The sequence below is a fragment of the Musca domestica genome, unplaced genomic scaffold (genome assembly GCF_030504385.1).
Source record: "Musca domestica strain aabys unplaced genomic scaffold, Musca_domestica.polishedcontigs.V.1.1 6, whole genome shotgun sequence".
NCBI classification, from domain to species: Eukaryota; Metazoa; Arthropoda; class Insecta; order Diptera; family Muscidae; genus Musca; species Musca domestica.
Genome location: NW_026712363.1, coordinates 10,777,216 through 10,849,304, shown reverse-complemented (window position 1 = coordinate 10,849,304; position 72,089 = coordinate 10,777,216).

Below are 72,089 nucleotides of genomic sequence, written 5' to 3'. Positions count from 1 at the left end.
TGCTATTGGCTCATAATTATATTGAAATCGTATAAATATTTCATTGTAGCAAATTTGAGTATGAAATGCAATCTGATAGAATGGATTTTTTACAGGAACGAAAAAGAAAAACATATTTGTGAATTTTTAATCAAACGAAAATGCTTTTATGGATTCTTTGCACAGAACGCTCTTTCTCACATCCATCCATAGCAAAATATTAGAAACATGAATATGGTTTCTGGGTATTTTTCCTTGGTTGGTTGAATATTGTATGGAAATGCATTTATGTTTTATTTTTTTTTATTTCAAATGCCTTTTTGGATTTTCTTTTGAATAATTTCAAATATAAAAGTGGGTACAGAATTTAAAGTACCTTGAATTGCTTCCAGCAAAAACATTTGTTTCGTCAAAGAGATGGCGGAAATCCTGCATTTTACATGCTTTACAAAGAGAATTTACTTTTCTTTCAGATTTGCTGTTATCAAAGTCTAAGTTAACATTGCCTCATTAGATGCAGTAAACATCAGTTAACTGCTTTGTGGACACCTTATAATAACATAAAGAAGCCTCCATTTTTTGCCTGAATCTGCAACGAATTAGCCCCCATTTCGAATAAAGAAATTCACATAGCCACAATAAAATAAAAGCAGGGCTTTACTTTAATCTTCAGCTTTGGGTGGTGTGATGAGATGAGGTACCCATTGAATACACACCAAACCAGCACAAAAGGGACATCAGCACATCCTCCGACACAATGCAAAAGAATATCCCCACTACGTGAATGAGTATAAAATGTGCATAAGTGAATACGTGTTGTATGAAACGTACATACACACAAACATACTTACTCACCCACTCACTCCCTTGCTTGTTTATATAAATTGGAAGTATTGCATACAATAGCACTTTATGATTACTTTACAGTGCCATGCACAAGATGGTCATTCCCTGCAAGCATTTGGAAGTGAGTAACTCACTTCCATTTTAAGATAAAACATCGATAGTTTACAACTATTTACGAATTTAACAAAAATAAGACTTTATTCTATCTGAGAAATATAAGACACTGTGGCGCAGTTGTATGCATGCCAGCTTTGCTCTCTGAACACCTCGGTTCGATTCTAAATCCAGACTTCACATTTCTCCGGACACCAATTCGTTGGCATTAAAAAATATCAAAGTGTCGATCACCTCAAGCAAGCGCTTCGCCGGGAATGGGCCAAAATACCGCCGAGCAACATTCGGGCAGCGTGTGACGGTTTCATTGGCCGTTTGAAGGCCATGATTCGTGCCAAGGTGACCATTTCGAACAAATCTAAACTTATTCTAAAATTTGATGCTATTTCTGACATTTTTTGCTTTCATTCAATAAAATTAAAAAAATATGTAAAAATTATGGTGTTTGACTTTGGTAGTTTTTATACCCTCCACCAAAAAGGTATGGAGGGTATATTAAGTTCGTCATTCCGTTTGTAACTCATCGAAATAATCATTTTAACACCAACAAAGTATTATATTCTTGATCAGCGTAAAATTCTAAGACGATTTAGCCCTGTCCGTCCGTCTGTCCGTCTGTTGTAATCACGCCACAGTCTAAACAAATTAAGATAGGAAGCTAAAATTTTGCACAGATCTCTCTTTTGTCTGCAGGCAGGTCAAGTTCGAAGATGGGCTATATCGGTCCGTATATGTTATTTTGATGATGTTAGCCACATTTTTCAATGGAATTGTATGAAATTCCACAAAAGGAGTCCTTTGTGGGCATTTTACCCCTCAAAAAGAATGTCTATATAGGTCCACGATATCGTATATCCCGTATATCGTACCCCCCCCTCCTATTCGGTATTTTGATGATGTTAGCCACACTTTTCAATGGAATTGTCTTAAAATCCACAAAGTAGTTCCTTGTGAGCACTTTATCCACAATATAGTATATCCCCCATATAACGGTACTCCCCTATATTCGGTATTTTGACGATTTTAGCCACTTTTTCCAATGGAATTATCTGAAAATCCACACAGGAGTTCCTTGTAAGTACTTTACACGCAGACATAGATTTGTCTTTTAGGTCCCCAATATCGTATATCCCCCTATATATCGGCGCATTCCTTATTAGATATTTTAAATGGATCTTATTTTTTTTAATTTTTTTAATTCGTTCCAAATGGTGGAGGGTATTCAAAGTTCGGCCCGGCCGAACTTACTGCTTTTTTACTTGTTTTATACTGATTTCCTTGACAAATATAGCCAAATATCGTAGACAAGCAAATCATATAGATGAGTCAACATTTGGAGACGCAGAGAGGCCCCTAGCATTTGGAGATGATCACAAAATATGTAGGGGTTCAAATGAACCAAAAACCGAAATTTTTTCCTGACAACGCCGCGTAGCCAAAAAAAATCAAATTTAAGATTTCCAACTCTAAACAATACAAAATTTAGAACAGTTTAGTACTTTTTGTACGCATTCTCAAAACCTACAAACTAACAGATACACAATGTAGGGTAAGTGTGCCTAAGTTCGGCATGTCCAGTAGTCGGCACTTTTTATTTTTAAGCCCAAATAAATGAAACTTTTATAACTGAATGTATTTTGTTTACTTCAAATATATTATCAGCTATATTTGTGCACAATTTTGCTAAAAAAGATGAATTATTCTAACAAAAATTAAAATTTTGTCTGTGAAGGTCCTCAACAATTCATATTCTTAAGAAAAGTACAATAAAGACGTCGAATCAGTTTAACTAAACAAAAATATTATATTTTAATGAATCAATTTATTATTATATTAATTATTCTTACAAAAAAATTGGTATGCCGACTGTTGGAAAATGCCATACCGACAATTGGCAAGTGGTGCCGACTACTGGCAAAAAAGCATTGTTTTAATAAAACTTCAAATTTTAGAAATTTAATAAAAAGTTATTAAAACTTTATTTATTATTGCAAAAACTATACAAAATTTCGAATCTGAATAAATTAACTTTGTAATAATTGAAAAGTTCCACTCAGAATGGTGAGCGATTAAAACGCGAAAAACCTAAAAGTGCCGTCTACTGGTACACTTACCCTATGCGGTGTATAATTTCTCTAAAATCATAGGAATACCGAATTTTGGGAGGTACCGTTATATGGGGTCTATTCGAAGACGTGGATTATTGTCATAGGCTGTAGTACCCATTACGAACTTAAATACGAAGTTAGAAACCATTCCATTGAATAATGTCACTAAAATTATGAAAATACCGAATATCGAGATATACCCCTATATGGGATATGGAGCATGGTATATACGAAAACGTGGACCGACATGATCCAGTACGAATTATTTGGTTATTTTGCGTTCATGGCAGTTAGGTAAATGGTGTGGCGCGGTATCACAAGTTGAATGTCATTCCAAATCAAGAAGATGAATGATTAAAAAGGCTCGTACCAACTTCAGCACATGTACGAAAACGAGTAATTTCAATCGGTCCGATTTTTTAAAACACAATTTGATTTTGCATTAAAATGCCGAAAAATAAGAAATGCCAAATATATGACGGTACTTCAAATACCAATCGTATACAATTTTGTGAAATGTATGACAGAGACCTTAAATTATCCAATCTCGGAAAAACTTCTGAAGATCCTTTGAAAGTGTGGTCGCAAGTTATGAGAGCACTCAAGTCAATACCTTCAGCTATTCATCTGAAAAATAAATGTTTTTTATAAATTTTCTCACATTTTTCTCTTTGTTTTCTATATATTTAGTTTTAATTAACCATATTCAATAATGTATAAATAATCTATCTTGCTGACTGTACTGTATTTTAAGTGGCGAAAGCATTCATGTGCAAAGAGTTTGCACAGCGTAGTTTGTTATTGGTCTGTTGGAGGTATGGAAAGAAACAACAGCAACAACCACAACAGCAAAAAGGGAGAACACAAAATTTGTAAAGTGTAAAATATACACAATCTTGAATAAGTGAAAATATTAAAAACTTACAAAAAAGCCCTTACGTGGAAGTAAACCCAAAAGTGCTTTATGCAAAATCAAGTGTAAAGGGGTTTTTGTGTTTGTGCTGTTGGGCACTCACACCTAGTCGCTGCTACGAAAACAGTAAAACATATAAAAAAGCTTCAGATGCAATATCACGCCACACAGTAAAAATGCACAAAAAACACACACGCTTTTAAGAGGGATGCAAAAATCTCTTGTGAAGTACCCACCACAAGAGTGTCGGCATACATGCAGACTACCAAACAGGCCGGCTTTTCATGAAAACACACACAATTTCCATCAAAAAAGCGAGTTATACAAGTGTGTGTTGATGATGATGATGACGATAATGGTGATAGCGTGGGATGCTAAAGAGCAGGTGCTGATGATGGTATGATGGCGTTGATGATTATGATTGCTTTCCTGATAATCATGTTCTTTGGTTCGTTGCTTGGCTGGTTAGTTACATAAAAAACTAGAGATTCTATTCACTCACATTTACGCTCGAGACAGTGGGCCTTTGTAATGCTACAACATCGCGGGACAGCCCAAACACGGAGACTTATCCCAGACATAAAGCATCAGACATTAAACAAAAGGTGCCACAGAGGTCGCAAACTGTTTTGTATTGTGTCATAGCTTGCAGCGATGTTGCAAACAAAGCCGAAATAATTCATATGGAAAAATCAGAAGCATACACACTGGATGTGAAAAAAGTAATTTCAGACAAATGGCGTTTCAAAGCATATCCCTTTCGCGAATAGTGAATACGGAGTATTTCACTATCTTTTCGGATGACGAAATTAATTTTCTAGATTATGTTATCGTTTCTTTGCTCGATGTGTATGTAATCTATCTACTAACAAAATTATGATGTTCCTAATAAAAGGCACATTTTCTGAGCAACCCTTAACAAAATTGAACCCTAAGGGGAAATAATTACATATGTATTAGGTACTGGCAAAAATTCTTTTTTCTTGTTTTAGTATTTAAAGTTTTTATTTGCAGATTGGCTATTTTGGCTGATTGAACGAAGCAGAGTTGTAAACAGTACTCAGCATCATAATTTAGCAGGGGCGATGCATTTCCATTTTTTCAGGTGAAAAATACATAGGAACATCTTTATAAAGAAATATTTGATTAAAATTATTCAATTTTAAAACACATGAATTTTCTCCCAATTATCTCGCTGGAGCAGTTGCTATTTATGGCCTCCACCATATTCTGTTCCTACAATTTTTATAGCTTGCTATGTGTTGGGGGTATTATACGTTTGATTGAGCCAAAAATTATGTAATACCTCGAAATATTGGTCCACGATATAGGAAACTATGCAGGGTGAGATAAAAAACTGCAACAAAATCAAACGCCATAACTTTAATATTTTTTAAAGCAAAATATGTCGGAAATAGCATCACATTTTAGAATAAGTTTAGATTTATTCGAATTGGTCACCTTTGGCCCGAATTATGGCATTCAAACGGCCAATGAAACGTCACACGCTGCCCGTATGTTGCTCTGCGGTATTTTTGCCCATTCCCGGCGAAGCGCTTGCTTGAGGTGATCGATCGATCACTTTGGCATTTTTTAGTGCCAACCTTGCTTTCCAAAATACTCCAACTAATTGGTATCCCGAGATTTTGGAAATGAAGCGAGAAACCTCATTTTGTAAACATTCTTGGGTGGCGCGTGCTGAATCCTGTTGGAATGTTCAAGGTCTGCGGCCAAAATGTTTGCGTGCCCAAGGCTTTAATACACCCTCCAGAATATTTTCGCGATAATATTCGGCATTTATTCTGATGCCACGGTCGATTAACTCGAGAGCATGGCGGCCCACATGGTCGGCGCTTGAGTTCTGGTGTCCAAACGAAGGTGCACATTTTCAGCTGATCTCTTTGGCATGTAAACATGATCATTTATTTGTTTACAAACTACTAGACAACGAATGTTTTCTCATCGGAGGAAAACCGAATTCGGCAGTTCACCATTTTCGGCCAAGCAAAGCAACTTTTTAGCTCTTTTGAGTCTATTTTCTTTCTGTTGCGGTGTAAGTTCTTGCACTTTTTGGAATTTCAATGGCTTTATCCCGATCTAATTTTTCAATATTTGCCGAATGGAATATTGCGATATGTTCAACTCACGAGCCATTTTTCGGCCACTGCGGCGCGGGTTTCGATCAAGTCACTTCTTTACTTTTCGAACCATATTTGCTGATGTTGCTGTTTTTTTTTCGTCCACTTCCTTGACGTCGGGCTACGCTACCAGCATCATCACAAAATATTTATTCACATTTAAATGCTGAAGTGCTCTAACGATAGCACTTGTGGTTTTCCAGCCAAATATAAAGAAATCACACTATCACGCTTGAATTTCATCACGAATAACTAACAAGTTAAGAATCAGTAAGTTCGGCCGGGTCGAACTTTTGAATACCCTCCACCATTTGGAACGAGTTGGAAATTTTCAAAAAATAAAATCCTTAAAATATTCTGTTTAAATTTTTAAAAATACCGAATATAGCCGTTTTCTCGGGGTCTATGCGACGTGAACCTACATAGGCATAGTTTGTCATAAGACATTACATATTCAAATTCGAAAACTTGAAATAACGGTGAATAATATAGCTTAAAATCATCAAAATATCGTATATAGGGAGGTACCGTTGTATCGGAGCTGTGCGAAGACCCGGACCAGCATAGACAATTTTCTGCCACAGGCTGTTAGCATCCATTAAAAAGTTCAAATACGACATCTCAAACAATTTCGGTGGGTATTGTACCTAAACTCGTCAAAATTCGGAATATAGGGAGGTACTGATATATGGGGCCTATACGAAGACCTGGACCTGCATAGACAATTTTCTGTCACAGACTTTAGATCCCATTACGAATTCTAAATACGTAATTTGAAACAATTTCAGTGAACAATGACGATAAAATCATCAAAACACCGAATATTGAGAGGTACCGTTATATGGGGGCTATAGGAAGACGTGGACCTGCATAGACAATTTTCTGTCATAGGCTGTAGTATCCATCACGAACTTCAAATAGCAAATTAGAAATAATTCCGGCAAATAATGTCGCTAAAATCATCAAATACGAATACCGGGAGGTACGTTATATGGGGGCTATACGAAGACGTGGACCTACACTAATATAGCCTTTGCTTACTCGTTTTATATTCTTGATGTGCATAAAATAAAGCCGATTTGTCGATGATTTTGAAATCATGTTACAATTATCAATTCAAGCTCGTAAGTGGTTAATGTTGGTCCACGTTTTCGTATATCCTATACCTTCGCCATTTTGACGACTTAAGCCATAATGTCTAGGAGCATTGTTTAAAATTTGGTATTTGTAGTTCACACTTCTGAATAAAAGTAATTTAAATTATGTAGTTGATGTTCGCGATAAACACCAATTAGTGTAGAAAATTATTGACTTCCCGACCAAATTTATGTAATAAAATTGTTTTAAAATGTTGGTATTTTCTTTATGGAATGCATTCTACCTTCATTTTCTAAATAGGCACATCATTTTCCATAGCCCCTATAAAACGATAAATTTCGAAGATTCAAGCCACATTTCAAACGGATTTGTTAAAATTGTGGCATTTGTTAATCGTAAGGATATTAGCTCCTGTGACAGAAGATTGTCTATAAATGTCTGCGTTAACCTATAACACCCATATCACGGAACCGCCTATAGTTATGATTATTCAAACTGTTGAATCCGAAGGAGTAGGCCAATATTGTCCATTTCGTATCTGAACATGTGATAGTTTTTGGAAAATGTTGAATGTTCATGAGGTACCAGATATAGTGGACCGAAGTGTTTCATTTTCACACTCCATCTAAAACGGAAAAAAAAAATATTGGGAAGGAAGGACCTACATCTATAATCTACACGTCAGACCTTTTGTTAGCTAAATTATTTATTTGGCGTTTAGCTATTCAAAATGTTGAACTCTTTGTGTGGGAAATACCAGAAGAAATCGTCCGATCTCTACCATTTTCACAACCGATCTTGTTTTGATAGAAATATTGAAATGTGCTGAGTTTGAAAGATCATTTTGCTCATTTCGCGTTTTATGAGCTTCATGGCTATTCAAATTTTGACCCTTTGTGGGGGATATAACAGAAGGATGTGAACGGATATATCCCATCTGAGTATCAGACCTTGTCTTATTAACAAATACTGTGACGTGTACAATTTGACGACAATCGGACGTTTGTTGTTTGTATATAAGCGTATACATGGAGTCAAAAAAAGAACTTCGTTGCTTAGAAGAACTTTCTTAGCACAGCGCACATTTTGAAAATAAGAATTTTATTGATGGTGTGCTATGGTTGATGGTTGTGCTATGTTTTTAAAACGATGCTTCCTTAAATTCTAGATCAAACTAAAAATGTTTCATCGTAAAAAAACACAAATCAAAAAGACAATAGCTAAAAAATGCACATTACAGGGTGAGATAAAAAATGCACATTACAGGGTGAGATAAAAAAATTGCAACAAAGTCAAATGCCATAATTTTTACATTTTTTAAATTTTATTTTTAAAGCATCAAATTTTAGAATAAGTTTAGATTTGTTCGAATTGGTCATCTTTGGCATGAATTTATGCCTTCAAACAGCCAATGAAACCGTCACACACTGCCCGAATGTTGCTCTGCGGAATTTTGGCCCATTCCCGCCAAAGCGCTTGCTTTACGTGATCGACACTTTTGTATTTTTTTAGTGCCAACTTTACTTTTCAAATTACTCCAGACACAATAGTCCAACGGATTGGTATCCGGAGATTTTGGTGGCCATTGTGCGCTGGAATGAAGCGAGGAACCTCATTTTGTAACCATTCTTGGGTGGCGCGTGCTGAGTGCGATGGTGCTGAGTCCTGTTGGAATGTCCAAGGTCTGCGGCCAAAATGTGTGCGAGCCCAAGGCTTTAATACACCCTTCAGAATATAATATTCGGCATATATTCTGATGCCACGGTCCATTAATACGAGCGAAGAGCGACCATCGGCTGTTTTGGAAAGCAAGGTTGGCACTAAAAAATACCAAAGTGTCGCTTCGCCGGAAATGGACCGAAATACCGCAGAGCAACATTTGGGTTTCATTGGCGGTTTGAAGGCCATAATTCGTGCCAAAGGTGACCAATTCGAACAAATCTAAACTTATTCCAAAATTTGATGCTATTTTCGACATTTTTTTGCTTTCATTCAATAAAATTAAAAAAATGTAAGAATTATGGCGTTTGTCTTTGCTGCAATTTTTTTATCTTAACATGTATATCTGCGAACCCATTCTAATACCTCACCCATAAAGGGTCAAAATTTTCAATACTTTTATCTGTCATTACTTGCGAAACAAGTCAGCGATTTTTTAAAATTTACTATATATGAGTATTTCTTTCAACCAGAAATCTGAGATGAATATGGATTTTTTATTTCTCATAAAATTGGATATACACCTAAGTCTGTTTTTACCCGGTCTTTTGTACACGGTTTTGATATAACACGGTTTGAAAATTGAATATTTTTAATTTTTTTACACGATTTTATTCCATTTAGCACGATTTGAAATTTTATGTACTTAATTTTTTTTGTCAAATTAATTTTTGCGAAGTATGTTCATATCACAAAAAAGTATTTATGAATAAATAAAGGTAAGCCAAAAAATATTTTGTATTTATACAGTTATTTATGTTTTTTAATTATGTTAAATATGTTATGTATTTTTTACACGGTTTTTTTTTTTTACACGGCTTCTTCTGGAACCAATCCACCGTGTAAAAACAGACTTAGGTGTAAATGTTGGCCCATTCCTTCGGAGCCTAATTGTTGAATTATCCAATATTTCCCGTAACGATATACTTTAATTCATAAGTTTTTATTTGGTCCCACTATAACCATTCAAATTGTATATATTTAGTCCAGTGGTAAAGATAACGTTGAGTCCCACATATACATACGCCTTTCCATAATCGCACCCACACACCTCCATACACACAAACTTACAACCACGCATATATAAAGCTAACACCGGACGGATGTTGTATGAAAAGCGGCGGATATGTAGAATAAAAATTGCATTGAAAGCATAACTTAGCATGACACTTAAACAACTGTTTACAAAAGTAAAACGCTAGAAATAATCATGAAAACAACATAGCACAAAAACAACGTCAACGTTTCCACATAAACACAACCAAAGGACCACAAACTGAAAATAAAAAGGAATTTAATAAACAAACATTAGTGAAATGTCCAGTTTTAGAAGAGAAATTTAAAAAAAGCTATGAGCCTAAAATCCGATGTTGTTGTTAGAGAGCGATCTTTCATAATGATCTGAGTGAAGTAGAGTAGTGGGAGCACCCACCTTAAGTAATTTGTTATTTCTGCGAATTTGATGAATCAAAAACTTCAAAAATCGAAAAAGTCGATAAATGAATAAAATTACGACGCAGGGTAAAAATACATCAGTACAGGCAGGTATCTTTGGTTTGTCTTTTAAGGATAGTTTTTATAGAACATAATATGAAATTTCTCGCTTGTAGTTTACAAAGATGGCATTTAAGACTGCAATAAACACTAATCTGAAAAAGAATTTCAGAAACTAATGTCAAGTTCACATTAGAATATTTTGCAGTTTTAACCATGGTACAATAACAAGGTAAGGTAGAGCTACCAGCTGATTTCATTTTTTTTCTGAGTGTGGCCGACTTCTGTCAATTATGTGTTTGTACTTATTGTTTTGAAAAATAAAAACAAAATATTTTCAAAATCAATGATAGGAAGAAACATAAATAGCGGACGCGCATTCATCTTTCGTGCTAATTGATGCATTTGAAAAATATCCAAAAAATATCAAATAAATGAAAACAACTTGTTGGATATAATTTTGAATAATTCTGACAGGAAGCAGGCATAGCCTCAGGGCTGTATTTCTGTAGTTTTACGAAGCTGTTCTACCTCCTTATTGTACCATGGTTTTAACCAATTTCGAAAGGATTTATTATACCCTACAACACTATGTGTTGGGGGTACTATAAGTTTGATTGGGCCAAAAATTATGTAACACCACGAAATATTGGTTTCCCACATAGGAAAGTATATATGGATCTTCCTATCTCGCCGAGCTGAGTCGATCTAGCTATGTATGTCCGTCCGTCTGTCCATGTTAATTTGTAGTCACTCTACAGGTCGCAATTATGGCCCGATCTTCACGAAATTTAGAATGGAGGTGGGAGTAGGGCCAGAATAGAACCCTATTTCTTTTGGAGATGATCGCATAATATTTAGGGGTTGAAATGGACCAAAAACTGAAAAATTTCCTGATTTTGCAGTTGCTCTACATGTCGCAATTATAGACCAATCGACGCCGAATTTAGTATGTGGCTAGAGTTTAGGGCTGGGTAGAAGTCTTCCGATTTTGGTGGTTATCGGGTAATATTTAGTGGGTGAAATAGACCATAACATTTGTGTTAAATAAAAGTCAAATTTTCTATTAAACCGCGAATATTTTTAATCCCGGCGAAATCACAAATAGGCGAACAGGTCAACTCTGACCGTTACGTAGATGCCGATAGTAAATATATCGGATGTATATAGCGAAATATATACAATGTATATATAGAAAGGAAGGGGATGTTAGCTATAATGCTTATATCTCAAGAATGGCTGAACCGATTTCGACAAATTTTGTCAATTCAGAATGTCCTCTTAACATAAAGGTATAAAATCTAAAAAAAATCGCATAAAAAGATGCGATATATTAATATTACTTACAGGCGCCATCCGAAATACACAAAAGGTGAACTTCTGGCTTTTTTTGCAGATTTCCTTGATGAAGTTGCTGAATTCGTAGATGAGTTTAAATTTGGTGATACAGAGGGGCCTCTTGCTTTTAGAGTTGATCGCAAAATATTTAGGGGTTCAAATGAACCAAAAACAGAAAAAATTTCCTGCTCACACAATTGAAGAGAGTTAAGAACAGCGAAGAATTCTAGCATTTTGGATAAACATTGGTATATGTAGCTGTAAAATGGACCACAACAACTAACAGCACGATGGAGACCGTAAATATTGGGCAAATGTCCCTGGTCAAAACGCTAAGGGTAATATCTTGGCAGTGCTCCATGACATAATTTCAAAAGCGAAATATTCCAAAATGGATTCGGACATATGTGGGCTTCTAACATGTTGTGGTGTTGTAGGGTATAACATGGTTGGCCCCCGCACGACTATATCCTTTGCTTACTTGTTTTAGTATAAGTAATTGATATGACAATTTTAATCCAAAAAGAGTTAAATTTTCACCTGTAAATCGGTAGGTGAATGCATTTATAGTCCTTGAAAAGTCCGTAAAGGGAGCGGTATTTTATACCCTACACCACAAGGTGGTCAGGGTATCATGTCTGTGCATTTGTTTATAACAGGCAAAAAGAAACGAGATAGACCCATAGTTACTTTTGATGATCTGCATAGAATCACATTCTTAGTCAATTTATGCATATGCGTCTGTCCATGTATTTTTGTAAACAAAGTACAGTTCGCATTTATTGCCCTATCCAGATGAAATTTTGCACAAATCACTTGTTTGTCCGATTTGCCTTTTATTGTGCACCAAACGTGTAATATCAGCCCGAATAGTATGGAATTTTGAAAATTAGTATGCCAACTATGAAAATAATATGCCAAATTTCATCGAAATCGGTTCAGATATAGCTATAGCTCCCATATATATTGTTCATCCGATTTGTTATTTTTGTCCTCCGCAGCCGTAATATGCACTCTGTAACAACAATATTTGGGGACATATATCAAATACAGCTCAGAAAGACACTTGATGGAATTTGGCACTTACGACCGAATTGAGTCTACAAGCTAGTATGTTAAATTTGGTGAATATCGGTTCAGATATAGCTATAGCTCCCATATATACTGTTCATCCGATTTGTTATATTTGTTACCCACAGCCGTAATATACACTCCGTAACAACGATATTCAGGGAAATATATGAAATACAGCTCAGAAATATCTTTGCCAAATTATATCAAGATCGCTTCCGATTTGGATATAGCTCCCATATATATCTATATCCGATTTCAAATTAATTGTGCAACAAATGGGTAATACAAGTCCGAATTTAAAATATAATTATAATCATAGCGTGTATGATTGAATTCTCCCATAAAAACTTTTAATTATTAAGTGGAGCTCAACTAAATTAGCAAAGTGGTGTAGGGTATCATAAAATCGGCCCCGCCCGACTTAAGGACTTTCTTTACTGGTTTTTTACTTGTTTCATCTCAACATGTAGTCGATCCCGCCTGACTTTCGAAATTTCCTTACTAGTTTTCTACTGGATTTTTAAATTCGCAATAGCTAACAATCACGCTATAACAGCAGTAAACCCGTACTATCGACTTTAAGACTTTTACAAACAGATTTTACTTCCAAAAATGGCAGTGAGCCCAATGCTAAATCCCGATTCTTTTATTTTTAAATGTTTTCGTTAGCTCACGGTGGAGGGATTATAATTCGCCCGGGCAAATTAACGCGATTTTACTTGTTTTCTTAAATTTAGTGTAACAAGATCTTAATAGCAGATCGGCACTTATAGACATATGTGAAAATGTGAAACTTGAGGTTATTAGAAGTTCAGTTTTGGGGAATTGAACATCTACTTTAATTGTTTGTTTGTTTTAATGGGTTTTCGGTTCAAGTTGTTGTTGTTGTTTATTTGTGTCAGTTAATAGACAGTGGAATAATATCATAATGGCAAAGGACCATATCCAATTAGTTATAAGCCTTTCAAATTTTGTCGAATTTGTTTGTAAGTTGTTTCTGTTAATTTAATGAAATTGGAAAACAATTTATTTTACATCTCTTAGCTCCTGTCGGACCACATTCAATTGAATTTAATGGGTGACCGGGATTATGGAAAATACAGTGGACGACTTTAGAATCGCTATTATTGGCTCCCACTCCCCCAGTATCGTTTCTTGAGAATAATATGAGTGCTTGTTGCCTTGTCAAATAAACTAATAAATTAAGTGGCCACATATAAAAACAAATTTTAACAATATTTCTCCTCCAAATTCCAGCCAAAATTTGCACATCCAATAAATTTTAACTTTTATTCTTTACATTTTTTAGACTGGACATTTCAGCTACTTTAACCCACAAAACAGGATGTATTAGGTGATGTATACGAGAATTTATGCACACATACACATTTAAGGATAAACATATACCCTTTTGGAGTACCCGAATGCTTATGTAACGAACACACCACTTTGCAGAGCCGTTTTGTTTGTCGTTCATATTTACCCTGCATTTTCTTTGCTTTTTTTTGTTGCTTTATTTTGTTGTTGCCACTGTTGTTCTTCCGTTTCTTACACAAAGGACATTTTGCCGCTTAATAAAGGATTGTGCTCAACCATTACTACCATCGTCATCCTAATCATCATTGTCAGCAACATCGTCATCATCATCAACAACAACCTCGTCTTCTTTCGACTGTATGTGTGTGTGTTTATTCAAGGAGACTTGTGACCCATTTGGAACGTCATTGCCCAGATGATATCCTCGGATTTCTACCAGATTTAATTTCATATCTGCTGGATCAAGTCATCTTGTTGGTCCTCTTGTTTACTCAAAGGATAGGCTGATACTGCTGCTGCTGCTGTTGTTGTTGTTAGAACAAAACAAAGGAGCACAAGTGTCGTTGCATATTTTCTTAGTCATCGATCCATCTACACACACAGAGACATCACTATATACATACTTATGTATTTACTAGACTAGCAGATGCGACAACGGCGTTACTGTCATCATAACATCAACAGTGCCAAGGAGGGCATCCATCGCTGGTGCGTCCTCAAACACCAAAAAACCCGGTGAGTCAACATTTATGCATTGCAGGTGAGTACGAGTATGTTTTCTTAGCACTTGTGCCACCATCAAAATGTAAAGTATTTCATATCATCATCCACAGGCAGGATGGCGAGTGCTCACCACCACCAGCATCACGTTGACACAGTATGCAGATTATCATCTACACGTGTCTGTCTTTACTTTAAACCTCATTTAAATGTCTATAAGAGCACAAATATGTGTACCAAAATATATTTGTATCTAGCTGTGTGTACACAGATGCCTTGAGAAAAAATCTACAAACTTTAATAATTCAGCAATAACATTGGACGAATTGTTGCCCATCGAAATAAACCAAACCAAGTACCATCGACCTATAGACTAATATCAAATTTCTCGACTGTCATCAATTAAGTATTAAATTAATTGAAAAATTGAAATTGAAAAATACCACTTGGCGCTAAATTCAAAGAATATGGTGGTTTGATTACCGATTCGAAATTTTATCATATAGCCCCAATATAACGGTACCTCCCGATATTCGGTATTTTGATGATTTTAGCGACATTTTTCACCAGAATTGTTTGAAATTAGGCATTTGAAGTTCGTAATGGATACTACAGCCTAAGACAGAAAATTATCTGTGCAGGTCCACGTATTCGTATAGCCCCCATATACCGTACCGCCCGATATTGGGTATTTTGATGATTTTAGCAACATTATTTACCGGGATTGTTTCAACTTTCGCATGTGAAGATCGTAATGGATACTTCATTACATGCCAGAAAATTGTCTGTGCAGGTCCACGTCTTCGTATAGCCCCCATATAACGGTACCCCCTATATTCGGTATTATGATGATTTTAGCTACATTATAAACATTTAAATATTGTAAATATTGTAATAACCTATGACAAAAGTTGCCTATGCAGGTCCACGTCGTCGTATAGGCATTCGTTATTTTTAAGATTTTAACGGATTTTATTTTAAAAGTTAAAAGCTTACTTCTTACTTGTTGCTATTGTCATAGACCATATGCTACAACCATCTAGCAAATAAACGTCTTAATCACAAACAATACTTACAGTCGAATCCACATAGTCATATTTACGCATTTAATAAATATGTCTCCAAAATCGTTCAAATACCGAACATAGGGAGGCATCGTTATTTGGGGGCTATATGAAAAGGTGGACCTATGCACACAAGGGCTTGCTACAGTGATTGTCATCTAAAATATCAACAATTAAATTTGAAACACTTCATTGAAAATGTGGCATAAATGATTGAAATACTGAATACCGTAATATAGGGACTTAGGAAAACGTGGTTCAATATCGACAATGTTCTGCCACGGGTGATAGAATCAATTTTAAACCCGAAATACCTAATACACAGGGTGATAAAAAAACTGCAACAAAGTCAAACGCCATAATTTTTACATTTTTTTAAAATTTTAGTGAATGAAAGCAAAAAATGTCGGAAATAGCATCAAATTTTAGAATACGTTTAGATTTGTTCGAATTGGTCACCTTTGGTACGAATTATGGCCTTCAAACGGCCAATGAGACCGTCACACGCTGCCTGAATGTTGTTCTGTGGTAGTTTGACCCATTCCCGAAGAAGCGCTAGCTTGAGGTGTTCGAAACTTAGGTATTTTTTAGTGCCAACCTTGCTTTCCAAAATACTTCAGACACAATAGTCCGACTAATTGGTATTCGGAGATTTTGGTGGCCAATGTGCGCTGGAAATGAAGCGAGGAACCACATTTTGTAACCATTATTGGGAGGTGCGTGCTGAGAGCGATGGTGCTGAGTCCTGTTGGAATGTCCAAGGTCTGTGGCTTTAATACAACCCTCCAGAATATTTTCGCGATAATATTCGGCATTTATTCTGATGCCACGGTCGATTAATACGAGCGGAGAGAGACCATCGGCTGTTATGGCGGCCCACACCATCACCATGGCCGGCGCTTGAGTTCTGGTGGCCAACCGAAGGTGCAAATTTTCAGCTGACGTCTTTAGCAAGTAAACACGATAATTTTGTTTGTTTACAAACTGTTGGACAACGAATGTTTTCTCACCGGAGAAAATCAAATTCGGCAGTTCACCACTTTCGGCAGTTCATCACTTTCAATGGCTTTACCCCGAGCTCATTTTTCAATATTTGCCGAATGGAATATTGCGATATGTTCAGCTCACGATCCATTTTTCGGCCACTTCGACGCGGGTTTCTATCAAGTCGCTTCTTTACTTTTCAACCATTTCTGCTAATGTTGCTGTTTTCTTCCGTCCACTTTCTTGACGTCGGCCTACGCTACCAGTATCACTGTAACGAGCGATGATACGAGACACAAAAGATTTATTCACATTTAAATGCTGGAGTGCTCTTACGATAGTCACTTGGGTTTTCCAGCTAAATATAAAGGAATCACACTATCACGCTTGAATTCCATCACAAATAACTTTTTTTCCGGAAAATTCTCACCCAAATGCTTTTGTACGCTTGTAAACAATATAATGAGCTGTCACTGGAAAAATTTTACCAGCTGTTGGACGAGTGGCTTAGAAATGACAGAAGTCTGAAGTTGGATGCAGTTTTTTCCATCACACCCTTTATATATGGGAGACATAGCGATGTCTGAACCGATTTTCACCAAATTTGAAGTGATTGCTTCTGAGCTGAATTCGCTCGGATGTGCCGAATAGGACAAGTGTATAATTCGAACAAATCTAAACTTATTCTTAAATTTGATGCTATTTCCGACATATTTTTGCATTCATGCAATAAAATTAAAAAATATATAAAAATTGTGGCGTTTGATTTTGTTGCAGTTTTTTTATCTCACCCTGTATATTGTAATCCGATTTCATGTTAATACTTTACTATATATGCAATATCGCCGAAATTGAATAAATTTGTTTTACAATCAACCGATTTTTTCCATTTTGTGGAACTCGTTTCCCATATATGTTTTTATACCCTCCACCATACATAGTATGGAGGGTTTATTAAGTTCGTCATTACGTTTGTAACTCATCGAAATAATAATTTTAGACCTAACAGAGTATGTATTCTTGATCAGCATAAAATTCTAAGATTATTTAACACTGTCCGTCTGTTGTAATCACTCTAGAGTCAAAACGAATTAAGATAGGAAGCTAAAATTTTGCACAGATCAGTTATTTGTCTGCAGGCAGGCCAAAATATCTTATAGCCCTCATATCTGTAATCCCGATATTCGGTATTTTGATGATTTTAGCCACATTTTTCAATGGAATTGTCTGAAATTCTGCACAAGGAGTTCCTTCTGAGTACTTTACCCCCTCGAAAGAGAATTGTCTATATAGGTCCACGATATCGAATAGCCTCCATACAGGGATCCTCAGTTTTAAAATTCTCGCGACCGAATAGAAAATGTGATATTTTTTTGCATAAAAATTGTGGAACATTTCACCCGCTTAATTTTATCTGATGACCACGCATAATGGTAGACTTCTATCAATCTCTACAAGTCCAGTGGTCTATAATTATGACCTGTAGAGCGACTGTAAAATCACGAGAAAAAAAAAAACGGTTTTAGTCTATTTAATTCTCCATCAAATCAAACTCATCATAGTCGAATATAGACTATCTCGGCCAATAAAACTGTTCGTGTACAAAAATAGATATCATATATCCAAAATGTTCCTAATACGACTGAGTGTAAGTACATATAAGTAGTTTACCTTCAAATTTAACTTGCAAATTAATAAGAAAAAACAAGTTCAAAAGCAGTAAGTTCGGCCGGGCCGAACTTTTAATACCCTCCACCATTTGCAAAGAATTTGGAAATTTTCAAAAAATAAAATCCTTAACAAATTCTGTTAAAATTTTAAAAATACCGAATATAGCCGTTATATTGGGGTCTATACGACATGGACATACATAGACATTGTTTGTCATAAGCCATTACCATACACAAATTCGAAACTTGAAATAAACGGTGAATAATGTAGCTAAAATCATCAAAATATCGTATATAAGGAGGTGCCGTTAAATTGGAGCTGTGCGAAGATCTGGACCAGCATAGACACAGGCTGTAGCATCCATTACGAACTTCAAATACCACATCTCAAAAATTTCGGTGGGTATTGTACCTAAAATCGTCAAAATACCGAATATAGGGAGGTACTGATATATGGGGCCTATACGAAAACCTGGACCCGAACAGACAATTTTCTGTCACAGACTGTAGTTCCCATAACGAACTTCAAATACCAATTTTGAAACAACTCCGGTGAATAATGTCGCTAAAATCATCAAAATACCGAATATAGGGAGGTTCTGTTATATGGGGGCTATACGAAGACGTGGACCTGCACAGACAATTTTCTGTCTTAGGGTGTAGTATCCATTTTGAACTTCAAGTACCAAATTTGAAACAATTCCCGTGAATAATGTCGTTGAAATCAACAAAATACCGAATATCGGGAGGTACCGTTATATGGGGGCTATACGAAGACATGGACTTGCACAGACAATTTTCTATCTTAGACTGTATTATTCATTACGAACTTCAAATACCAATTTTGAAACAATTTCGGTGAATAATGTCGATGAAATCACGGACCTGCACAGACAATTTTCTGTCTTAGGGTGTAGTATACATTTTGAACTTTAAATACCAAATTTTAAATTACTTCCGAGAAAAAGGTCGCTAAAATCATCAAAATACCGAATATCGGGAGGTATCGTTATATGGGGGCTATATGAAAACGTGGACCTACATGGCCCATTACGAACTACACTACTAGAAAAATAAACATGTGTGCAAAATTTTAGCCATCTATCTCAATTCATTCGAAGAATAGCGTGATTACAACAGACAGACGGCCATCGCTAAATCGACTTAGAATTTTACGTTGATCAAGAATATATATATTTTGTTGGGTCTCACATGAGTATTTCGAGGAGTTACAAACGGAATGAAAAAGTTAATATACCCTCCATAGTATGGTGGAGGGTATAAAAATAACAAGTAAAAAAGCAGTAAGTTCGGCCGGGCCGAACTTTGAATACCCTCCACCATTTGGAACGAATTAGAAAATTTTCAAAAAAAATAAAATCCATTAAAAATTCTTTTAAAATCTTTAAATATCTAATATAAGAAGGTGCCGATATGTGGGGATATACGATATTGTGGACCTATAAAGACAAATCTATGTCTGCGTGTAAAGTACTCACAAGGAACTCCTTGTGTGGATTTCCAAAATACCGAATATCGCGTGGTATCGTTATATGGGAGCGATACGTTATCGTTAACCTATATAGAGAATTCTCTGTCGGGGGGTAAAGTGCTCAAAAAGAACCCCTTGTGTACAAAGAACCCCTTGTGACCATTCCGTTGAAAAATATGGCTAAAAATATCAAAATACCGAATATCGCGGGTACCGTTATATGGGGGCTATACGATATCGTAGACCGATATAGCCCATCTTCGAACTTGACCTGCCCGCAGACAAAAGAGAGATCTGTGCAAAATTTTAGCTTCCTATCTTAATTCGTTCAGACTGTAGCGTGATTACAACAGACGGACGGACAGGGCTAAATCGTCTTAGAATTTTACGCTGATAAAGAAAATATATACTTTGTTGGGTCTAAGATGATTATTTCGATTAGTTACAAACGGAATGACGAACTTAATATACCCTCCTTATCTTTTTGGTGGAGGGTATAAAAATAAATAAATTCTTCTATTGTTGAAAAGTTTTGTATCATATTCAATTCTGTTGAGCTATTTTAAAATGGGGTTGTATATTGTGTTGATTAACTATATAAATTCGAATCCTTCGAAGAACTATTTGACAACGTCGTTTGTATTTAAATAAAGTATTAAAACAACTTCATTCGAATGTACTTATCTTTATTTGCCTAAGAGATATGCGTAATTCTAGGAATGTCGTCGTTCTTCTTTAAATCCCAAGTATCTTCTGGTATTTTGTTTGAAAGACCTAAGTAATTGCAGCAATATGGTGACAAATTATAGTGCCGAGCAATTTTATTCTTTTTCTTGTGAAAAGTTGTCAATTTTAATCTCAAATCCAAACAACAACTTCTGTCAATTACTTTCAAACAACAACGAAGAGCGCTCGAGGCATTCGCACATGGTCCATCCGTCCAACAAACAACACATCAAACTAATTCCTTTAGTATTCTCTAGACGCAAATAAACCAATTAACATTCGCCGAAATCCAATTTCACAGAACTGTGAGTTTGACACAGAGGACGCGACGTCGAAAGACATTTAAGGACCTAAACTAACCTGAGCTGGAACTCGTCGCAACAACTACCTTTTGCGTATCATTGAGTTTTACTACCTATGTGTGTTGGTAGGAAGGTAGGTAGGTTTGGATGTGCTCACCTAACTAACAACTAACTGAGGTGACTTGCCCGCTTTGTTTGGCGGCCGTCTCTCTCTCTCTTTTTCTCCCCAAGCTATAGCATCAATTGTTTGTGCGGCAATTCTACGCTGGCTTATGCACTGTATTATTATGCAAATTTCAGACAACGAAGCCAATAAAAATAAAAGCAAGCGAAAACAAAATGATGTGAAATAGAATGGAAATGTCAATTCGCATGATTAACTAAGGCTACAAAAAGAAATGAAAACGATGGCAGCAAAATGTTACAGCTAAGAGTTTTCTGATGTCCTTGAATTATCTCTAAAATGAGTATAAAATGAATTGACAATATAATCCAGCATTTTGGTAATTATTCCATTTGAATGTGTAACGAGATTAAAATTTTATTAAACATTTACAAAATTGTTTCAAAAATTTCTATTAGAATTAAGTGGACTTTGTGACTAAAATATTTTACAAATAAACTTGAATAGCTTTAAGTAGGAACTTTTAGGTAAAATATTAAAAAATGATTTTTTTTTGTAAATTTCCCGGATACTATTTTCCAGGGAAGCCCGAGAAAAATTTTTGAGTACTTCGGAGAGAGAGAGACGATGAAGTTCATTCTTGTCTCTTAGCGATGACAAACTAAAATATTATTCATAAATGTTGTCAATGCCTGGTTTCAGTGTATTATGACTTAATTTAGTCCTAAAACACACGTTTCTACAAAATCTAGAAAGTATCTGCTAAAAGCCTACCTTAAAATTTTAGATTCGTTTGTGTTATACCTCTTATATACACCACACCATATAGTATTAAGAGTATTATGTATTTATGCATTTGTTTTCAACATGAAGAAGGAAGCGAGATAGATCCATAGTTACTTTTGAGGATCTTCACAGAATCATTTTCTGAGTCAATTTATGCATGCCAGTCCGTCCGTGTGTCCATGTATTTTTGTGAACAAAATGCAGATCGCATTTATTATCCGATTGAGATGAAATTTTGCAAACAATATTTGTTTGGCCCAAGGATGAACCCTATTAAAATTGGTGAGAATTGGTTCAGATTTAGATATAGCTCCGATATATCTTCAACCAATTTCGGAAAATGTCAGCAGATGGCCAATATCAGTCCAAATGACCTGCATTTTGGCACATCCAACCGAATTCAGTCTAGAAGCAAGTAGAAAATCGAGAAAATTAGTTCAGATATAGCTCTCATATATATGTCTCATCCGATTCGGGAACACACAACAACAATCTTTAGTACCAGATATAAGAAATAAGTGCTTAAAATGTTGTCAAGATCGGTTCAGATTTTGATATAGCTCCCATATAAATCTTTAACCGATTTCAGGTTTTTTGGGCACAAACTGGCTAATATAGCCCAAACGGACTGAATTTTGGCACTTCCGATAGAATTCAGCTAAAAGCAAGCGTTTCAGACTTTGGTGAAAATCGGTTCAGATATAGGTATAGCTCCCATATATGTTTCATCCGATTTGTTTTTAAAGTCCCTCACAGGCGTAATTTTGACCCTTCCTTGCTCGTTAGTACTTATAATTCACAATTTGTTCAGTTTGACAAAATTTTTTAATGCGGAAAGCATTATAGGAAAAGTTTACCTCTTACACCAAAAAGTCCTCAAAATCTTTGATTGTGAAGTTAACAGAGATGGTTATTAGGAAAACCATAATACAAAGGACCCACATCCAAACCCTAGAAACTTACAGTAACCTAAATATCAAATTTCAGAATTTCATCTTTATCCCTCCTCTACGAAAAGAAGAGGAATTAGGTCCAACATTTGTTTTTATTATGTAGTAGATATATGGATATTTCTTTGGGGAATTTAATTCTTGTCAAACGGGTTTCAGATCTGCAGAAATTTTACTGCAAATGGAAGTGTTGTGGAGTACCATAGCCTTTGATAACTTGTTTATTTTAAAATAAGTTATGGAAGATTAAACGTTTTGTTAAAATTTTTAGACATATAACTCCAACGCTAGTGTTACGTACAAAAACAAATTTGTATGTGGTTGTCGTTACGTTTGTTGTATAACAAAACTTGCTGTTACCTTATTATTCTACAATTATAGGTGGCTTAGATAAGATCGACGTAAGTATGATTATAGTTATAATTTAAAGTCCAAAGGACTAAATTTGCCGAGGCACGTGTGTCTTTTCAATTCGGGTCTGTATTACCCATTTGGTGCACAGTTAACTTAAAATCAGATAAAGATATATATGGGAGCTATATCCAAATCTGAACCGATCTCGATAAAATTTGACAGAGGTATTTTTGAGCTGTATTTAATATAATTCCCCAATAATATTTATTTTTGGAATAGATATACCGGACCGAGTTTCAGCAAATGGAAAAATTCGGTTGAATATAAAAACATCTAGCCAATTTGGCCTGATAATTCATATATGGTGTACAATAAACGTAAAATCGTATGGGGATATCGAATGTATATACAAATCTGAATGAAGAGTTCGTCCTTGAGCCAAACAAATATTGTTTGGAAAATTCCCTCTCAATCGGATGATAAATGTGGCCTGCATTTGGTTCACAAAAATACATGGATAGGCAGGCAGACATGCATAAATCGACTCAGCAAGTGATTCTATTAAGATCTTCGAAAGTAACTATGGGTCTATATCGTTTCCTTCTCCACAAACAAATGCACGAACACCTGATATACAATGTGAGATGAAAAAACTGCAACCAGCTTCAGACTGCTATCATTTCTAAGCCACTCGTCCGACAGCTGTTAAACTTATTCCAGTGACAGCTGATTATATTGTTTACAAGCGTTCAAAAGCATTTTGGCGAGAATTTTCCAGAAAAAAAAGTTGTTCGTGATGGAATTCATGCGTGATAGTTCGATTTCTTTATATTTGGCTGGAAAACCACAAGTGGCTATCGTTAGAGCACTCCAGCGTTTAAATGTGAATAAATATTTTGTGTTTCGTACCATCGCTCGTTACCGTGATACTGGTTGCGTAACCTGACGTCAAGGAAATGGACGGAAGAAAACAGCAACATCAGCAGAGATGGTTCGAAAAGTAAAAAAGCGACAGAACAGTGTTGGCTTGTTTGTTCGGTATACCATACTATTTTGTTGTTGCAAAATGGTCAGGCTTAATCCCATTATTGTTGTTTTATAAAAACAACGTTTGTTTGTTAGTGGAAAACGTTGGTAATGTTTACCAGGGGGCAAGGCAGGGAGTTGATCGAAACCCGCATCGTAAGCTGAACATATCGCAATATTCCATTTGGTAAATACTGAAAACTGAGCTCGGGGTAAAGCCATTGAAATTCCAAAGAGTGCAAGAACTTACACCGCAACAGAAAGAAAATAGACTCAAAAGAGCTAAAGAGTTGCTTTGCTTGGCCGAAAGTGGTAAACTGCCGAATTTGGTTTTCTCCGATGAGAAAACATTCGTTGTCCAGCAGTTTGTAAATAAACAAACAAAGATGTCAGCTGAAAATGTGCACCATCGGTTGGCCACCAGAACTCAAGCGCCGGTCATGGTGATGGCTTGGGCCGCCATAACAGCTGATGGTCGCTCTTCGCTTGTATTAATCGACCGTGGCATCAGAATAAATTGCGAATATTATCGCGAAAATATTCTGAAGGGTGTATTAAAGCCGCAGACCTTGGACTCAGTACCATGGCACTCAGCACGCGCCACCCAAGTATGGTTACAAAATGAGGTTCCTCGCTTCATTCCAGCGAACAATGGCCAAAAAAATCTCCGGATACCAATCCGTTGGACTATTGTGTCTGGAGTAATTTGGAAAGCAAAGTTGGCACTAAAAAATACCAAAGTGTCGATCACGTAAAGCAAGCGCTTCGCCGGGCATGGACCAAAATACCGCATTCGGGCAGCATTGACGGTTTCATTGGCTGTTTCAAGGCCATAATTCGTGCCAAAGGTGACCAATTCGACAAATCTAAACTTATTCTTTCTTTCATTTAACAAAAAAAAAAATGTAAAAATTATGGCATTTGACTTTGTTGCAGTTTTTTTATCTCACCATGTATGTTTCAACCGATTTGGTGTTTGAATCCCTCAAATTAGAAATATCCATTCGACAACAATGATATTTGGTACCAGATATTTTATAGACCTCGGAAAAACCTATGCCAAATTTTATCGAGATCGCCAAAGATTTGGATACAGCTCCTAAATATTCTTTATCCGATTTCAGGCTTATTGTGCAAATAATGGCTAATATCAGCCCGGGATGTACGTTTCCATTATGTGTCCATTTCCATTTGTCCCCCCCTCATTAGCTATTTTTTTCATTGGTGCTACAAAATATGTTCTATGTCCATGAGATATTGCGGATATTAGACATCTTTTTTAAAAGATTGAACTTTTTCCTTTGATATGTAAACAAAGCAAATTCTTCTTTGATCTGACCCCTGTTGGATATAGAATTCATTTGTATGTCCATGCGTTTTAAATTTCCAACCGCAATTGACATGGTTTGACATCTGAACAATTACCTTGTCGAGATGTTACACTTTCAATGCCCTTTGTGGTTCGTAGACAAATAATACAACTTCAAAAGAAATATCTGTCGTTGCTTCCGCCGCTTAGCGCAACCTTTAAAAACAATACAAGTTACAATAAAATTGAATTGAACAATGGCAATGTCATTATAGATAAAAGTGATATTCGTTTAACAAAGTCTATGGAGAAGAGAAATTCAGGTAATGTAAAATCTTAGTTCATTTTGCGAAGCTCAAATAGACAGTTATCTAAAAATAATGATGTAATATTCATATGTTGCAGTAGGTATTAATCATTACATATAGTTCACATGATAATATACGGTATACGGTATTAGGTCTTTATGAATTTGTTTGCAACAGACAAGGCCACAATACAGGGTGAGATTAAAAAACTGCAACCAACTTCAGACTGCTGTCACTTATAAGCCACTCTTTCGACAGCTCTTAAAATTATTCCAGTAACAGCTCATTTTGGTGAGAATTTTCCAGAAAAAAAAGTTAGTCGTGATGAAATTCAAGCGTGATAGTGTGATTTCTTTATATTTGAATGGAAAACCACATGTGGCTATCATTAGAGTACTCCAGCATTTAAATCTGAATAAATCTTTTGTGTCTACCTACCATCGCTCGTTACCGTGATATTGGTAGCGTAGCCCGACGTCAAGGAAGTGGACGGAAGAAAACAGCAACATCAGCAGAAATGGTTCGAACTGTAAAGAAGCGACTTGATCGAAACTCGCGTCGCAGTGGCCGAAAAATGGCTCGTAAGCTGAACATATCGCAATATTCCATTCGACAAATATTGAAAAATGAGCTCGGAGTATAGCCATTGAAATTCCAAATAGTGCAAGAACTTACAACGCAACAGAAAGAAGACTCAAAGAGATAGACTCAAAAGAGCTAAAGAGTTGCTTCGCTTGGCCGAAAGTGGTGAACTGCCGAATTTGGTTTTCTCCGATGAGAAAACATTCGTTGTCCAGCAGTTCGTAAACAAACAAAATTGTCGTATTTACTTGCCAAAGAGGTCAGATATAAATGTGCACCTTTGGTTGGCCACCAGAACTCAAGCGCCAGCCATGGTGATAGTGTGGGCCGCCATAACAGCCGGTGGTCGCTCTCCGATTGTATTAATCGACCGTGGCATCAGAATAAATACCGAATATTATCTCGAAAATATTCTGGAGGGTGTATTAAGGCTTTGGATACGCAAACATTTTCTCAGCACCATCGCACTCAGCACGCGCCACCCAAGAATGGTTACAAAATGAGGTTCCTCGCTTCATTTCTAGCGCACAATGGCCACCAAAATCTCCGCATACTAATCCGTTGGAGTATTATGTCTAGAGTATTTTGGAAATCAAGGTTGGCACTTAATAATACCAAAGTGTCGATCACCTCAAACAAGCGCCCGGGAATGGGCCAAAATACCGCAGAGCAACATTTGGGCAGGGAATGTTTGCCACGAATTTGGCAATTTGAAGGCCACAATTCGTTGCAGAGGTAACCAATTCGAACAAATCTAATCTTATTTAGAATTTGATGCCATTTCCGAAATTTTTTGGTTTCATTCAATAAAATTAAAAAAAGTTTTTTTTTTTATCTCACCCTGAATATATACACACTTGCTTTTGATGATACACATAGAAAAACTTTCTGAGTTTATTTATGGATAATTAGAAGGAAAGTACAAATCGGATCTATTGCTCAATTGATATGAAAATTCCTAAAAAATTTGATAAACTTATGGCGGAACTTGGTTTTGAAGCAAATGTGTCAAGTCGGTTGGGTTATAGCTTTAGCACCATTATACATTATCCATCCGATTTGATATTGAGTGAAGTTAGTGGAGCTATGGCGCAGATATTTAAAATTGATGTTTCTTGAACACAATGCTATGTAGACTTACGTAAGAATATGTATTCATTATAGATCTAAATAAAAATAAAACTATATTATTTCACTTATTTCCAGAAAACTTAAAAGTTATTATTATATTCATGTGAGTTGTGAATATATTCTTATTGCAGAAACAAAATAAAAAACTTAAAAAATACATGCATGCATCTGTACTTCTAACAAAGCATATCTTAGCACTCGAAAGAAATCCTCATCATGCACACACAATAAACATTTAACCTTGCACACAATATTTGCATTGCATCGCATCGCATGGCACTGTCTGCGAATATCCTTGCAATCTGGGATGAATATTTGCTTACGACGTCGCCAGCAAAATGACCTTTAATGCAACGATGTCCTTCGTATGGCATTAGCCGTTGAATACTTCAATGTTCATGCTGCAGTCGTTGTCGACGACTACCCATAGCCCCCAACCGAATGGCATCGTACCATACCATCGAAAGAGAATTTATGAAATGACTAAAAGTATCGGGGACAATATAACTTCACACAGCAGCTGGATGTGAAAATTGCCTTTTCGTAGAATTATTGCTTTTAATTTGCTTTGCCAGCCATTTGCGGAAGTTTTTGTTTTAACCGCCCTCCACCCTCTCTAACGCTTTGTGTGCAAATTGTCTTGGAGCTTTCCGTAAGGCTTTTATGTGGTTTGGCATTGTGAGGAGCACAATACATACACACACACACACCCATACATAGGTAGGCTTGTGATGTGTTCATGTGGTTGTGATTCATTGAAATGTCCTCGTTGCTTTGGCATTCAATTAATTGGCAATATATGTTCAACATTTATTCGTAAAGTCACAAACATTCAAGTCCTGTCTGAGTCTGAGGACAGTGTAGACTAAATTTCAATAACCAACAAATTGTATTAACAGAAACAAGGCAAACTTGAAATACTAGAATATGACCCAATGGCAATTTTTTTGGTTAAAGAAACCATTTTTATATAAAAATATGTGAATTCAAATGTGTTCCACTTTAAAATAAAAATGGTCTTGAATAATGCTGGTAAACTTTCAAAAAAAAAAAAATAAATTAAAAAACATAAAGTGGGTGAGCCAGTTATCTGGGGGCTATACGGAAACCTCTTCAGACAATTTTATACTTTAAGGATTGTCATCTACCATATCTTCTTAAATACCAAGTTTGAAACAGTTTCGTGGGTAAATGTGACTAGGATTATCAAAATAACGAATGTCGGTGGAACGGACGGACCGACGGACATGCATAAATCGACTCAGAATGTGATTCTATGCAGTAATCAAAAGGAACTATGGGTCCAACTCGCTTCCTTCTCTATATTATAAACAAATGGGTAATACCCTCTGTGGTGTAGGGTATAACCAGTAGTCAAACTCGGGCGGACCGAGTTTATGATACCCAGCCTCACAGCTTCCCCATATAATAAACGTTTTTATGGGGAATTTTAAATATGCATTATGGTTTTAAAGCAGATATAATTCGAAGCGGAAAGAAACTAGTATATGGAAGTATATGCTTCTATTAATCGATGTCTACTCAATTTGAAAAACTGAACGGATATTCATCAATATCCATCTTATTTATGCTAATATTACATTTTTTGGGCACAACCAACGTGAAATCGTATGAAGTTATATATATCCAAATCTGCAATGATCTCAATAAAATTTGACCAAGGTATATAGGAGCATTATTTGATATATTTCCTCGAGTATCGTTGTTACGGAGGGCATACTGCGGCTGTGGAGGACAAAAATTATACATCGAATGAACAATATATATGGGTGCTATAACTATATCTGAACCGATTTCTTTTAAGTTGACGAATATTGCACATTTAGTGCACAATAAAAGGTAAATTGTGCACAATAAAAGGAACATATATATGGGACTTATGTCTAAATTTCGACCGATTTTCCCCAATTTCAATAGAGTTTGTCCTTGGGTCAAACAAATGATTTGTGGAAAATTTCGCCTCGATCATGCAATAAATGTTTGTTTACAAAAATACATTGGCAGTGTATATTGAACATTTTATTTTCATGAAAAGTTCGACTTAATTTTTTTAAATTCTGAATGTCAGGTCGACCTCTATAGTCAATTATCTGCCGGAAAAAATTGTGCATATTAAGGACTCCAAAATATTAAGTTTGATATAATTCTCTTAAAAATTTAGCTAAATTTATCAAAATATCGACTATAGGGAGATACCGTAATCCATTTCGAAATCCAACTTCCAAAATACCGAATAACAGGAGTTAAAGTTGTGTGGGACGTGTATAAACTTTCACAAATTACAAATGTTGGGTTATAATTGTGACTAAAACAACCAAAAGGCCTTGAACCTGCTGGTATAGTAATTTAGGGGCTATGCGAAAACGTGAACCTATATGGCCCATTTTCAATAACAAACGTTTTACGGACCCAATGTACATGACAGAAACATCTCGAGTAGTTATGTTAAGCATTTAAACATTCTCATTGAAAGCAAAATAAGGCATTTTTCTTAAAAACTGTGGTCTATTTCAAAAGCTAAATAACATCCAAACTGGTCCTAAACAACCAAAAACGCAAGTAAAACGAGTTATTTAGGCTGGGCCTAACTTTTAATATCCTCCACTATTAGGTAAACAAAACCGTTAAAAATAAATGTGTTTGGATTTAATATCGGGTCCACATCATTTTTTGCCTGGCAAAAGTGTTAAAAATTCCGTAAAGCCGATGGTACCGGTTCCCCGAAACAGTTGTGGTTATTCATTGAGAGTTTAAAATACCGAAATTGAAAAAAATCTGTTAAACAAATGTGACTAAAATCACAAAAATACCAAATACTTGGAGGTACCGCTTATGAGTGATATTAGGGTAATTGGCCTATTCCAGCAAGCTTCTGCCACAGAAGCCAGAATCCATTATAAACTCTATATACCGAATTTAAAACGATTCCCATAAAAAAATGTGGCTAAAATCATCAGAATACCGAATACAGAGAAGTACCAAAATGTGGGAGCTATAGCAAAACGTGAAGCTGAATACGCAATGATCTAAAACTGAGATAGAAACCATTATGAATACTTAGTACCGAATTTTAAACCATGGCAATGGAGCATTCCGTTAGAATATGAGTCTTAAATCATTAGAATACCGAACATTGGGAAGTACCGATACATGGTGGCTATATGAAAACGTAGACCTATATAGACAATAACCTGCCACAAGAGATAGAACCCTTTACGAACACTAAGTAACGAATTTTAGGCTTTTCCGCTGAAAAATGTGATAACGTTGTATAGTTATACTAAACGGACCTATATAAAGAATGTTCTACCTCAAAAACAAACTCCTACAAACTCTAAGTATCGAATTTTAAACAATTCTGATCCGAAATTCCATCGATAAATCATCTTGATAGATGAGGCCCACCTAAGTGGCTATGCTAACAACCGTGCCACATAATCAACGAAATCATTTCTCTTTTATGGGAAACAATTCCGGTCCGTGTTAATCCTAGAAGAGATCATCGACATTGGCCACGAGATCTTGCGATTTAGTTCTTTACGAATCCTTTTTTTGCGTCGGTCCAAAAACTCAAACAGAGAATTCCTGAGATAACCGTGAACACATGGAGGCTACCCAGGACATGGAGCACAGCTATAATATTTGATCATGATTGCTTGCAATGCAAAGGTAAGTAAATGGCAAAGGTTCGAAAATGACAGAGGTAAGACAGTATGAAACTTCCTCAATTCCAAAGGTGAGGTTACATAAGCAGGTTGGCATCATGGCCAGACATGTTAATGTCAAATTAAAAGGGGAAATGATGACAGGATTCGAATGCTGCTCCGGCATCCCTTTGTGATATATCACAAAATATGCCTTGGCCTAAATGAACATTTTTTTTCACTTTCCTCTCTAGTATTACACTATCTACGAAATGCCACTTAATTGCGCCAAGTGTAAGTGACGTCTTCAAACTAGAATTCCTCTTCAACGAAATAGCGGACAAGGTGATTTTATTTCTATACCCTAGAATTATGTAACACCTTGAAATATTGATCCCCGAAGTAGGAAACTATATGTGGATCTTCCTATCTCGCCGAGCTGAGTCGATCTAGCTATGTATGTTCGTCCGTCTGTCCATGTTAATTTGTAATCTCACTACAGATCGCAATTATGGTCCGATCCTCACTTAATTGAAAATGGAGGTGTTTTAAGGGTCAGAATAGAAGCCTATTACTTTTTCGAGATGATCGCACAATGATTAGGGGTTGAAATGGACAAAAAACAGAAAAGTTTCCTGATTTTGTAGTTGCTCTACAGGCCACAATTATGAATCAATCGATACGGAATTTAGCATGGAGTAAGAGTTCAGGGCAGAAAAACCACCAATTTGGACGGTCACCGTACAATATTTAGCGTGTAAAATAACCTACAACTTTTGTGCCAAAAAAATATGAAAATTTCTGCTAAACCGCGAATATTTTAATCTCTGCCAAATCTGCTGATAGCCAAGATATCGGATATATAGCATAGTAGGTACAGTACATAAGTAAAATAAAGATATCTTAATTATTCTGCTTACGAGTAAAGAACCGCTGGACTGATTTTCACAATTCTCTTCAATGTTGAATGGTCACTTGACGGAGAAAGATAGAATTGAAGAAAATCGAATAAAGTTTGCCTTCACTCCGCAACACTATGTATTGAGAGTATTATATGCAGGTCGCAATTATCGCTCGATCTTCACGAAATTTTGCATGGGGTGGGGTTAGGGAATTAAAGCATGTTGTTTTTGATATGTTTATGTAGAGGTTCAAAACAATTAAATTTTCCGTATTTTTCAGTCGCTCTACAGGTCACAATTGAATACCAATCGATACGGAATTTTGCATAAGAGGAGGGTCAGGGACAGAAGTCGAGAATTTTGGACCATTGAATTATATTTAGCTGTAAAATGGACCACAACTTTCGTATGAAATTTTTTTCAATACTTATCAGCACGACAGAGAACGTAAATATAGGGCAAATGCACCCGGTCAAAAAGCTAAGGTTAAAAACTGGACAGGTCTCTATGACATTATTCCAAAAAAGAAATCTTGTAAAATGAATTTGGAGGTAAGAGGCTTCCAACATATTGCAGTGTTGTAGGGCATCATATGGGCCGCCCCGCACTACTATAGCCTTTACTTACTTGATTTTTATACCCTCCACCATACATAGTATGGAGTGTATATTAAGTTCGTCATTCCGTTTGTAACTCATCGAAATAATCATCTTAGACCCAACAAAGTATATATATTCTTGATCAGCGTAAAATTCTAAGACGATTTAGCCATGTCCGTCCGTCTGTTGTAATCACGCTACAGTCAAAACGAATTAAGATAGGAAGCTAAACGTTTGCACAGATCTGTCTTTTGTCTGCAGGCAGGTCAAGTTCCCCATATTCGGTATTTTGATGATTTTAGCCACATTTTTCAACGGAATTGTCTGACAATGCACACAAGGAGTTCCTTGTGAGTACTTTACCCCCTGAAAGAGAATTGTCTATATAGGTCCTCGATATCGTTTATCCCCCATGTAACGGTACCCCCCGATATTCGGTAATTTGATGATTTTAGCCACATTTTTCAACTGAATTGTCTGAATTCCACACAAGGAGTTCGTTTTGGGTACTTAACCCCCTGAAAGAGAATTGTCTATATAGGTCCACGATATCGTTTATACAATACACAACGTTTACACAATACCCTTTATGATATATGGAGGATATATATCGGCACCATCCGATATTAGGTATTTTAAAGATCTTAACTGGACTTTTAATGGATTTTATTTTTTTTTTTTTGAAAATTTTCTAATTTGTTCCAAATGGTGGAGGTGGAGTTGGAGGGGGGTAGATTATGATATGGTTTTTTTTTTTAAACATAATAAAATATTTAGCAATAACACGCATATAAATTTATTTTATCATAAACCTCACTAGCATGGTACTAGTTTAAGGGTTACCGAACTGTGGATGTAATAAATAACTCCCAACCATCCTCATTAATATTTGAACAAACGCTGACGAGTCCCTTCTGCTGCAAGTTTAGGTTTTTCGATTGAAGTTTTTCTTTTCTGCAGTTTTTTCGGTTTTATTTTTCATGGTTATTTGTAATTAGATACTGAAACTATTTAACGATTCCATTCAAGTGTAAACCGCAAATAAAACATACCCAATTAAAATGCACTTGAGTTGATGTTTCGCCAGTAACCCCCGTAAAAGTTGTGGTAAATAAAATCCCACAAATTATTTATACGTTTCTGGATTCTGGGTTCTCGTCTATTTCGTAAAGCCACAACAACAAAAACAACATATACATAAACTATTTTAGCAAAAACTGAGAAGGCGAAAAAAGAACCAAAACCATGTTTATGGGGTGGGGAATCAAGCGAAACATATGCATTGACTTTCCATTAACGACCATAAAATTGAACACACACACATCGCTTATCATGCCCTAAACAGTATCCCATAAATTCAGAGATGATGGTTACGCCATGTAGCTGGTACTTCCGCTAGCTGGCAACTTTAGTAGAGGGACACACGAATGGCTGTACATGGGGCAATAAAAATATAAACTTTGAATGTTATCGCCAATATAAAGTGTTCGCGTTGAGAGTGTGAGGTGGAAGCTGGTGAACCATAAATTAAGTTATGAACGCTCGATAACCTTATTGATACTTTGCTTAAGGAAATCCAAGATTCAGGGCACATACAACGGCTATTTCGTTCAAACGTTTTACACCCTTCCTGCCAGAGTGCCATATTTCTTTATTTTTTTGTTGGCAATCCTTTTTCATTTTTCTGTAGAAACAGGAAAGTGTGGTTGGTGGAGAATTCTTTGATCTGGTGGAAGCGAGATTTTTTTTGTATCTTTTACAAGTACTAAAGTATAGTAACAAAAGAATAAAGAGAACTGAATTTAAAATTTGTAAATTTATTTGATTTAATTCTAAAAGAAGTACTAGATTTGCTATTCACTTCTCCTTAATGCTATGCATTCATTGAGTCAGTGTCTCCTATGAAACAGATATATAGACCTAAAATAATTCCACAATTTGTACAAATAGACATAAATAGTTATCATAACTAATCTATGTATATAACCAGTAAAGAAAGTCCTAAAGTCGGGCGGGGCCGATTTTATGATACCCTACACCACTTTGCTAATTTAGTTGAGCTCTACATAACAAGTAAAAGTTTTTATGGGAGAATTCAATCATACACCCTATGATTATAATTTAAAATTTAAAGGACTAAATACGCCGAAGCATTTGTATCTTTTAAATTCGGACTTGTATTGCCCATTTGGTGCACAATTAATTTGAAATCAGATAAAGATATATATGGGAGCTATATCCAAATTGGAACCGATCTCGATAAAATTTGGCAAAGATATTTCTAAGCTGTATTTGATATATTTCCCTGAATATCGTTGTTACGGAGTGCATATTACGGCTGTGGGTAACAAATACAACAAATCGGATGAACAATATATATAGGAGCTATAGCTCTATCTGAACCAAATTTTGCATACTACCTTCTAGACTCAATTCGGTCGTATGTGCCAAATTCCATCCCATTTGGGCAAATATTAGACATTTGGTGCACAATAAAAGGTAAATCGGACGAAGTTATATATGGGAGCTATATCCAAATCTGAACCGATCTCGATAAAATTTAGCAAAGGTATTTCTGAGCTGTATTTGATATATTTCCCCAAATATTGTTGTTATAGAGTGCATATTACGGCTGCGGAGGACAAAAATAACAAATGGGATGAACAATATATATATGGGAGCTATAGCTATATCTGAACCGATTTCCAATTTCAAATTTGGCATGCTTATTTTAAGGCCTAATTTAGTTGCATGTGCAAAATTCCATACTATTCGGAATGATATTACACGTTTGGTGCACAATAAAAGGCAAATCGGACGAAGATATATATGGGAGCTATATCTAAATTTTGACCGATTATCTCCAATTTCAATAGGGTTCGTCCTTGGGCCAAACAAATGTTGTTTGGAAAATTTCATCTCAATCGAATAATAAATGCGACCTGCATTTTGTTCACAAAAATACATGGACAGACGGACGGACGGACAGACTGACATGCATAAATCAACTCAGAAAGTGATTCTATGCAGATCATCAAAAGGAACTATGGGTCTATCTCGTTTCCTTTTGCCTGTTACAAACAAATGCACAAAGACATAATACCCTGACCACCTTGTGGTGTAGGGTATAAAAATCGAATGTCGTTTGTTGTTAATTGAATGATGGACCGATTTATGTATTTTTTCACAAATGATTGTTTTAACCCGCCTTAGGGTTTTATCCAAAGAAAAATTGACCACACTCACTTTTACGCCAATTTTTTCGATTTACTTTAATACATCTATTTGCCAAAATAATGTAGATATATTTTTGAAAATTTGTATACAAGGAACTGGCCACGCCTACATTTTTAAATCTCAATGTATGAAAATGGTGTAAAAATTTATAGAAACTCATAAATTCAGAACGACCGGGCCGATTTGTATCAAAGTTTCTTTCGGTTATTTGTAATTAAAGGGATATACGAAAGAGAATTTTGGGAAAAAGACGCTAAACTGTTATACCCTACACCCCATATAGCCGGCCCGACTTTTTACTTTTCCTTACTGATTTTTTTTATTAAATTGGAATTATTGTGTGGAATTGTTTCAAAATGCTTGTTGCAATTGAAAATTCTAAGTGGAAAATTCCGAAAATATTGCGAAATTGTTCACATTTTTATCTATTATCTTTTATCTATAAATAAACAATAAAAAAGCAGTAAGCTTGGCCGGGCCGAACTTTGAATACGCTCCACCAAATGGAACGAAATTGAAAATATTAAAAACAAGTTAAAAAGTTCTATACGACGTGGACCTATATAGAATATTCAAATTCGAAACTTGAAATAAACGGTGAATAATGTAGCTAAAATCATTAAAATATCGTATATAGATCTGCATAGACAATTTTCTGTCACAGGCTGTAGCATCTATTATGAACTTCAAATACAACATCTCAAGCAATTTCGAAAAATACCGAATATAGGGAGGTACTGATATATGGGACCTATACGAAGACCTACCTGCATAGACAATTTTCTGTCGCAGACTGTAGTTCGTATCACGAACTCTAAATACGTAATTTGAAACAATTCCGGTAAATAATGAAGCTAAAATCATCAAAATACCGAATATTTCTTTCATAGGCTGTGGTATACATTATGAACTTCAAATACCAAGTTTGAAAAAATTCCGATGAATAATGTCGCTAAAATCACCAAAATACCTAATATAGGGAGGTACAGTTATATGGGGGCCTATACGAAGACGTGGACCTGGACAGACAATTTTCTGTCATAGGCTGTAGTATCCATTACGAACTTCAAATACAAAATTTTAAACAATTCCGATGAATAATGTCTCTAAAATCATCAAAATACCGAATATAGGGAGGTACCGTTATATGGGTGCTATACGAAGACGTGGACCTGGACAGACAATTTTCTGTCATAGGCTGTAGTATCCATTACGAACTTCAAATACAAAATTTTAAACAATTCCGATATAGGCGGGCCAATTTTGGGACAATTTTATGTCGCAGGCTGTAGTACCCATTACGAAGTGCAAATACGAACTTTGAAACCATTCCGGGGAATAATGTAGCTATAATCATCAAAATACCGACTGTAGGGAGGTACAGTTATATGGGGGCTATACCTAAACGAGGACATATATAGCCCATTTTCAATACCAAAAGTTTTGTAGACCAAACACACATCCGAGTAAAATTTTATCAACTTACTTCAATTCGTTCGGGACCTAGAGTGATTTCCACAGACGGACGGACTTCGCTGGAGCGACATAGAATTTAGTGGAGGTCAAGAATATATAAAGGGTGAGATAAAAAAATTGCAACAAAGTTAAACCCCATAATTTTTACATTTTTTATACCCTCTACCATACTATGGAGGGTATATTAATTTTGTCATTCCGTTTGTAACTTCTGTCTGACTGCCCGTCTGTCTGTCTGTTATAATCACGCTATCTTTCGAACGAATTGAGGTAGAAGGCTACACTTTTGCACACATGTTTATTTTTCCAGTAGGCAGGATAAGTTCGTAAATGGGTCATGTAGGTCCACGTTTTCATATAGCCCCCATAAAACGGTACCTTCCGACATTCGGTATTTTGATGATTTTAGCCACATTATTCACCGGAATTATTTCAAATTTTGTATTTGAAGTTCGAAATGGATACTACAGCCCAGGACAGAAAATTGTCTATGCAGGTTCAGGTCTTCATGTAGCCTCATATAACGGTACCTCCCTACATTCGGTATTTTGACGATTTTAACGACATTATTCATCGAAATTTGTTTTAAATTTGGTATTTGAAGTTCATGATGGATACTACAGCCTAAGACAGAAAATTGTTTGTGCAGGTCCAAGTCTTCGTATAGCCCCCATATAACGGTACCTCCCTATATTTGCTATGTTGACGTTTTTAGGTACAACACTCACCAAAATTATTTGAGATGTCGTATTTGAAGTTCGAAATGGATGCTACAGCCTGTGACAGAAAATTGTCTATGTTGGTCCAGTCCAGACACAACTCGGATATAACGGTACCTCCCTATATACGATATTTTGATGATTTTAGCTACATTATTCACCGTTTATTTCAAGTTTCGAATTTAAATATGGTAAAGGCTTATGACAAACAATGCCTATGTAGGTCCACGTCGCATAGACCCCTATATAACGGCTATATTCGGCATTTTTAAAATTTTAACAGAATTTGTTAAGGATTCTATTTTTTGAAGATTTCCAAATTCGATCCAAATGGTGGAGAGTATTCAAAGTTCGGCCCGGACGAACTTACTGCTTTTTAACTTGTTTTTTTTTTTATTTTATTGAATGAGAGCAAAAAATGTCAGAAAAAGATGTCAGAAAAAATGTCAGAAAATGTCAGATTTGTTCGAATTGGTCACTTTTGGCACGAATTATAGCCTTCACACGCTTCCCGAACGTTGCTCTGCAGTATTTTGGCCCATTCCCGTCGAAGCGCTTGCTTGAAGAGATCTATACTTTGGTATTTTTTATACCCTCCACCATACATAGTGTGGAGGGTATATTAAGTTCGTCATTCCCTTTGTAACTCATCGAAATAATCGTTTTTGACCCAACAAAGTACATATATCCTTGATCAGCGTAAAATTCTAAGAAAGGAAGCTAAAATTTTGCACAGATCTCTCTTTTGTCTTCAGGCAGGTCAAGTTCGAAGATGGGCCATATCGGTCCACGGTATTGTATAGCCCCCATATAACGGTACTCCCCGATATTCGGTATTTTGATGATTTTAGCTACATGTTTCAATGAAATTGTCTGAAATTCCACAAAAGGTGTCCCTTGTAAGGACTTTACCCCTGAAAGAGAATTGTCTATATGGGTCCACGATATCGTATATCCCCCATATAACGGTACCCCCCATATTCGGTATTTTGATAACTTTACCCACATTTTTCAATGGAATTGTCTGAAATTCCACACAAGGAGTTCCTTGTGGGTACTTTTTCCCTTGAAAGAGAATTATCCATATAGGTCCACGATACCGTACAGCCCCCATATAACGGTTCCTCCCGATATTCGGTATTTTGATGATTTTAGCCACATTTTCCAATGGAATGGTCTGAAAAACCAAACAAACAGTACCTTGTGAGTACTTTACGCCCTGAAAGGGAATTGTCTGTATAGGTCCGCAATATCGTACATCCTCCATATTACGGTACCGCTAGACATAGATTCGTCTATATTGGGCCACAATATCGAATATCTCCCATGTATCGGCACTTTCCGATATTAGGTATTTTAAAGTTTTTAACAGAATTTTTATTGGATTTTGTTTTTTTGAAAATTTTCTAATTCGTTACAAATGGTGGAGGGTATTCAAAGTTCGGCCCGGCCGAACTGACTGCTTTTTAACTTGTTAGTGCCAACCTTGCTTTCCAAAATACTCCATACACAATAGTCCAACGGGTTGGTATCCGGACATTTTGGTGGCCATTGTGCGCTGGAAATGAAGCGAAAAACCTTATTTTGTAACCAGTCTTGGGTGGCGCGTGCTGAGTGCGATGGTGCTGAGTCCTGTTGGAATGTCCAAGGTCTGCGGTCAAAATGTTTGCGTGTCCAAGGCTTTAATACACCCTCCAGAATATTTTCGCGATAATATTCGGCATTTATTCTGATGCCACTGTCGATTAAGACGAGCGGAGAGCGACCATCCGCTGTTATGGCGGCCCCCACCATCAGCATGGCCGGCGCCTGAGTTCTGGTGGCCAACCGAAGGTGCACAATTTCAGCTGACCTCTTTGGCAAGTAAATACGATCATTTTGTTTGTTTATAAACTGGTGGACAGCGAATATTTTCTCATCGGAGAAAACCAAATTCAGCAGATCACCACTTTCGGCCAAGCGAAGCAAATCTTTAGCTTTTTTCTTTCTGTTGCGGTGTAAGTTCTTGCACTTTTTGGAATTTCAATTGCTTTACACCGAGCTTATTTTTCTATTTATGCCGAATGGAATATTGCGATATGTTAAGCTCACGAATCATTTTTCGGCCACTGCGACGCGGGTTGTGATCAAGTCGCTTCTTTACTTTTCGAACCGTTTCTGCTGATGTTTCTGTTTTCTTCCGTCCACTTCCTTGACGTCGGGCTAACTAGTATCACAGTAACGAGCGATGGCACGAGACACAAACGATTTATTCACATTTAACTGCTGGAGTGTTCTAAAGATAGCCACTTGTGTTTTCCAGCCAAATATAAAGACATCACACTATCACACTTGAATTCCATCACGAATTTCTGGAATATTCTCACCAAAATGTTTTTGTACGTTTGTAAGCAATATAATGAGCTGTCACTGCAGCAGTCCTGTATAGTGAAAACTTTGAATGCCAAATTACAGTTCATTCGATAGAAATTGTTACAAAAAAGTGCAAAGGGGCGAATGTTTAGTGGTAGCATTATACAGGGTTGTCCATATTCGACGGACCCATCAGGCAACGCCATAACTTTTGACAGAGATGTCACATCGCTTAATGATATACCGCGTTTGAAGCGTCAGTCCAAGCAGATTTTTACCATGAAACAATACACGCCACGTGAGCGCTCTGAAATAGTTGAAATTTACATTCAACAGAAGAAGTCAATTGTGAAAACTCAACGTGCTTTTAAAACATTTAAAAATGTGAGAAATTAAGAACACCATTAAGCGTTTATACAAAAAATTTTCGACTGGTAAGGCTCTTTCTAATCCGAAGAGGCCATATAAAAATCGACCAAGGCGATCGGCCGAGAATATCGCTGCTGTACGAGCCAGTGTTGAGAGGTCCCCAAGAACATCCCAAAAACGCCGTTCTTAGCTGTTGGGCATGGCTCGGTCCACTTTACAACGGATTATTCGCATTGATTTGCATTTGTTCCCGTACAAAATTCAATTGACGCAAAGAATGTTGCCTGCGGACAAGCCTCGTCGATTGGAATGGGCCCAAAGGTCCGTCGAATATGGGCAACCCTGTACCTAAACAAGGCATATATATTGCAGTCATCCTAGGAATATTTCCTAAAACTTGAATGATTAACTTAAATATTTCTCCTCTAGTGCGATTTCAACGGACAACCGCACACACAGTTTAATTGTTTAATTTTGCCTTAATCAAGAATACTTGCCAAAAGTTGGCCAAAACTAAATACCTTAAAGCATGGTCTTCTAAATGTTACAAATTCAAAATAACAGCCCATTTTATTAGGAAATGTTGGAAAGACCGTTAAGGTTCAAGGTTTGAGAATATAAAAACTAATTTGCCAAATTATATGGAAATTGGTTCAGGTTTGAATATAACTCCCAGATATATTTTCGGCCGATTTCGTGTATTTGATGGAGCAAGAATTGAGAATAACGGAATTTGGTACTTAATTTGTCATAGGGTGTATTATCGATTCCGAACTTCAAATAAGAAATCCGAAACAAATCCGTTGTCGCTAATATCATCAAGTTTAAAAGAGTTTTTGTGAATAATGTTGCTAATATCATCAAAATATCGGATAAAGGGAGGTACCGCTATATGTAGGCTACTCAAAGACGTGGACCTGTATAGACAATTCTGTTCTAGAGGCTGAAGTACTCAGAAGCAACTCCTGGTGTTGGAACTCTGCAACTCCAGACAGTTGGAAAATTTGACTACTGTCATAAAAATACCGAATATAGGGAGGTACCTTTATATGTGGGGTATACGATATCGTGGACTTTTGTAGACAATTCTCTTCCAGGGGGCAAACTTCTCAGAAGAAATTCCTTGTGAGGATTTTCAGACAATTCCATTGAAGAATTAAGCTACAACCATCAAAATACCGAGTGTTGGGAGGTACCGTTATATGGTGTTATACCCCTCTTACAGGAGTAAAACACCCACAAAGAACTCCGTGTGTAGAATTTCTGACAACTCCATTGAAAATTTTCAGCAAACGGACAGGGCTACATCGTCTTAGAATTTTACGATGATAAAGAATATACAAACTTTGTTAGGTCTAAAATTATTATTTCGATGAGTTCAAACGGAATAACGAACTTAATACAGGGTGAGATGAAAAACTGCAACCAACTGCTGTCATTTCTAAGCCACTCGTCCGACAGCTGTTAAAATTACTCCAGTGAAAGCTCATTATATTGCTTGCAAGCGAACAAAAGCATTTTGGTAAGAATTTTCCAGAAAAAAAGTTATTCGTTATGGAATTCAAGCGTGATAGTGTGATTTATTTATATTTGGCTGGAAACCCACAAGTGGCTATCGTTAGAGCACTCCAGAATTTGAATGTGAATAAATCTTTTGTGTCTCGTATCATCGCTCCTTACCATGATACTGGTAGCGTAGGCCGACGTCTGGACAAGAACTTACACCGCAACGGAAAGAAAATAAACTCAAAAGATTTAGCTGAAAGCTGAAAATGTACACCTTCGGTTGGCCACCAGAACTCAAGCGGCGGCCATGGTGATGGTGTGGGCCGCCATAACAGCCGATGGTCGCTCTCCGCTCGATATAATGCCGAATATTATCGCGAAAATATTCTGGAGGGTGTATTAAAGACCTTGGACATTCCAACAGGACTCAGCACCATCGCACTCAGCACGCACCACCCAAGAATGGTTACAAAATGAGGTTCTTCGCTTCATTTCCAGCGCATAATGGCCACCAAAATCTCAGGATACAAATCCGTTGAACTATTGTGTCTGGAGTATTTTGTAAAGCAAGGTTTGCACTAAAAAATACCAAAGTGTCGATCACCTCAAGCAAGGGCTTCGCCTAAAATGGGCCAAAATACCGCAGAGCAACATTTAGGCAGCGTGTGACGGTTTCATTGGACGTTTGACGGCCATAATTCGAGCCAAAGGTGACCAATTCGAACAAATCTAAACTTATTCTAAAATTGCATGCTATTTTCGACATTGTTTGCTTTCATTCAATAATTTTTTTTAAAAAATATGGAAAAATTATAGTTTTTACTTTGTTAGGTCTAAAATTATTATTTCAATGACGAACTTAATATATCATACTATGTACGAGGGCGCAAAGAGATACCGTCTACGCTTTTAAAGCAAACTACATTACACCAACATTACACCGCACCAACGTTGTTGTGTTCGTAACATTCCGATATTAAATATATCGACAAGTCTTACTGAATCATTTTGTGTGGAGAGAATTCTAATTCGTATTACATTAACGTTTTTCATAAAAAACTATTCCGGAAACTTTAGATATATTGTCCGATCACAAATTCAAACGAAATTCACAACAAATGAGCGTATGCAGGCAACAGCAGTGACCCTTGGAGTTGGTATATAATATCAGTGTAGAATAAACAAATCACATTAAAAATCGATATCTAAGTACATGAAAATTTCATGAATTTTGCCCAAAGGGGGAGATTTAAACTTTTTTGTTTGCATGAGGCCAAACAGAAATACGGAGAAGAGCACATTTGTAACAGTAAACCTAAAAGTGGAATTTACAGAGCCATAAGCCAAACATACGCAAATATCCTGACTAACACTTTTCCAAAAAAAAGCAAACATAACTTGTGGGTGGTTTTTGGACATATGAAGTTCCCGGGCAAAGTCCCAACAACCCAGCCAAATTTTATGAACAACGACCAGCCGTTGTTGTCGTAGAGGGCGAATTGGAGTTTCACCAACCAGTCACCGAAATGAGTTACTGAGTGAGCGGGGTAAACTTCCAACCGATGATGTGTATGGTGTGTTGATGTGCGATATGTTTGCTGTTTGTTTGGTTTAGTCAGTCACATTGTTGTGGGCCTGGCTGGCTGACTGGCCAAGAGTCCTGCCGTTCGACGACGTCGACGGACGGCCGAACACAACACTACAACTGACATGTCTATAAAATACATGTTTTTTCGTATCCCAAACCAGTTGTGTTGTACATGTGCGGGAGGATAAATGACACCGACAATACTTCGTTCGCCAGAACGGCAGAAGGAAGGATACGAGTGCATGTATGTTATATTTTCTATGTATGCATGTGGAGGAGGGTTGTGGGATGTTAGTGTGTGTGTTTGCCATGTTTTCGTTCATCATGCTGGCCCTCTTGCTGTTGTTGTTGTTGTTTTATTTGGGAAACGTGCCTGGAATTATGGCTGATATTGGTGGAGTGCAAAATATTGCCACTATAAGGCAAACAAACGGCCTTTCATAAAAATAGTCGACTCGCATCGAGTCGAGAGTATGAACCCTTTTAGTTAAATACGGCTATTTGCCAAAGAGTTTAAATGGCATATCTGTGTTTATTTGATGCGTTCGGTTAAAAATGTACAACGGCGCATACATCAATGGATGTGACCTGTAGATAGATGAGCAGGGCACATATCGCTTCAACGATGTGTACCCAGATGTAGTTAAACTAGAATGTAGCCTTTGGGTTGGTTGGGTGTTTGCGCTTTAATAATACCCTGATTATTCTTTTAAGTCCTGTAGGAAAAAACGTTTATATTTTAAGGAAAAAAAATGGACGAAAAAAATATAAACCTAAACCTAGGTTGTGTATATTTTTTGGCGAACATTTACTTTCCACACTTTTTAACTTTTAACCATTTTTTTTTATCAAATTACATGTTGAATTCAATGACGAACTACAATTGAAATGTTTCGAATTGCAAATGAATTTATTCTATTTTGGAATGGTCCAATTCAAATTACAAAGTTAATGTTTCGAACTAAAACAGTCATTTAGATTACAAATTGGATAATTTTGATTTCCATTTACAAATGAAATATTTCGAATATTCTAGAATGTAAATTGAAACGATTCAAATTACAACGGCATGTAACCGGAAAAAATTGACGTTCTTTGATGACTAACAGTCGACAAATAAGAATAAAACAGCATTTGAACTCTTGTGGTATATTTTAGGAATCATTTCACTACAATCCTCTTTATTATTTTGTCCACTGCTGGAATCGAACTTGCAATCATCTGATTTATAATGAAAACCAGTAAGGAAAGGTCAAAAGTCGGGTGGGGCGGACTATGTGACATCCTACAATACTATGCGTATTTAGTAGAGCACACATAACAAAAAAAGTTTATATTGGGGATTTATGTGTAGTAGATCATACCAACTATGAACCAAAAAACATTGCTGTATACTGCAAAAAAATTAACTTCGATAGGGATTATATTAAAAAATATTTATTGGAGCAACCGGACCAAGTTTTGCCAAATGGTAAAATGGTAAAATTATATAACAAAATCTGTATATAACAAAATCTATCAATTTGGGCTGATGTTAGTTATACATAAAATCTGATGAAGATGTATAGCGAGGCTACATAAAAATCTGAACCGATGTCGATAGAATTTGGCAGATGTATTTTCGAGCAGTATCTGATGCCTGGTGAGAGACTATAACACAAAATTGGTTGAAACATATATATGGGAGTTATATCTATATCTGAATCGATTTTTAAATTTGATGTACTTGCTTCTAGACTAAATTCGGTCGTACAAGAAAAAAAATCAGGACAGGGTCAGGCGCGACATGACATCAAATCACAAACATTGACGCATTCGACCGCCTTAGAATGGGAGCAAATACGACAAATTTGGTGAATATTGCCTCTGATAAAGCCATTGTTCCTATATAGATGCTTCACCCGCTTAGTATTTAACAAATTTCCGTTTTAAGGTTGGGTGATCACACTCTTTGCTAACTCACAGTGGGGTGAGATCCTCAAAAAAAGGAGATTAATTCAGGGAAGTATTCTATCGCTTTCAAAAGTTGATCAGACATTTATATTACCCCTAGTTTGCTTGGTATTAAAAATGGACACATCGATCCCCGTTTCGACAAGGCCATATTATAGCGTTACTTCCTGATTTTCGGTATTTTGAATGTTTTGACCATAATTTTAAACCAAATCATGTGTAACTTGACGTTTAGAGTTCTGAGTAGATATAATCTCTTCTTGCTAAAACTTTTCTGTATTTGGTATAGGCCCCATATTACTGCGCCTTCTAATTTTCGGTATTTTGAAAGTTTCGGCCACAATTTCAAAACCAATCTTAAGTAACTTGACATTTTCAGTTCTTAACTGATATAATCTCTCTCTTCCAGATTTTGTAAGAATATGTCCACCATTATACGTTGAAAACATATAGCGGCACTTCCAAATTTTAGGTATTTGGAGAATCTCACCCTGCAAACTTTTGTGAAGTTAAGCCCATTATTATATATTAGGGCACTTTCTAATTCTAAAAGTATATATATTTTAAAGTTTATATATTCTTGATCAGCATAAAATTCTATGTCGATTTAGCGATTTCTGTCCGTCTGTCTCCAAATAATGCTACCTCCCTATTATTTTTTACATTGCCTAGATTGCCCACTAACAATAGGATAAAAACACAAGATACCTCTATTTAAAAAGAACGACAGAAACAAAAAACAAACAAAAAAGAGATCTGGATGAAAGTACATGCAACGCAAACTCAGTTGACTATCTTCACCAGTTTTATACCCTCCACCATGAAAATGAGGGTATATGAACTTTCTCTTTCCACATTCACGTAGAGCTTCGAAATTTAGCACAACAATTTGTATTATGTTTACAAATGGCTCCTACGGAGAAACATGGTATAAATAGGTCCACTGTTTGTTAAAGCTCCCGTATTACGCTCCCTCCAGATATTCGGTGTTTTGATAATTTTTGCAACATTTTTCCACAGATCTGCCTAAAAATTGGTATTTGTACTTTATAATGGGTTCTATTTCCGGTGGGAGAACATTGAATATTTAAGTCCACTTTTTCCAAAAAATTTCGAAACAAATTCCCTCGAATACCGCTCAAATGAAACCGCTATATGGGGGCTATACGAAGACGTGGTACTGGTAAATTTGTGTCGTAGATTGTAGTAAGGGTTCCAAACTTTATATACGAAATTTGAAACAATTCCGGTGAATAATGTCGCAAAAATTATGAAAACTCCGAATATCTGGGGGTACAGCTATATGGGCGCTGTGCTAAAACGTGGACTTATTTAGACAATTCTCTTCTAAGGGGTAAATCACTACGAAGGAGCCCCTTGCGTGGATTTTAAGACAATTCCATTAAATAATTTGGCTGAAATCATCTAAATACCGAATATCGGGGGTACCGTTATATGTGGGCTATACGATATCGTGAAGTTATATAGATAATTCTCTTCCAGGGTATAAAGTATTCACTAGGAACTCCTTATGTGAACTTTCAGATAATTTCATTAAAAAATGTGGCTAAAACCATCAAAATACCGAATATCGAGGGGTGCCGTTATATGAGGCTATACGATTTCGTGGACCTATATATATAACTCTTTTCCAGGTAATAAAGTACTCACGTGGAACTCCTTGTGTGGATTTTCAGACAATCCAGACAAAATGTGGCTAAAGTCATAAAATACCGAATATCGGAATTTTTTTATTGGTCGTCTTGAAATTTTACGCTAATCAAGAATATATATACTTTGTTGGGTCTAAAATTATTATTTCGATGAGTTACAAACGGAATGACTAACTTAATACACCCTCCATACTACGTATGGTGGAGGGTATAAAATTGTCTAAGGAGGTTCCCGTTTTGGTATGGTCCCCACGTAACAGCCTGTATGTTTTTTTAAAAGTTTAACAGCATTATCCAAATGTTGTTGCTGGTATTTTTTGTTTAAAGTGGAACACGTTCGAATTCAGAAATTTTATATAAGAATGCTTTATTATCCAATGGTGGAGGGTATTAAATGTTCGGCCCGGCCGAACTTAATATTTTTCTTATTTAAATTTAAAAAAAAAAACACTTTTTTTTGGTGTTTATGAAAGACGACATCCAATACTGAAGTTCAAAATTAAAATTTTAGGACTATCTCGATATAATTTTGTATGCTGAAAATATTGTCATATTTTCAGTTAATTTTAAAAATATTTTTACAGCACTTTTTTAATTCTAAAACACTGATAATAACCTGTATTCAATTTTAAAATTATCACATGCGATGAAAAATCTCAATTATTACACTTTAAGAAACCAATAACTATTTTCTGGCGAAAATGTGAAAAATGTTTTCAATTTATTACCGGGGACACAATACACCTAAAAGAAATATATAACAATACACCTTAATGAATATAAATTCGAAATTACTTTATTCAACTTTAAAACTCTCGATGTACGCATCTTCTATTTTCATGCGAGCTTTTCTTGTAATTATTTTTTGTTTTGCACAGTGTAATTGGTACAAAACTTAAACGTATTATTTCAGGTCAACGTTTTAAGACTCCGACAAAACAAATATAAACACCACCACTTATTTCTGAAGAAATGTATTTTATTGGTATTTTATAACTGTCATTAATTCGACTTGACAAATGTGTGTATTTTTATTGGGAACTTTAAATAAAACATGATTTTACATATCAGCGAACTGTTTTTCCATTCGCATAGTGAATCCCCCCATTCCATTTCCCTCTTGTGTTGCCCTCCAGGGCATAATGTGTTCTAAACGAAAGAAACTTTTTGCACTTTACAATTCAATAGAGTTTGTCGCCTGTTGAAATTTGATCCATTTACTTAGCTGTCCATACCGAAAGAGCAAATACGACATGAGGAGTATTGATAATGGTTTTTGTTTTACCTTTCGGGCAAACTAGAGTTGTCGATGTTGAATTGATAATGGACTGCACACAGAGCTGTTACTCAGAATTTAAAACTTTTCTGTTCTGACCCTTTTCTGCACACACGTGCGGACGGACGTACGGATGGAGTGACTGACTAGTTGAGTTAGTATTAGTTGTGAATTTTTAATATACGTTTTTCCTGCGAATCAAATGCCGTCCTCATCCTTTTTTTTTTTTTGGGAAAAGCTAATGGCAAAAATCCATTTGTTGTTAGTGCCACATGAAAATTTCTGGGAAACAGAATTGGCATGTGGGTGTAGCGTTACAAAGTGGCAGGTTTCTAGTTTAGCGATAATGGAGATAGGCGTTTTCCAATACACAGAATTCCCAATATTTTTTGTTCGTATTTTTATGTTTTTAAATTGAAGATATACTCTATGAAATATGAGAATTTCAACATGATTTTGTTTTATTTGGGTGTAGCAATTACCAAGGGAATGTGCCACTCGGGGTTGAATATTTAAACCCATTGGGTGATGAGAATTGAAATGAGATGCTTTTAAGTTATTTTCAAGATTTTTTTTAAATTTATAGTTTTATTTGGTTGAAAGTTTTTTTTTTTTAAACTGCACCTTTCCATGTGATTAGCTAAATTATTTTAGAAACATTAATAACATTGTGAAACAAAATAAAGCTGAAAAATCTGAATATGGAGAAATAATTTTGGGATTAAAGTCCTTTATGGGTATATTAAACAGGCAGCACATGATTATTGCAGGGGAATGAAAACAGAAAAAAACACCAGTAAAGAAAGTCTTAAAGTCGGATGGGGCCGACTTTATGATACCCTACACCACTTTGCTAATTTAGTAGAGCTGCGCATAACAATTAAAAGTTTTTATGGGAGAATTCAATCAAACACGCTATGATTATAATTATAATTTAAAGTTCAAAGGACTAAATATGCCGAAGCATTTGTATCTTTTGAAATCGGACTTGTATTACCCATTTGGTGCACAATTAATTTGAAATCGGATAAAAATATATATGGGAGCTATATCCAAATCGGAACCGATCTCGATAAAATTGGCAAAGATATTTCTGAGCTGTATTTGATATATTTCCCTGAATATCGTTGTTACGGAGTGCATATTACTGCTGTGGGTAACAAATATGACAAATCGGATGAATCGTATATATTGGAGCTATAGCTATATCTGAACCGATCTTCACCAAATTTGACATACTAGCTTCTAGACTCAATTTGGTCGTAAGTGCCAAAATTTCATCCCATTTGGGCAAATATAAGACGTTTGGTGCACAATCAAAGGTAAATCGGACGAAGTTATATATGGGAGCTATATCCAAATCTGAACCGATCTCGATAAATTTAGCAAATGTATTTCTGAGCTGTATTTGATATATTTCCCCAAATATTGTTGTTACATATACGTATGTATGTATACATACATACATATTACGGCTGCGGAGGACAAAAATAACAAATCGGATGAATAATATATATTTGGGAGCTATAGCTATATCTGAACCGATTTCGATCAAATTTGGCATACTTATTTTTAGGTCCAATCTGATCGTACGTGCAAGATTCCATACTATTCGGACTGATATTACACGTTTGGTGCACAATAAAGGGCAAATCGGACGAAGATATATATGGGAGCTATATCTAAATTTTGACCGATTAGGGTTCGTCCTTAGGCCAAACAAATGATTTGTACAAAATTTCATCTGGATTGGGCAATAAATGCGAACTGTACTTTGTTTACAAAAATACATGGACAGACGGACAGACGGAGGACGGACATGCATAAATCGACACAGAATGTGATTCTATACAGGTCATCAAAAGGAACTATGGGTCTATCTCGTTTCCTTTTGCCTGTTACAAACAAATGCACAAAGACATAATACCCTGACCACCTTGTGGTGTAGGGTATAATAACATTCGACAAAAATAGCATTTATATTGGAGTCTATGCGAAGACGTGGACCTGCATAGGCAACTTTTGTCATAAGCCTTTACAATATTGAAATACGAAACTTGAAAAAAAAAAAAAAAACTGTGAATAATGTAGCTAAAATCATAAAAATACCGAATATAGGGAGATACTGATACCTGATACCACTTCGCAGAATAACGTCCCTAAAATCGCCGAATATCGTGTGTAGCCCATCTTCGAACTTGAACTACCTGCAGACAAAAAACTGATCTGTGCAAAATGTTAGCTTCCTACCTTTATTCGTTTTGACTCTAGCGTGATTACAAGAGACGGACGGACTGATGGAAAGGCTAAATCGTCTTCAAATTTTACGCTGATCGAGAATACATATACTTTGTTATGTCTAAAACTATTATTTCGATGAGTTACAAACGGAATGACGAAGTTAATATACCCTCCATTCTATGTATGGTGGAGGGTATAAAAAGTTAGAGATTCTCACTATTGGTGCCTGAAATAAGTTTTTCAGCTGGTTTTTTTGCACATACATCTTCCAACTGAGACCACTGACAATGAAGGTGCGACTTATCCAAAGCCTGTATACAATTCTACTTACATTTACACAGCGATGTCTTAGGCCGTCCGACGAGTCTGAAATTTACCAACAATGTAAGCGAATTTTGGATGTTTCCGAAATCTACCGACATTGTAAGCGAAGGCTGGATGGGTTCGAAATCTATCGACATCCAATTCAGAGGCAAGTGTGATGGACACATTTATTTATATTTTGTTTATTTTTTTTAATTCGAATATGGATTTTGTTTCACAATGTAATTGCAATACGACTTATTTAAATCGGATGCTAGATGTATGATATTAACCACTGTTATTTAATTTTTTCTATTGACAAAATAGCCTACATTTGGATGGGTATTAAATTGTAATTGCCAGCGGACTTCTGGGTTTCTATGTAGGAAATGTGACTCACAACTCATGTTTGGACTTAAATTTGAATGCCATGCTCAGTCGTTAACATTTTTCTCATTTTTTGTCATTTAGAGAACTTGAAATTGTTAGAATGTATAATTATTAGAAACAGTTTGATATGCATTTAAATTTCAATAAACTGAAGTGTATATTCTTATATGTCTGCATTTACATATGCCAAATGTATACTCACGAGTATATACTCATTTATATTTGTATTCATGTATATATAGAAGTATGTATGCATGCAAGTTTGGGCGTTTTTTGATTGTGGTTGGGGCTAGAACTTGCAATTCCGGTTAAAAAATTGTTTATTATTCAAATATCGGTACATTTTTACATTCGTTATTGTCGCCAGTTTGTCATTGTTGTTGTCATTGCTGGGTGGGTTACCGTGGAATATGTTTTCTTTGAAGTCCTATGTTTTCTTCTCTCACCGATACGGTAAAGAACTCAGGTTGATTGGGAACAGCCAGTGTGTGTTTATTTGCATTTCCTTTGAAATATACTAACACAAATACAATTTACTTAACTGCGTTTGTTTACTCTGTGTGTGTGAGAATGTTGAGGTTGTTTGTGCTATTACTGTGGATTTTCTAACCACAAATATTATTTTTCAAGTTTTCTGGTTTTTATGGATAATTCATTTCCAATATATGCACACGTAAATACATTTTACTGAAGTGGTACCATAGCAATAACGATTGAATCGGATCGTAATGATATTGACTTTGATGGTTTCGGAAGAATGTAATTTGCGTCAAATTTGAATTCCCGGTTTTGAAATCGGAAACCAAAAACTTAATTTCAAACAGATACTCAATTAAGTAGGAATGACGACAACGAAGAATTATAACAACTAAAACACATTAAGTTCGGCCGGGCCGAACTTTCAATACCCACCACCTTAAGGTAAAGGAAACATTTTTATATAAAAGTAAAAAGAAACAAGTAAAAAAAGTGTAAGTTCGGCCGGGCCGAACTTTGAATACCCTCCACCATTTGGAACAAATTTGGTAATTAAAAAAAAAAAAAATAATAATTATAATAATAATAAATAAATAAATAAATAAAATTATTCTGTTAAAATCTTAAAAATACTGAATGTAACCGTATATTAGGGTCTATACGAGGACGAGGACCTGCATAGGCAACTTTTGTCATTAGCTATTACAATATTTAAAAGCGAAACTTGAAAAAAGTCTGTTTATAATGTAGCTAAAATCATCGAAATACCGAATATGGGAGTTATAAAACGTGGACCTGCACAGACAATTTTCTGTCATATGCTGTAGTATCCATTACGAACTTCAAACACTAAATAATATCTTCAAACACTGGTAAATAATATCGTTAAAGTCATCAAAATACCGAATATCGGGGACTACCGTTATATGGGGGCTATACAAAGACGTGGACCTGCACAGACAATTTTCTGTCATAGGCTGTAGTACCCATTACAAACTTTAAATACCAAATTTGAAATAATGCCGTTCGGAAGCTAGAGTGATTTCCACAGATGGACAAACGGACGGACATCGCTAAATCGACATAGCATAATTTTATGCTGATCAAAATATATATACATACTTTGTGGGGTCTAAAATATTTATTTCGAGGATTGACAAACTTAATATACCCTCCATACTATGATGGATAGTATAAAAAAGTCAATATTTTTTGTTACATTTATTCAATTTTTGTCATATTTCAATTTGACTTACAATTTTGAGTTGTACATTTTCTAAAGTTTTTTTTTTATCGTCCGATTCTCATCAAATTTTGCATTGGGGTAGAGTTAGGGTTAGAATTAAAACATATTGTTTTGATTTAAAGACCGGGAAGAAGTCTAGCATATCGGATGACGATTATATTATAATTAGCTGTAAAATGGACCAAAACTTTCATGTAAAATTGTTGTGAAAAGCTAACAACACGGCGGAGGGCGTAAATATTGGCTAAGGGTGACATTTGGGCAGTGCTCCATGACGCAATGACATCATTTCAAAATACGAAAAGTTCCAAAAAGTATTTTCACAAAAAATGGGCTTCTAACGTATCGAGGTGTTGTAGGGCCGGTCCCGCACGACCATAGTCTTCGCTTACTTGTTTAGGTTGACAAAAAAAAAAAAAAAAAAAACAGTAAAGAAAGTCCTAAAATCGGGCGGGGCCGATTTTATGATACGCTACACCACTTTGCTAATTTAGTAGAGCTCCACATAACAATTAAATGTTTTTATGGGAGAATTCAATCATACACCCAATGATTATAATTATAATTTAAAATTCAAAGGACTAAATATGCCGAAGCATTTTTATCTTTTAAATTCGGACTTGTATTGTCCATTTGGTGCAAAATTAATTTGAAATCAGATAAAGATATATATGGGAGCTATATTTTATAAAAAGAAGACATAATACCCTGACCACCTTGTGGTGTAGGGTATAACAAACAAACAAATTGAAAAATGAAATAAATAAAAATTCTCGAACTTGTTTGCGGATTTTGTACGGTAAATGGACAAAATCCGAATATCATTTAGAAATCCGATTGCATTGAAATTTTTTCTCGATTTGAGATAGTCTCTATATTGTGATTTATAACGATTTAAAATAATAATTATTCCTTAACATTGGTGTGACCGCGTTAAATTATTTCGACATCATCTATTCGCGTAAATATAGTTCGGTACTACACTTTCATATAACCCGCCTGCAATTTCCGTTCTCAAAATTTAATAAAGTTAATAAAATTGAAAAAAAGAACGTTCATTCACGATAATATATTGAATTTTTTTTTGTTCATATCTTATGCTCTTCTGAAATGATATTATTCATACAGGTTCACCTACCCAATCTATATATATAAATGTAAGTTGTGTTAGTTACTACGCTTATAACTCAAGAACCGCTGATCTGATTTTAACGATTCATACAAATTCTGAATTGTCTCCTTTCCGAAAAGGATAATATTCAAAAAAATCGCGTAAAAATGTGATATATTAACATTTTCATTTTGAATTCTGAAATGTACAATCGTAATGTTTTATTTTGTATGTTTTTTTTCTATTTTGACTTACTTTTTTCGAATGTACATTTGTAGTGTTTTTTATAATATTTTTTTTTTTCTTTTTGATTCGAATATTAATACCAATTTATTTTGACTCGATTTCTTGAGAACTGAAATAGAAGCCGGGTTACATTGAAGTGTAGTACCAAATTATGTGGTGGCGAAACGAAGTAGATGTTATCAAAATAATTGTCCACATAGGCATTTATTCGAGTATAGTTCTCACATTAGTGTACCCACAAATCCGCTTTCCTAACCAATGTTTGGTCAGAAAAGAAAATTTGATATACTATTGAATTTGAAACTCCAAAGAGAATATTGGTTGGGAACGTAGATGTGGGATTAACATCTACATGCCATAAACTCCGAAATATCAAATTGTGGCAGAAACATGAAAAAATCACGAATATTAATTTTTTTGTTCGTTATTGAATTATACTATGATGAAAAATATGGACTTTATGGGTTCTCCAACTCACAATTTAAATGACAAAAATAAATTAATATTTCACGGTAATGGGTGTAAAAAAGCAATTATCTTTGACTATTTTGAAATCATTCCGCCCTCAATTATGAGGTGGACAAAACTAAATACCACGCAGCACGGTATTCTTAACATTGGAAATTCAATACCAAAAATTTAGCTGAGTTTTCACATGGGGCTATTATAGAAGTTCTATATCATACAGGTTTTTAACACTCAATTATAGCCTTAGGCTGAAAAATAAGATCAGGCTATTCAAAATATCTAAAACCGACGGTAGATTATTATCTATTATAATTTTTCCCATGAATGTTTATTTCTATTTAGAAATTACTAGGGAGTTATTTTACTTATAATAAAAATTGTGCCGCTTTCATAATTCTATAATGCTTAAAAAAATATGCATTAAAGACTAAAAGTAGGGGCCGGCAACGCGGACCGGGCCAGCTAGTAAATACATAAAATCTATTTATAATAATTTTGTCCGTTATCGCTTTATAATCCCCAAACAGACTACACATCATATTAGAATTCAAAAAGAAAAAAAAAAACACTACAAATTTACATTCGAAAATAGTAAGTTAAAACGAAAACAAGTAAAAAAGTTGTAAGTTCGGCCGGGCCGAACTTTGTATACCCTCCACCATTTGGTACAAATTTGGCAATTTTCAAAAAAAATAAAATATGTTAAAAATCCTATTAAAATCTTTAAAATAACGAATGTAGCCGTATATTAGGGTCTATACGACGACGTAGACCTGCATAGGCAACTTTTGTCATAAGCTATTACAATATTCAAATGCGAAACTTGAAAAAAAATCTGTTTATAATGTAATATCGGTATCATCAAAATACCGAATATAGGGAGGTACCATGGGGGTTATAAAACGTGGACCTGCACAGACAATTTTCTGGCATAGGCTGTAGTATATATTACGAACTTCAAATGGGGAATTTGAAACAATTCCGGTAAATAATGTTGCCAAAATCATCAAAATACCGAATATCGGGGGCTACCGTTATATGGGGGCTATACGAAGACGTGGACCTCAGACAATTTTCTGTCATAGTCTGTAGTATCAATTACGACCTTCAAATGCTGAACAATTCCGATGAAAAATGTCGCTAAAATCATAAAAATACCGAATATCGGGGGCTACTGTTACATGGGGGCTATACGAAGACGTAGACCTGGACAGACAATTTTCTGTCATAGGCTGTAGTATTCATTACGAACTTCAAATTACGAACTTACAATTCCAGTAAATAATGTCGCTAAAATCATAAAAATACTGATTTTCAAAGACGGACGGACATTATTAAATCGACATAGAATTTTATGCTGATCAAGAATATATATTCTTTGTGGGGTCTAAAATGTATATTTCGAGGTATTACAAACGGAATGACAAACTTTATATACCCTTCATACTATGGTGGAGGGTATAAAAGTCATGCAATATAAAACATTACAAATGTACATTCCAAAATCAAAATTTAAAATTTCACATTTTTACGCGATTTTTTTTAGTTTTTTTCCTTTTCTGCCAATAGACAATTCCGAATTTGTCTGATTCGTTAAAATCTCTATGTCTATGTTTTGAAATAAAATTTGTTTTTATATCGAAAATATTTACGTATAACGAGTTACATATTTTACAAAAATAATAAATAATATACTATTTTATTAGTTAGAAAGACGAATTTCATTATCATCTTGCCTTAAGTTTAAACTTATAGAAACACTAGCTGAACCCGGTGCGCTTCGCTACCCCTTTTGATTTTATATGCATTCAAAATTTTATTTACGAATATATGTTGGTTAAAAAAAAACAAATTTTATAATTAAAAAAAAATTATTGCACTACTTTAATGCGTAAATATACAAAACCATTAGAAAAACAGTAACATGATATACATACACGAAGGGTTTGTCCTTCGGATTTATTTATTTCATAGCAAATACCAAGCGTGCAGTAAACTGCAATCTTTTGAAGTTGAGTGGCATTTCTGTTGCAATTAATGAATTCGAGATAGCAACATACTTCGCCGTAATAAGCGTATTTCAAATTAATTGTTGTGTTGTTTTTTAGTGTTAGCCTAAGGCGTTGTGGGTCAATGGTTCTTATTAAAATCATATCCCAATCTGATCCGATGTATAATTTTAAAAAAATTACTTTTACACCAAATTCCGCCACACCTTTCATATTTCATTGAAATTGGTGCGTCAAATACGTGAAATCGGCCGAGAATATATATATGGGAGCTATATCCAAATCTTAACTAATTTCCAATTAATTTGTCACATTTATTATTGTAACCACACATATGTTAGCTATACCCAAACCTCAACTGATTTCAATAAAATTTGGCAATTTTTTCTGGTGCCAGATTTCGTCTTTCTCGCTTTGGGTGCATCAAATATGTGAAATCGGCTGAGTATATATATGGGAGCTATAATTAAATCTGAGCGTATTTGAATATAATTTGTCAAATTTATTTTTGTACCAAATTTAGCCACTCATGCCGAATTTCATTGGAATCGCAAATACGTATCGTGTTTTGTGCATCAAATATGTGAAATCGGCGGAAAATATATATGGGAGCTATATCCAAATCTGAACCGATTTCAATATAATTTGAAAAATTCATTTTTGCTCCCGATTCCGTTACTTATTTTAAATTTCATTAAATTTGGACATACATATCTTATTTGGTCCACCAAATACATGAAATCGGCCGAAAATATATATGGGAGCTATATCCAAATCTGAATCGATTACAATATAATTTAGCAAACTTATTTTTGTTCCAAATTCCGTTACACATTCCAAATTTGTAGACTGTATCTTTAACCGATCAATAGATATGTGCTTATAAAATCTAAATTTTTGGGAGCTACCTCCGATTCTGATGCTATATCTCCAGTTCCAAGTGGAAATTCAAAAATGTATATAGCCTATGTTACTTTCAGGCGATGTTGCAGTATATATGGAAATTTTCAGAAAAATCTATTCAGCAGTTTTCGAGTCCATAAATTACAAACAAACAAACAAACAAACGTACAAACATTTTCCTCTTTTATAGATATAGAAGAAGATATATTATAAACCCTTCATCTTAAGGAAACATTCTCTGAGCTGTTAGTACTTGTTTCATTTTAAACCAGTCTTTGAGGATGAAAACCCTAGAATGCTATATGGATTCTGTATAAAACGAATCCATGTCAAATATATAGCATTAAGGTCGAGTACGGGATAATTTTGCGGCAACTAGATCAAGTATGAAGATCGAAAATATCGCAGCACGGTAGAATTAAAGCAAAACGTACTGCGATATTTTCGATCTTCATACTTGCTTTAGATGCCGCAAAATTATACTTTGAAACAAAATTCAACCAGTCATAATCCATCCATAAATGACTTATGGGGCTAATATTTTAGTCTTTTGTTTTAGATTATATTCTTCCTTGACTTTTATACCCCCTTAAAGAAGTGAAAATAACAAAATATTATATCGGAAAGAAATCTAAATTAAGTATTTAAGGAAGAACTACAAAATTTAAATTTGAAAATTTGTGGACATCAAATAAAAAAATTGTAATCGAATTCATTATATGAATATAAATTGAGAAGCATATTTGGTTGTTTGTCTAAAATTTGGTGGATTTCCTTTATGGCCTAAACACATAGGGAATTTTGCTGGCTTTTAATGTACAAGATCAAAGGAATTTTTTGATAGTTCAAATTTATTTGAAGTAGCTCACCCTACATTCCTTTGTTACATCAAATACCAAAAGAAAGAACCACTTATATGTTTCGTCCTTAAGGCTTGAATTCGTTTCCTGGGAGTTCTTATTAAACACGGTGAAATTAGAATTTACATTTTGTTGAACTGTTTGGTTTGTATACTTGTATATCCTACATATATGTATACATGATTGTATGTATGTGTACAAATAGATGTCACTAATATTTGGCTATATTCGGTAATGTTGTTACTGCATGTAAATGGCTCTACTTACCAGAATTGTTTGCCATCTGAATATGTTTTTGTCGCCGATATGAGTTTGTACGAATGTTCATTTGTGTGTGTGTGTGTGTTCATGAATGCAGGATGCCAGAATGTATTTTAGTCGGCATGTTTTCTTTAATAAAGCCATAATCATTGTTGTGCTTGGAATACGGAAAATGGAGGAGTAACCGAAAAGTAAGTATGAGCATGAAACGTTACTTACATTGGGGTGTAAATATTTGTGTGTACGTTCGTTCGTTTTGATAAGTATTCGTTGGTATTTACAAATGTGCGGTGAGTGCAAAGTGTGAATGTTTATTTTTACGAATTTGCTATTTGTTTATTTGTCACACACTCACTCACTCACACACACGCACGCACGAACGCGAAAATTCACATAACCAAATTCCCCACAAAAATCCTGGGAGTGGGGGGAGTTACAATAGAACGATAAAGTTCACATGTTCATTGTTTAGTTTAGTCGCCGTTGTTTACACACCGAGAAATATTTGTAACCAAATATGAAATGACTTTATGCGTTTGCTGTTGGCTTTTACCCCTTCTACGCTTTCCGCTTCGTGGCCAGAATTCCTATGTATGTAGTTGATGATGCACGTTCATTGTTATTATTGTTGTTCCTGTTATTGCTGCTGCTGCCTCTGGTAGTGCTAACATTGTTTTTATTGCCATTGCTGTTGCTTTTAATTTGACATTACCCAACTGGCACACTATGCGGTTAAGACAGTCCTACAGGATCAAATCTATACTTTACGTTACTACATATATTTACATATAACCCGTTTTTCAAACCAATACAATTTGATTGCGAAATAAAAGTACGGAGGGGGTAAAGTGAATATAATCCAAACCAACGGTATTTGTAACACCCATGACATTTGGCCAACAGGGAACATATACTATTCGTTTGTGGTTATTTGATGAATGATAACAGGTAACCACACTGAGGCAAAACATTGAAAATCCATTTTGGAAATGTGTAATGTTTGCATTTTGTTGAGAACTTTCCAGAAAAAAGTTATTCGTGATGGAATTCAAGCTGATAGTGTGATTTCTTTATATTTGGCTGGAAAGCCCCAAGTAGCTATCGATAGTGCACTCCAGCATTTAAATCGTGAGCTGAACATATCGCAATATTCCATTCGGCAAATATTGAAGAAAAAAAGAAAAAGTGGGACCGACTATGATCCAACTTTTGACTTTTATGATACCCTACCCACTATGCACCAAATCTAAACTGATCTCCATAACATTTAGCAGAAGTATTTCTATGCTGTATCTAATACAAAATTACAAAACAAAATCGGATGAAACATATATATGGTACCTATAGCTATATCTTAGCTAATTTTCACCAAATTTGATACGCTCCCTTCTAGAGTAAATTCGTGCACAATAAACCTGAAATTAATTGAATATATATTTAGGAGCTACATCCAAATCTAAACCGATCTCGATCAATATTGACAGAGGTATATCTGAGCTGTATTTGATATATTTCTCCAAATGTCGTTTTTACGGAGTGCATATTACGGCTGTGGAGGAGAAATTTAACAGATCGAGTGAAGAATATGTGTGGGAGCTATAGTTATATCTGAACCGATTTCCAACAACTTTGACGCACTTGTTTCTAGGCTTACTTTTGTTATATGAGTCAAATCCCATCATATTTGGACTAAAATTACACATTACACGCAAATCGGGCGAAAATGTATAAGGGAGCTATATCTATACTTTTACCGATTATATCCAATTTCAATAGGGTTCGTCCTTGGACCAAACAAATGTTTTGTGCAAAGTTTCAAGTGGATAGGACAATAAATGCGACCTGTACATGGACAGACGAACGGGCGGACATGTCGACTCAGAATGTGATCATCAAAAGGAACTATAGGTCTTACTCCCTTCCTTCTCTATGTTACAAACAAATGCGCAACGACATAATATCAATAACCAGTCTGCCTGTTTAAATCAAGAAATAGGTCACAAGGTAGTGCCCCAAAATATAATTTTCGAAATCAGAATTTAGAATTATTTAAACCTTTAATTCCTTTTTAAAACTCCAAATTGCTTATAGCACAGTACGAAAATATTCTTAAAATCGAGCTTCACAATGTCATCATCATTTAATGATTTAAGCAGATATTGAGAATACTACTAATATATTTGCTATTCCGGCGTATTCCATTGAAAACCCTGACTACAATCATCAACATCAGAAAACAATCATCATCGAATATCAGAAATTACCGTTATTTGGAGGATATATAGGAAAATGTGAACTTATAGAGACAATTCTTTACCAGATCAAGTGGTACCTATTATGAACTTAAAATACAAAATTTAAAAAATCATCGAAACACCGAAATGCTGGACCACACAAATCTGTTTAAAAATGTCCTTTTATATGTTATTTTTTATATTTTTCAGATTAAACTCTTAAATGTTTTTTAAGTTAATAATTGAAAATATAATCTTCCTTATGTAGCCTGAACGCGAATAATCTTTGGATATTCACACGTTAGCAACTCTACGATTTATATACATTCCAACATGTGTATGTAAGTGTATATTTTTCATTACTATCATACATCGATGTGCTTTTATCCCTACATAGCAATATCTGTTTACATAATTAGAGCAAGGTAAACATTGCAAATTTCTGGGAATAATAACCACGGATTGTAGAACGTTTGCCTTGAGGTAAGTAAGGCAGGATGAATGTGTGGTGTGGTTATCGGATGCCTGCAGAGATATCGACATTTCACAAATATCAATTTTAATTATATTTTCCAGAAAACAGGACTTTATTCAATTAAAATCAGTTGGCGCTGATGTCCTTGCAACAGAATCCTGCCGTTATCGCCCTGTTGTTATCTAATTTAAAATTTTGATATGTTGTGTGGCTGTGATATACCCAACGAAAGACACAGTCAGGCGGAGCAAGATAGGTGCAGTGTCATTTACAATAGTGTGGCATTTGGGTTGACATACAAGGAAGAAATTAAAGAGAGAAAGAGGGTGTAATATACAACTGCTTCAGTGTCTACTTCTAAGCGGGGATATGGTGTTTCATAATTACGAAAAAGGCAAACACAGCTCACCTCGTGTGCTATACATTTAGACATTAAGTCCTTCCTTGTGGGGGCTGGGTCGTGTTTGGGTGGATGTGTGCATTTGTTTGACATCCGTTTTATTATTAGTTTGATCATTGCATGTTTGTGCTCATCATAACCTTTGCATCTCGGTTTCCTCAACAATTTCTGCTGACAGGCAAACTTCCTCACATGTTATTGTGCATCATTGTGTCGGTACGGTTATAATAATGTGGTGTTTATGTGCGCAATTGTACCCAAACTCCAAGCTGAACTTTTGCACAGGATGTTGGTGGTGTAACTACATGTCACATACATAGTGTGTAGATATATGTATACAGTCGCAGATGTATCCATAAATATACAGGCATGCATATATACATTTAAAGAAATAAATGTGGATGAGTGTGCATTAAATGTGTATGTGTGTCTGTTTGCAGCACGTGTATATAATTTGACAAACAATACAATTTTTACATACATACACCGCCATAATGACTGAATCATATATTTCATCTGAGATAACAACAATAAAATATAGGAAGAATTCTGGTGAACGCTTTTTTTTTCTTTACCATCACACACGAACACAATTGAGAATGAGCTGTGTATTAGGTCGCCTCTTATATCAGTAAACTAGGTATATTGCATGGTTAGGTGTTTCACTTTATGTTTTCACCATCAACCATAATATAGAAAACCAGTAAAAAAGTCCTAAAGTCGGGCGGGGCCGATTTTATGATACCCTACACCACTATGCTAGTTTAGTTGAGCTCTACATAACAATTAAAAGTTTTTATGGGAGAATTCAATCATACACCCTGTGATTATAAGAATAATTTGGAATTCAAAGGACTAAATATGCCGAAGCATTTGTATCTTTTAAATTCGGACTTGTATTGCCCATTTGGTGCAAAATTAATTTGAAATCAGATAATGATATATATGGGAGCTATATCCAAATCTGAACCGATCTCGATAAAATTTGGCAAAGATATTTCTGAGCTGTATTTGATATATTTCTCTGAATATCGTTGTTACGAAGTGCATATTACGGCTGTGGGTAACAAATACAACAGATCGGATGAACAACATATATGGGAGCTACAGCTATATCTGAACCGATCTTCACCAAGATCTTCTTCTAGACTCAATTCGGTCATATGTGCCAAATTCCATCCCATTTGGGCAAATATTAGACGTTTGGTGCGCAATAAAAAGTAAATCGGACGAGTTATATATGGGAGCTACATCCAAATCTGAACCGATCTTGATAAAATGTAGCAAAGGTATGTCTGAGCTGTATTTGATATATTTCACGAACATTTTCACAAGGGTTGGGTTAGGCTCAGAAGGGCCTAAAGATGTCCGGGGTTGGGGTTGAAATGGATCAACAACTAAAAATGTTCCTGATTTTGCATCCGTTATAAAGTTCACAAATAGAAAGCAAAGGACACGAAATCTCGCAAGAAGTGAGAGATTAGGACAGCTAATAGAATGGACCACTACTTTTGTGTGAAAAAATATCAACATTTCCATTTTACCGAAACGCTGAAAATAACTTATAGGCGAAATCCAAAATACACAAGGGTGAACTTCTGGCCATTGGTTTATATATTGACTATATATAGCCTATAGCCTCTGCTTACTTGTTTAGTACCAACCTTGCTTTCCAAAATTCTCCAGACACAATAGTCCAACGGATTGGTATCCGGAGAATTTGGTGGCCATTGTGCGCTGGAGATGAACAGAGGAACCACATTTTGTAACCATTCTTGGGTGGCGCGTGCTGAGTGCGATGGTACTGAATTCCGTTGGAATGTCCAAGGTCTGCGGCCAAAATGTTTGCCTGCCCAAGGCTTTAATACACCCTCCAAAAATGCGATAATATTCGGCATTTATTCTGATGCCACGGTCGATTAATACGAGCGGAGGGCGACCATTGGCTGTTATGGTGGCCCACACCATCACCATGGCCGGCGCTTGAGTTCTGATGGCCAACCGATGGTGCACATTTTCATCTGACCTCTTTGGCAAGTAAACGTGATCATTTTGTTTGTTTACAAACTGCTGAACAACGAATGATTTCTCAGCAACTCTTAAGTTCTTTTGAGTCTCTTTTATTTCTGTTGCGGTTTAAGTTCTTGCACTTTTTGGAATAGCAATGGCTTTACAATATTTGCCGAATGGAATATTGCGATATGTTCAGCTCACGAGCCATGTTTCGGCCACAATTCGCTTCTTTACTCTTCACACCATTTCTGCTGATGTTGCTGTTTTCTTTCGACCACTTCCTTGACGTCGGGCTACGTTACCAGTATCATGGTAACAAGCGATGGTACGAGACACAAAAAAATTATTCACATTTAAGTGCTGTAGTCCTCTAACGATAGCCACTTGCCGTTTTCCAGCCAAATATAAATAAATCACACTATTACGTTTGAATTCCATCATGAATATTTTTTTTTCTGGAAAATTTTCACCAATATGTTTTTGTACGCTTGAAACCAATAAAATGAGCTGACACTGGAGTAATTTTAACAGCTGCCGGACGAGCGACCTAGAAATGACACCAGCCTGAAGTTGGCTGCAGTTTTTTCATCTCTCCCTGTATGTGGAGGGCACATTAAATTTGTCTTATCTAGATTATATTCTATGATGATCTATCGATGTTCGCCTGTCTGTTTCAATCAATCTATCTTTCAAAGGAATTGAGCTGAAAACGGAATCATTATCAAATAAAAATTATTTTGTAATAATGGATCTATGGGGATATAATTACCAAATGTTGATTCTGAATGGATAGATTTGTGTTCCTCCGAATTAACATGGATATAACGATACATTACGGCGTTTTTTCTCTACTTTGTACATTTCGATTTAAAACAATCGGTTTGCTGTAAGGATAGTCCGTGTTCTAAAAGGATTTGCGATACTTCATCTAACAAAATTGTTAGCTGGAAATCTTTGTGGTTTAAGGTTATTGGCTCACTGGCCAGTAATGCATTGACATAGGAGATTCATCTTGCTGTTACAAAGGGGTGTCGACTGACAGTTCCACAGGAGCTTCGGTTAACTGTACCAAGCGAAATCTAGAGCAGTGACGTAGAGATAATCGAAGACTGTATTATAACCCGACCAACTAAAATACGTAAACTACTGAAACGCCGATACAGGGCCGTCAGATATGGCTACTTCTCGCCAAACGTGGACATTTTTTAAATGCGTTTGGAGACTTGATTTCAGTTTCATATGTGATAAGTGTTGTGATTATTAACAAGTAAAAAAGCTGTAAGGACCGAACTTTGAATTCCTTCCACCATTTGGAAAGAATTTGGCAATTTTCAAAACAATAAAATCCGTTAAAAATTCTGTAAAAATCTTAAAAATACCGAATGTAGCCGTTATATTAGGGTCCATACGAAGACATGAACCTGCATAGTCAACTTTTGCCATAAGCCATTACAATATTCAAATTCAAACCTTGAAAAAAAAATCAGTGAATAATGTAATGAAAATCATCAAAATATCGAATATTGGGAGGTAGCATTATATGCTATAACTTTATAACATTATAAAAAACTCCACATTTTCGGCCCACATTACCCATTTTCAATACCAAACGTCCTGCAGACATAATATACATTTGAGTAAAATTTGATTTAATTTCATTTCGTTCGGAAGCTAGTTTGTTTTCCACAGACGGGCATCGCTAAATGGACATAGAATATTATGCTGATCAAGAAAATATATAATTTGTGGGGTCTAAAATGTATATTTCGAGGTGTTACAAACGGATTGACAAACTTAATACTATGGTGGAGGGTATACAAATGTTGACTTCATGTGAGAGTCGTACCAGAAGGAGTGGGCCGATATCTACCATCTTCTTGTGATCTTGTGTAGACGGAAATATTGAGATGATGTTTCGAATTTGAAAGGAATTGGATGCTCATTTCGCGTTTTAAGAAACATATAATTATTTAAAATGTTGACCCTTTGTGGGGGAGATACGAGAAGGAGTCTTAATTTCAATTCTTCACACCAGATCTTTTGTAAACCAGTAAAGGAAGTCTTAAAGTCGGGACTTTATGATACCCTACACCATTTTGCAAATCTAGTAGAGCTCCACATAACAATTAAGAGTTTTTATGGGAGAATTCAATCATACACGCTATGGTTGTAATTATAATTTAAAGTTCAAAAGACTAAATATGCCGAAGCATTTGTATATTTTAAATTCGGACTTGTATTGCCCATTTGGTGCACAATTAATTTGAAATCGGATAAAGAAGGGGTGACCGATGTTGCCCATCTCCGAACTAGAACGAAGTTTGACAATAATATTACCATGTACCAAGTTTGGATCAAACCGGATACTCCTTAATCGAGAGTTATCGTGCGTTCCAGCCAGTCAGATAGACGGACGGACACACCTAGATTAACTACAAGTGTCCTGAAACGGATTTGGTCCAAAAAGTCCTAGATTCTAAAACCGTTTTCGTCGAATCAAATGATATATGCAGTATAACTTTGACAAAAACTGATAAATTTCCATTATGGCGATGAATGGAACCTCGACGACACAAGTCGATTGTACTTTAGTATTTAAACCAATAAAACGCCCTATTTAACACCTAGGAAAGAGAGAATTCTACTTTTTTCATTTTATTAAGGAGTCCTTATGGGGACCCTGTACCCATATACATCACGTTAAATACCTTTACTTTCCTGCCTATTTAAAAATTTGAAATTTTGAAATGTGACAATGATAATCTTTGAAATTGTCATAGGTCCGATATAAGTGATAATCCCGAGTTTAAATGTTTTTTAATTCGCAGTTGATGGAAATTATGTTTAAAAGTCGTGACTAAAGTAGTCCGTATAGTACCACTTCCTACAATCATAAACTTGTGAGGCCACCTAATGCATATCAACGTCAGTATATTTTTATAAAATATATATCCATTTTTGATTCATTGAACGAACAAAAGCCTTTATGACTAACAGACAGCCCAACTGAATGGGTAATGCGAACGAATGAATTGTAAATTTATTTACAGAACATTACATTTTGTGTTTTAATTAAAATTTGACAATCTGCCATCGTTTGTTAACAACATAATCCTAGTAAATACTCAAACCCGATGACGGTTGTCATATCCATGCAAACGTATATTTGTATGTGTGAACATACACATGTGTATATGTATGCATGTATGTACATTTATACAAATTATGACATATCTGAATGTTTGTATTTATTTTCTCATCGCATTGCAGCGAGGAGAGCTGCAAGTAATGATTTATAACTGTTTTGAAATGTAAACAGCCATCAGAGCAGCTCGACCACAGACAGATTTGGTGCTAGGGGCATTTTGATGTTCGGACATTTCAAAAGATTGCAGCTTTGTTCTAAAGGACCTTTATTTGAAATAACCTTCCTTGCATCTGAAGCTAGTTTAGCCTTCATAACTAAAAGTGTAATAAATTTATTCGTATATAATGTATATGTGCACATCGGTGTTCACATGCCTTACCACGAAATTTAAATGTATGAATGCAGAATGTTTTAAATTTCAAAATTAAATGTATCTTTGAAATGAAAGTGGTAATGCAAACAAAGACATATGAATAAGTTTTAGACTATAAAATATCGATAACATGCAACAATCGTGTGCTGGTAATCATATATATTGCCATTGGGAAGATGGTGTTAAATACAAAGTTATGTGTAACCATATTTGATTTTCACATCCCTTCTTTAACATACATATACTTTCAGCATAAAATTCTGTGTCGATTAAGCGATGTCCGCCCGTCTGTCCGTCCATCCGTCTTTGGAAATTACTCTAACTTCCGAACGAAATGAACTAGGTTGATGAAATTTTATTCAGATGTGTCTATGTTCTTCACGACTTTTAGTATTGAAATAGTTCTCTCTTTGGTTATAGCCCCCATATAACAACAGATGTAAGGTTTTTATACCATAGTATGGAGGGTATATTAAGTAATAATATCTACTGTACTGTAATATAATATACTGTAGTAGATTGATAAAATATTACTCAAATTTTTGGTATTAAAAATGGGCCAACGTGGACCTACGTCTTCGTATAGCCCCCATATAACGGTACCTCCCGATATTCGGTACTTTGTTGATTTTAGCGACATTATTCACCGGAATTTTTTCAAATTTGGTATTTGAAGTTCGTAATGGATGCTACAGCCTATGACAGGAGATTATCTGCGCAGGTTCACGTCTTCGTATAACCTCATTTAACTGTACCTCCCGATATTTTAACTACATTATTCAGCCTACTCTTTTTTTAAGTTTCGCATTGCAATATTGTAATGGATTATGACAACTGTTGCCTATGCAGGTCCACGTTGTCATATAGACCCTAATATAACAGCTACATTAGGTATTTTTTAAGATTTTAACAGATTTTTTAACGGATTTTATTTTTTTTTTGAATATTGCCAAATTCGTTCCAAATGGTGTAGCGTATTCAAAGTTCGGCCTGGCCAAACTTACAGCTTTGTTACTTGTTGTTGTTAATGTAATGCAAACAGTTATCTTTGGCACCAATAATAATATAAGGTATGATTAAGTTCAAATGTCAGGAAATGGCGAAAAGAAAATATGGCATCTTTGACAACTCGGCATAAAGCCATGAGTTTTTGCCAAATTGTATTTTTTTTTGTTTTCGAAGATTTAAAGGTCTTATGAACATAATTCCATTAATTTTTTATTCAAACGACTAACTTCAAACTATGATTTGATGCCTCACAAACACGCAATCGGCCCAGTTATGTTCAAAAACTGTAAGAATGTGAAGATTTTTACAGCGATAACCAATTTTTTCTTTATGATATAGGAAAAATGAGAAAATTTGTAGATTCTTGAAGGTTATGGAACAGAGCGTATGTTAGAGTCAAATGTTAAGTTACATTTTAAAACGCTAATTGATGGTGGTCCTTATTATAGATGTTTGATTTACAAAGTCTTTCTGAGAATCCCGGGATGTAAGTAACACCTTTATATATCTTTTTTGTCTTGCCTCCTTTTTTGGCCCGTTTTTGCGTGTATGATTAGGTCGACAATGGTGCTTTTTGGAAAATAATTTTGGCTTAATATGTGGGGTATTTTTCTTTCGTTCTCTGAGTGGAATGGTTCGTCACTTATTTTGAAAATTCTTTTGATAAAATTAGTCGCTGTGTTTATTTTTATTTGTCGGGGGTGTTTAGAATAAAAGTTAATCAATAGTACTGACGCCGTTGGTTTTTGGTACCAATCTAATTTAAGTTTTCTTCTATGTCTGATTATTATTGCGTCCAAATAGGGTAGTCTATTATTTTTCTCCAGTTCGTATGTAAATTGTATGCTCGGGTTGAATGCGTTTAGAATATTTGATGTGGTGTTGATCTCCGATTTCTTCATCATACAAAAAATGTCGTCTACGTATTTAGTTACTGCTTTCGGCTTTGCTATCAGTTTTTCTAAAGAACCGTCCAATAATTCCTCCATTATGATGTCAGCAATGATCGGCCTTGTCCGAGTATATGAAATATCTACAGTCTTTTATACAATAGGTCAGTATTTCTTTAAAAACTTCTTTAGGAATTTTCGCGTGTTTTTGTAAAATTTTCATCTTTTCATCTATTGATCTTAAAGCTAGGTTAATCGGTACACTGGGAAACAACGAAACTACGTCAAATGATATTAATACCTTGTCTTCTTCTATCTCCTAATTCATTATCTTTGTTTTAAAATTAATTGCGTTCTCAATGTTATATGGTGAATCCCCAGTCAAGTGTTCTAAAATATTTACAATATACTTGGAAAGTCCGTGAGCTGATGAATTTATTGAAGAACATATTGGTCTTAGAGGTGTACTTTCTTTATGTATTTTTGGAAGCCCGTAAATTCTTGGCGCATTTGCAGTATTGATTGTCATTTTATTTTTCTCCATTGTATCAATTACACCCTTTTTATATAATTTATCTATTAATATGTTGTTGCTATTCTGTAATGTCGTAGTTGGGCCCCGCTTTAACCTTTTATAGGTACACATCTATATCTATAAAAGAGGAAAATGTTTGTATGTTTGTTTGTTTGTTTGTAATTTATGGACTCGAAAACCGTTGAACAGATTTTCCTGAAAATTTCCATGTATACTGCAAGATCGCCTGAAAGTAACATAGGCTATATACATTTTTGAATTTCCACTTGGAACTGGAGATATAGCATCAGAATCGGAGGTACCTCCCAAAAATTTAGATTTTATATGCACATATCTATTGATTGGTTGAAGATACAGTCTCCAAATTTGGAATACGTAACGGAATTTGGAACAAAAATAAGTTTGCCAAATTATATTGTAATCGGTTCAGATTTAGATATAGCTCCCATATATATTTTCGACCGATTTCGTTCATTTGATGCCTCAAGCACAATATGAATGTTCGATTCCAATGAAATTTGGAATGTGTGACGGGATTTAATCCGAAAATAAATTTGTCAAATTATATTGAAATCGGTTCAGATTTGGATATAGCTCCCATATATATTTTCGGCCGATTTCAAGCATTCGATGCACCAAACACGCTATGTATCCCCAATTTCAATGAAATTTGAAACGTGTGATAGATTTTATCTAAAAAATTGATTTCCCAAATTATATTGAAATCGGTTCAGATTTGGATATAACTCCCATATACATTTTCGGCCGATTTCATGTATTTGGTGGACCAAACACGACATGTATTTCCAATTGTAATGAAATTTAAAATAAGTAACGGAATTGGGAGCCAAAATTAATTTGTCAAATTAAATTGAAATCGGTTCAGATTTGGATATAGCTCCCATATATATTTTCGACCGATTTCATGTATTTGATGCACCAAACATTTTCCGCCGATTTCACATATTTGATGCACAAAACACAAAACGTATTTCCGATTCCAACGAAATTCGGCCTGAGTGGCTAAATTTGGTACAAAAATAAATTTGACAAATTATATTCAAATACGCTCAGATGTGATTATAGCTCCCATTTATATACTCAGCCGATTTCACATATTTGATGCACCCAAAGCGAGAGAGACAAAATCTGGCACCAGAAAAAATTGCCAAATTATATTGAAATCAGTTGAGGTTTGGATATAGCTAACATATATATTTCGGCCGATTTCATACATATTATGCACCAAACACGATATATATGACCGATTCCAATGAAATTCAGAATGTGTGGCGGAATTTGGTTATAATAGTAAATGTGATAAATTATATGTTGCTATCTCGAATTCACTAATTGCAATAGAAAAACCACTCTACTTAAAAAAATTGCAGTTTCCTGCACGCTTGGTATTTGCTATGAAATAAATAAATCCGAAGGACAAACCCTTCGTGTATGTATGTCATGTTACTGCATTTCTAATGGTTTTGGTTATTTACCCATTAAAGTAGTGCAATATT